This window comes from Humulus lupulus, chromosome 5, assembly GCF_963169125.1.
Source record: "Humulus lupulus chromosome 5, drHumLupu1.1, whole genome shotgun sequence".
In the NCBI taxonomy this organism is placed as follows: domain Eukaryota; kingdom Viridiplantae; phylum Streptophyta; class Magnoliopsida; order Rosales; family Cannabaceae; genus Humulus; species Humulus lupulus.
The window spans coordinates 11,541,725-11,613,813 of NC_084797.1; the positions used below are offsets into that span (position 1 = coordinate 11,541,725).

General features: G+C 34.2%; 2 protein-coding genes and 1 non-coding gene across 3 annotated transcripts; 1 reads left to right on the forward strand and 2 right to left on the reverse strand.

The window, feature by feature from the left end:
• Positions 1-1,213: 1,213 nt before the first annotated feature.
• On the reverse strand, positions 1,214-26,712 carry LOC133834445 (serine carboxypeptidase-like 11). Its single transcript, XM_062264057.1, has 14 exons — positions 26,503-26,712; positions 26,275-26,420; positions 23,714-23,790; positions 23,259-23,381; positions 22,829-22,931; positions 6,509-6,546; positions 6,299-6,397; positions 5,869-5,955; positions 5,281-5,424; positions 5,080-5,151; positions 4,443-4,567; positions 2,549-2,662; positions 1,543-1,588; positions 1,214-1,443 (listed from the first exon to the last, which is right to left on the reverse strand). Exons 1-14 carry the CDS (start codon positions 26,634-26,636, stop codon positions 1,360-1,362), a joined length of 1,392 nt encoding a protein of 463 aa, XP_062120041.1. The 5' UTR covers positions 26,637-26,712; the 3' UTR covers positions 1,214-1,359.
• Positions 17,026-17,132, forward strand: LOC133780900 (small nucleolar RNA R71). The gene has a single exon (XR_009869707.1). It is a non-coding gene; the product is annotated as a small nucleolar RNA R71 (small nucleolar RNA).
• A 1,382-nt stretch (positions 26,713-28,094) lies between the features above and the next one.
• On the reverse strand, positions 28,095-49,719 carry LOC133834444 (serine carboxypeptidase-like 7). Its single transcript, XM_062264056.1, has 14 exons — positions 49,574-49,719; positions 49,281-49,426; positions 36,224-36,300; positions 35,786-35,908; positions 34,931-35,033; positions 33,181-33,218; positions 32,970-33,068; positions 32,522-32,608; positions 31,964-32,110; positions 31,466-31,537; positions 30,921-31,045; positions 29,123-29,236; positions 28,424-28,469; positions 28,095-28,324 (listed from the first exon to the last, which is right to left on the reverse strand). The coding sequence occupies exons 1-14, from the start codon at positions 49,705-49,707 to the stop codon at positions 28,241-28,243; spliced, it is 1,395 nt and encodes a 464-aa protein (XP_062120040.1). The 5' UTR covers positions 49,708-49,719; the 3' UTR covers positions 28,095-28,240.
• Between the last annotated feature and the right edge of the window lie 22,370 nt (positions 49,720-72,089).

A 72,089-nucleotide genomic window follows, 5' to 3' on the forward strand; every position in this document is an offset into this window, starting at 1 on the left:
TAAGGGTTCCCAAATTTGTATGCCTTATAGAGGATGGTATTATGCCATGTGAATAGAAGACAAACGGCCTAAGAGTGCCGAAGTTTACATTAGCGCACAGGGCGCAGCTCGGCCATTGGTAGCTGAGGACAGCTTATTATGCACTGAGCTCGGTTTAAGTGGGCCGGAGTCAGTGGGGGCAAACAGAGGGTGCGACCTAAGGGTGTCGACCCTATTTATTGTGTAATCTGGTTGTTGTGGTTGATTGTTGAATATGATATGCTGAATGGCTAATTGTTAGCTTGTGAATTCATGTGTTATGTCAATGAGTTAAATGTTTATTAGGGATTGCTAAATGTTTAAACATGCTTAAAGGGTTTATGATTATTATCAGTACTTGTGTTATGATATTACGCTTTCTTGTTGGGCCTTGGCTCACGGGTGCTTCGTGGTGCAGGTAAAGGTAAGAGCAATCTTGATCAGCCCTGATTTAGAGAGTTTTGGGAGCAAAATGTACATGAACAACTGCATAGCCGCCACGGTTGAGGGGAGACAAGGACAGGAGAACCATAAACATCTGTTTTGCCTTTAGAATGACTAGTGGTTGTCGGTACACTGGACATTTTGTAAACAGACTTTTAAATGTTGCTTCTTTTGGGATCCCATGTTTAAAATGTTTAATAATATGAAAAGTTTCTTTTCAGACCAAAACCCTTTTAACCCTAGCTCATTCATGATCTCAATAACACGTTTTTAACTAAATGACTTGATTAACAAATCCTGCACCTTTATAAATACACAGTGTAACGGTCTTGGCTATCCAGGGCGTTACATATTGTTAGTTTATTTCATCAACTAATTATTTAGTTTTTTCTTTTATAAAAAAACTATTATTGTTTTCAAAGTTATTATTGTTAAGTTTTCTAAATGTAATTTGTAATTAAGTTAGTATTTAAATTTGGAAATAAAAGAATTGGATATGGGCCCTACACATGTCCACCTTCCCCACTTAAGGAACCTGGTAGTGACAAAAGTAAGAAAAACGTAACATTCGATATTTTTGCCGACGAAAAAAAATTAAATATATGTGTATAACATTAAAAATATTATGTATTTATGCCGCAAACACTCATTTAATTTCAGTCAATGGGATTCACAAATATATAAACTTTATTTTGTAATCTCTATTCTATTTTCTTCAAATACTAATTTTAAACAGTTGTTCTATAAAAATTCTAAAATATCCATCATCTTTTATTATTTAGAAAAGGACCGAAAATACACAATAAGTTTTTCATACAACCTTTTATCATAAACTATAATTAATGAGCATGGTACCTTTTAATTAAAATACTTAATACAATTGTTAAGCTAAATGCATTATAGTGTTTCATAATTGATCCACCTTTCAAACATACTGAAACATTCTTTAGGTTTGTACTGAGGAGCTGTATGCCCTGCTCCCTGCATATATTCAAACCAAATTCAATAAATAGTGTTATTGTTATAAATACACATTTTTTTTAATCAGATCAAATTAATTAGGGAAAAACAAAATCTTGCCTTGACAGTTGCATATGTCATCTTGTTGGAGTAACTCATTGTGTATCTGTCCAATTTAACAATATTTTAATAAGCTTTTTATTTTCAGAAACTCCACAAAAGAACTAATTATTCCTATCTTGATAGACTTGAGTTATAATTTATAGGGTTTATATTTTTTTGGACCCTGTGTTTTTTTCCATTATCTGTTTGAATATTATATTTTGACAAATTACTTTTTGGACCTTATATTTTGTAAAATAGTTAAAATAGAACCCTAAACCCGATTTTAGTCAATGTTTTCTCAACTAAAATCACAAATAATTTACCAAACTAACAATTCAGAACAAAAATAAAATCATTATGCTTAAAAACTGTATTGTATTCAATTTTTTCTTCATCAAAATTGACTTTAGGGTTCTATTTTAACCATTTTACAAAGCATAGGGTCCAAAAAATAATTTTTCAAAACACAGGGTCCAAATAGATAATGGGAAAAAACACAGGGTCCAAAAAGGTATAAACCCTAATTTATATTATGTCAGTAAAAATAATTATAAAAAGAAAAACTATACATACATTATTAATGATTTATATATATAGAGAAAGATGTTATGGTATGTACTTGCTGGGACATCATTTTTTAGGTATATTGTAACTCGGATGTTTTTATATGATGAGGTATATTGTAGCTACTTAAAATATTTTGTAAAGTTTAAAAAAAAATTGAATAATTTATGTTGTCGAAATGTAGATTCAAATAGTTTATTGCACATGTGCATGTGCATGTTTTTTTATACGCTTGTGAAATATGCTATTTGAAATTCTATTTTTTGCATTCTAAATTATTTAGAATTTCTTAAAATATTTACAGAATACCTAAATAACTACAGTGTACTCTGTCATATAAAAAATTAGAGTTACAACTGATCTATTTACCAAAAATATAAGAAAAAAAAAACATACCTACACGTCAAAAAAAAAAAAGAACATACCACAATCACTCCATATATATATATATACTTACCCTGCAACTTCACCTTCAACAATCCATGGCCTCCAATCTTGTACAATGGAGTAATTTAAAGACCTTATCCATGCTTCAGTTGACATGGATGGAATTACCATGTCATGATCTCCACTAGTCAACAAATTACCAAAGAAAAAAAATTATTATTTGTTTAAGAATCTATTTTATAATAAAATAATTTGTGTTTTCAGCATGTGAATAATTTTTTTTTCTATGAATGTGTATATTGTAGTTATTTAGAGCATCATATAATTTTTTGAAAATTCTAAATAGTTTACAGTATCGAAAATAAGGTTCAAATATTTTGTTATAGGTGTAATTATTTTTCTTATGAGTGTAGAAAGTAACTTATTTAAATATTGTTTTTGATACTATAAATTATTTTTAATTTCTCAAAAATTTATAAAGTGTTTTAAATAACTACAAAATACATAGTTATAAAAAAAATGGAAAAAATTATTCACATTCCAAGAAAATACCAAGAGAGTGCACTGGTACACCCACACAACAAAAGGAAGAAACATTTCCTATAGAACTTAAACATCTAAAAATTTCAAAAGCAAATGAAAAATCAATTCCAAACAAGAAAGAAATGATACATGCAAACAATTATAGAATATTCTTCTATATTCCTATTTTTCTAAGTGTAAATGCCTCCTCCCAATCTTTTTTAATTTTTTTGGTTGGAAATGATTATTTTAATTACAGTTTTAAGTCTGTCAATGTATTTTGTAGTTTGGCAGAAAAGCTATATATTGAGAATAATGCAGTTTCATAAGAAATGATAAGCTACCGTGCCAATTCTTTTACTTATACTTATATATCAACTTTCTCGGTAAAACTTAGTTTGTTATTTCTTAGTTAGGTTTACACTAGAATTGTAATAAGTATGGTTGATATACCAATTATAACTATTGTACTTTTTAATAATAATGGTAGTTTTTTTCTAAAAAAAAAATATAATAAAATCCTTTCGGAACATCAACTTATATATGATGATTTACTCCATTTTTTAAAATACATCTCCAAAATACATATTTTTCTATTTTACATCTAACTTTTACATTACATCATATATCATTTTTTCTATTTTTTCTTATATCATTTAAATACTATATTTTTAAATATTTTCTATTAATTTTAAATATTTTCTTTAACTATCAATAATATCATAATATCTTTTAATATTTAAAAAATCTACCTATATATCATATCACATAATTATATTATAATACTACCCATAAAAAAATAACAATAAAAATTTATTAAAATGAAATATAATAATATTATAAAATATAAATAAAACTCATTTACTAGGTATATAACTATATATATAAATATATAAAAAAAAGAAGAAAAAAAGAAAGAGAGAGAAGAGCATATATATATTTGTGTGTGATTTTATGTGTTTGTGAATAATGTAAGAGAGAATATGAAAAACTAATATTATATGTTTACATAGATGAATAGTGTATTACAAATATAGCTATATACTATAGATGAATGTAAATTTTTTTGAAAGATAAAACATCTACTGAAAACTCATTTTAGTTCATTTTTGTATAATTTTACCTATTTAGTTATTTTATATCACACATTGAGAGTGCTATAATGGTTTGTCGCCATCACTCTGTCTCAATGATTTTATTTGGGTCTACTTTTGCTTATTTTTCAAGACACTAACTTATTTCTTTAAGCAGTGCCCAATTAGAAACACATAATATTAAATATGACAAATGAGAGAAGCTAGGATCATTTTGTACCGTTTTTGAATGGTATTAAAATATAGCTACCCTTGAATTTTTCTGTTGAAAAATAATTAGTATTTTGTTTGATTATTTATCTAATTGTAAAAGGTTTGTTATTTAAAATTAATAATGATAAAATGTACCTGTATATTAAAGATCGGTAGCCTCTAATACTCAAATTTTGATGATACATAACAGCACTATAAACATCATATGTGTAATGGTTTCTTATGTAGGCATTGCATCGATTCCATTCTCCTATACTTGCCTGTACAACATCAAAAGAAGAAAAATAAACCTTTGTCATGCTATATGTTTTGCATTTTTCATTATAACAATAATCAAACTATAATTAAATTTTATATTATTTGTTTAGTACATATTCTAAGAGGATCACAATAACTCATTTATTCTATCTTTTAAAATTCATCACCAATTTTTTTTTTCTATTTTACAAACTAACTATTACCATATACTATATCTAAAAAATTAGCTTTTCAATTTTTTTTATCAAATATAATAATTTTATTTACTTCAAAATATAAATGAAATACAAAATAATAAGAAAAAAGAAGAGATATTAATAAATAAAAATGTTTAAATAATGAATAGTGTACTATAAATGTTGAGAATTACTAAAACAAAATGTAAATTTTTTTATATTTTAAGTGATTTTTAGTATTAAAATACAAAATCTCACATAAAATTTAAATTTCTCCATAAAAATTTGGTGCTATTATAACACTCTATGACATGACATAATACATTGTCTTGTCTTACCTTATGGATATGAAGGGCTTGGCGAACACTATTGTCATTGGCCCAATAACTGGCAAGCAAATAATCATATTCCTATGCACAAGAAAACGATTAAGTCAAATTTCTATAGCTTTTTTTTGTTTTGTTTTGTTTTGTTTTGTAATTAATTAAACCAAAACCACGTAATAATAATAATATAACTCAATTTCTTAATTGTATTACTCGACAACCGAACTCAGGAATTGGCGTATCAGAATGCAACCATCTTCTCCTTTCACTTCTAATTTTATTATTATTTTGTGGTTTTGTAAAAGATTTGTTGCAGTTGGGCTCCAAAATCTGTTTCATAAAAATTCCTGAAGTGCACTGTAATCAAGTAGAAATTGTTTAAATAAATTAGCCTTGTATATGAACAATAGAGTATATATATAATTAACAATATAATGACATGGTATAGGAAGTAACTGATAGGTAAATATTTTTTTTCTACATTAATTTTGAAATTAGTTATTTTTTTGTTATAATTAATGTTGTTTACAACTAATGAGAGATATTTGCTATATTTATAAATTGACATTTATTTGAAAAAGTAAAAAGTTTACAATATTATATTTTCATAATAAATACACATTTTTCATCAGATAACTCTTCAAAAAATTTGAAAAAATAAAAATTTATTTTTAGAAATATTAATTAACAACTATAAATATAGATCATTGATCTTAATTCAATGATTAATATTAAAGTAATCATCCATGGATAGTAATCATTAAAAGCGCACCCATATATATATATACATATATTGCATACCTCTTCATAAGTTTGAAAAGCTTTGAGACACTTGGAATTGCTGGGATCTATGTCCCTATACTCTCCTCCGCAACTTTTCTCTAAAGACTGAAAAAATGTATAAAATTTGTGTTTTGACAGTGAGCTTGTTTCTTGAATAGCATAAATTAAAATGAGCGTTGATATTTGATATTTTAAGTTGTCCAACAACACATGGATTGGTTAGCGATATTCTATAATATTTATTAAATTCAAATATGTGGGACCCGATAGTATATTGCACCTATAGCGGTACGTCACTTCCTTATAGTGTTGGGCACCAGTGGCAGTGATGCCCCTTAACAATTCTCAAATTAAAACTAATAAGCATTGGAAGTATTGAATAAGTAGAGTGTTTTCAATGTATGTATTTAATTAATTTGTATATTAAAAAACAAAAAGTAATATTTACCTTGTAGAGTTCGTAAGAAATAAGTGACATTCCACGAGCAAAGGGGATTCTGTAATTGTCACTTGATGGATCTGTCACTGGATTCCCTAGTATGTATCCCTAAAACAATTCTATTTGTCAGTTTCTACTCATTATAAAACTCTTATGTTCTAAGAAAACATTTCAAAGAAAAAAAATTGATTATGTATAATTATTATCATTATTAGAAACCTTAAGATCTATAGGTCGTAGGGTGCCCTCCACAATACCTGCACCATGGCCAGAATTAGTATATCTATAAATATATTTATTTAGCAAAAATTTTATAATTGTTCTCCAATTAATGTCAATAATGAATTGTATACTCAAATAATAATAATAATGACATAAAAGTAATTGTTTAATGTTGATGCAAATTTGCATTATGTTATATTTTATGTCAAATATGACATAATTTTAGTGCGTGTTAATACATAAAAAAATTGGTACTACATTAGAGATGTTCTTAGTGTTAAGAATAATTAATCGACACCACCTAAGTGCCATAACATAACAAAACAAAATAAATAAATAAATAAAGATAATACACCGTTGATTGTTATAAATCATGTCACAATATCCACACAAACTCACACTTAAAAAAATAGGTATTAAAAATTACAATTAAATAACTAGCATAATTTCTGACTATTTATATTTTTCCAAATAAAGTATAGACCAGAAAATTGATGGTTATAAATCATATCACATTATTATTTATTTGTGTACATGTGACTATATATATGACTAGGAGTGTGAAGACGTGATGGAAGAAAATTATATATATTATATATCTTTTCTGTAACGACCCAAATTCGCTAATAAGGCTTGGAGCCTTGACTAGTGTGTCTGGAGGGCAATAATTGTTAAACTGTATTAATTTATGTGAATTTAATGAATATGTGGTTAGAATGCATGTTTAAGTGAAATAAATATGCATGTGGGCCCCATTTGGTTGTTAGGGGAAAATTGGTAATTCTAGCCCGTTGAGGGCATAAATGAAATATATGTGATGTTGTTGATATAACGGTGATATATTTGTGATGTACGTTCCGAGACGGTCCTAGGGAGCTAATTAGTTTAAAAGTCACAACGGGATTAAATACCCGGCTCGGGAGGAGCCTAGGGGAACTTCGGGAATATAATTAGGTGATCGGGAATTATTGAATAGCGGTTAGCAATAACAATGGTTTAGACATGTCGAGAGTAATAAATGGGGATTTTTAGGTACACTTGAGGATTTAGCGGGGTGTGTCAAAAGACAAAATTGCCCTTGGAAGGGTTTGAGAATTTGAGTTAGCTTAAAGGGTATTGAGGTCATTTTAGGCAGATGGATAAGCTCAATTTTGGGGCTGGGACTCTAGAATCAGCTAGCAAAAGAAGATAGAAGAACAAAAAGGGAACCTAATCTCTCTGTCTCTCTCTCTATCGATGCTTTCTTTCTTTTTCTCTAAGGTGACTGGTTTTGAAGGATTCTAGGCTAGAGTTAAAGGGATTCAAGGCTGGGAATTGGGGGATTGACCCAGGCTCAAAGGTAAGTTATATTCAGTATCTTGATTGAATTCTGCAGAGAAATATTAAGGTTAACAACTGATATGTGTGGCTGTTTGGTAGATTCTTGGGGATGAAGCTTGCCTAGGTTCAGTTTGGGAATAAGAGGGATTTGCTTGGAGTTGGACTTGGAGAAGGCTCAGGGGCGAATTTTTACTTGAGGTAAGGGTTTTATGTATCTCTGTTATGTATTAGCTGCTGTGGTTCAAGTTTCTGGTTTATTGGTTTAAGTTTTATAAAGTTTTAAGCCAATTTGTGAATTGGGGATTTGATTGTGTGTTTAGGCTTGTTGTTGATGTTTCTGAGTTGTTAGATACTTTATATGGGGTTTTGGATTGAATTTGAGACTTAGGTATGTCTTGGTATTGATTTGGGAGTGTTTTGGCTCGAGAAAATGTTGGGGAAAAATGATAAGTGAATTTTAGATTCACTTATTAGTGTCATTTTATATCTAATTTGTAGGTGTTTAGGGTGTTTTGTTTGGTTTTATGCTTGTGTTGTGTTTGTGTAGGGTCCAAGGAAAAGTGGCGTGAAATTTGTACAAAACGGAAGTGAAACGAAGAAAAATAAAAAATTCGTGAAATAGGGCTGCATCGCCATATTCAGGGGCTGCATCGCTATTTCTGGCTTGAATTAGGGCTGCAGCGCCATCCTTAAGGGCTGCAGCGCCTGTCTGAAACAGAGAGCTCGTTTTGGCACATTTGTGGCGCAGCAGCGCCTGTTTAAGGGGCTGCAGCGCCGGGAGCCGTACGGAAATTTTAAATTGCGATTTTTGAAGGGAAAAAGAGGGCTTTTTGCAAGGGATATATAAGGAAAAGTTTAATTAGGGTCTAAGGACGTTTTGGAGGGGATTAGATCAGAGATTAGAGGCTTGGAGAAGAAGAAGAGGCTAGACATCATCAAGATCATCACCATTACATCTAGTTTATTTCTTCTTCCTTTCATTTTTAGTTTGTAATGGAGAACTAAACTCTTTTTGTGCTAGAGTATTAGATGAATCTATTTGATTATTGAATTGTGGTTTTTATTATTATTTCTATGAAGTTCTTCTCGTTTGTTCATATCTTCTTGATTTAATTTTCTCATATTAATGTTTGGCCATCATTATTGTGAATTGAAATCTAGGGTTTATGCTTGAGAAAGATAAACGTAGATTGGACATAAGAAGATTTGACATAGAGTGATTGTGAGATTGAGAGATTCCTTGAACTCTATGAATTTGGCTTAGAATAACTATTGCTTAATGACGTCTTGATTAATTAATAGTGAATAGAGATATCATATTGATTAATTGAGATTAATTGCATATATGCTTGAGAGAGATAAATGCATTATATTAGAATTCTTGAAATTACAAATGAGGAGAACTAATTAGGATAATAAAGAAACCAAGTTCATAATTGAATAGTGAAATCATTACTCTAGTACATTTATCTTTTATTTAATCACTTTCCAAGAGCATTAGATTTGATTTTCTTGTTATTTCATATTCTTTATTTTATTGTTAATTTATTTATTGGCTTTTCTAATTAAAATTATAGACTTAACAGTAATAGTAATTAGTGAATTTAATATTTAATCCCTGTGGGTTCGACATCTTTTAATTTAAAACTATATTGCAATACACCGTACACTTGCGGTAGAAAAATTCGTATAAAAAAACTCAGAATTCTGGGTTCGCGAAGGGGCGCCGTGATGAACCCAAAACGGGTATGTTTAAAAATTTATATATCGCAAGCGCACGAATCGTCCATATAAAATAGTGATCGTAAGCAAGGATGTCGAACCCAAAGGAGTTGTCTAAAATCGAAAAATGAAACTATTTTAAATCAAAAGTAATAAATTCTAACCTAGTTCCAAAGATTGATGAGTTTTAATATTATGAACATAAAATAAAAGATTGAAAAATAAAGCTATTTAAGAGAATAAAAATAAAGCAATAATGAGTTGAAAATAAGTGTTAAAAGAAAAGATTATTAAGATACTAGAATCCACAAAATGTAAGTTTAATAATATTTATTAGTATATTGATTCCCAAGTTTTAGTGATAGTTAAAATATTTTAAACTATCATTTTCCAAAAAGATTTATAATTTTAAGCACAAATTTCTTATAAAAAGATAGGATTTTTCTTCACTTTTCAAAATTATAATTTCAAAGCATTTAGTGTAAATCAATCTAATGAAATAACAAATAAATCAATGAACATTATTTATAAGGCAAAACATAATATTTTTGTTCTAAGCATGGATGTGTACAATTTAATGACACATCTTACACAAAGAATATTATGTTTATGCACTAATGAAGAACAAAGTGTAAATATGTTCTAACAATCTAAAATACAAGATATTTAAGATGAAAGAAATATATGAAGAAGAAAAATCCATAGACTTTGTTGCATTACAAGGGAAATCAACATACAACATAAATATTACCTAGTTACAAGTTGCTTCATCATGATCTTAATAATCTTATGAAAAAGATTAGAAGCACATAACTAGAGTAGAAATTACAAAATAAATGACATACATACTTGCAAAATGCTCTTGAAAAACCCAAATGGAAGAGAGAATGGTAGAGAGAAAATGAGAGAAAAAGATGGTAACCAAAAAATTAAGCATACCAAAAATGGTCTTCAAAACCCCTATTTATAGCCAAAATGACATTATTAAAATAATCAATTTAAATTAAGTAAATTGATTAAAATAATAATAATATGGTAAATAGGGGTAAATTGTAGGAGTGATGATGATTTTGGGGTAAAAAGTGTATAGAAAATGGGTAAAAAGTGGCATTTTGAGTCTAGGGGACAATTGGTACATTTAGACATTTTTTAGGCTAAAAAAAAATGACAAAATGCAGCATTTAGGCTGCTGGGTGCCAGGCGGATTCGGCTGGGCTCACTGGGCCTGGCAGATGGCCTTTGGAGGCCCAATTGGGCTGCTGGATTTTGGCAGCTGAAGAATGGTGTGGGAGGCAGCTGGTACGGATGGAAGGCTGGAGGAGAAGTGGCATCTGATCACAGCTGGGCGTGGAGGAGAGGCTTGGGGACAGCTGGCGAAGCTTGAGGCAGCTGGAGCATTGATGTTGAGGCTGAACCGAGTGGAAGTGCACAGTGACGTGGCTGGGCGTTTGGGCCGTGGTGTGGGCCTGGGCCAGAGGACAGGCGGGCTGGGCCTGGGCCACGGCTGGGTTGAGTGGAGCAAATGGCCTTGTGCCAATTTTTCTAATTCCTTTTCACAAAAGCCACTCTTCTATCTTCCTTTTTCCCAAAACTATAATATAATTCCTACAAGATAAAAATAAATTAAATAACAATCAAATATTTTCAAATATAAATAAATCATATTAATTATTTTAAAAATATTGATTATAACTTAATTTAATATAGCATTTAAGTTCACAAGAATTACACTTTTACTTCTAACTTAACAATACAAATTAAATTACAACATATTATAATAAAATATCTATAAAAACATATAAAAATCTAGAAAACTACAATAAGACTAATAAATTAAAAATTACATAAAAACTTAATAAGTTAATTAAAAACTCAAGAACTAAGCAACAATTATCATATAAAATATGGTAAAATAACTCTATTTTGTAGAGTTATCACACCCCCAAACTTAAAGTTTTGCTAGTCCTCAAGCAAAAGAAAAATTAAAATACACATATCTATATATATATATTTTATTGGTGATATAAAAATGATTTTCTCAAAAATTGCACAATGAAAATAAATCTCAGAAATTATTATGAATAAAATTTAAGCTTATGTAATTAATTAAATTGTCAATTTTGCTTTTAGAAAATAGGTTTTCATTAAAATTATTTTTCACTTAAACTTATAGGAAATAAGAATGTTTTATGAAAAATGTAATTTTTGTTACAAGCAAAATTGACCCTATAATTAAAAACAAAGCTTAAAAATTATTCATATTTTTAAGAGAATTAAATTCAAACTCAATCAGGATTTTTATCATTGAAAATTAAAAATATCACCAAATTTTTTTTTTTAATATATTATTATTTTTTTTGAATTTTTATGAAAATGAACAAATAAATAAAAAAAATTAACAAATCAACAACATATAAATAAATAAATTTTTTTTTTTTCAAACAAACATAAATAACATAAATAAAACACAAAACATACACAATAAAACATAAATAACATAAATAAAACACAAACATACACAATAAAACTCGATACCCCCAAACTTAATTTAAGCATTGTCCTCAATGTGTCAAAATATAAATATAAATTAAAATTGACAAGAGTGTAAGGTTTAGAATGGTCGTACCTTGATATTGTGCAATGCGAAGAGAGAACAAGATACAACTAACAAAAATTAAATCACACATAAAACAACAATACAAATAAAACACAAGTTATCAAGATCACATAGGAATTAAAGAGCATGGTAAACAGGGTCCTCAAGGAGTATCTCATCCACTTCATCAGATTTTAATTCTAAAAATGGTTTTAATTTTTGTCCATTAACTTTAAATATATCACCATTTTTAGGATTTTCAATTTCAATAGCTCCATGTGGAAAAACAATACGAACAATGTAAGGACCGGACCACCTAGAGCGTAACTTTCCCGGGAATAAATGCAAACGAGAGTTGTATAAAAGGACTTTCTGACCTGGATAAAAATCTTTTCTCAAAATATTTTTATCATGGTAAAATTTCATGCGATCCTTATACTTTTTTGAATAGTCATATGCATCATTCCTAATTTCGTCTAGTTCATTTAGTTGAAGTTTTCGTTTTTCACCTGCCTTGTCTAAAGAAAAGTTTAACTGCTTAATTGCCCAAAAGGCTCTATGTTCTAACTCATCAGGTAAATGGCACGCCTTCCCATACACAAGTCTGTAGGGTGACATGCCAATGGGCATTTTGTACGCGGTACGATACGCCCATAATGCATCAGTGAGTCTTAAGGACCAATCTTTCCTAGTTGGATTCACAGTTTTTTCTAAAATGTGCTTAACTTCCCTATTAGACACTTCAACTTGACCACTAGTTTGTGGGTGATATGGTGTTGAGACTTTATGTGTAATGCCATATTGTTTCATCAAATGTTCAAATGGCTTATTACAAAAGTGAGTACCGTTATCACTAATTATAGCACGTGGTGAACCAAAACGGGAAAATATATTTTCTTTTAAAAACCGAAGCACAACTTTGTGGTCATTAGTGTGGCATGCAATAGCTTCAACCCATTTAGACACATAATCAACTCCAACAAGAATATAAAGATTACCAAAAGAGTTAGGAAATGGTCCCATAAAATCAATGCCCCAAACATCAAATATGTCAATAATAAGAATAGGATTTAAAGGCATCATGTTTCTTTTAGTTAAACTTCCTAACTTTTGGCAACATTCACAAGCTTTACAATAAACATATGTATCATGAAAGATAGTAGGCCAATAAAAACCACATTGTAAAACTTTAGCAGCTGTTTTCTTACCACTAAAATGTCCTCCACATGCATGATCATGACAAAAAGATATGATTTTAGATTGATCACAGTTTGGAATGCATCTTCTAATTATTTGATCAGGGCAGTATTTAAACAAGTAAGGATCATCCCAAATAAAGTTTTTCACCTCAGAATAAAATTTAGATTTATCATGCTTAGACCAATGAGATGGTATTTCATTAGTGACCAAATAATTAACAATATCAGCATACCAAGGCAATGAAGAAATATACATCAATTGTTCATCAGGAAAAGTTTCAGTGATAGGAGTGGGATCATGTATAGTTTCAACAACTAGTCTAGATAAATGGTCAGCAACAACATTTTCAGATCCTTTTTTATCACGTATTTCTAAGTCGAATTCTTGTAAAAGCAGGATCCAACGGATCAAACGAGACTTAGCATCTTTTTTCGATAAGAGATATTTTAATGCAGCATGATCAGAATAAACAATAATTTTAGATCCTAACAAATAAGATCTAAATTTCTCCAATGCAAAAACAACAGCAAGCAATTCTTTTTCGGTTGTGGAGTAATTTAATTGAGCATCATTTAAAGTTTTGCTAGCATAGTAAATTACATGAGGTATTTTTTCAAGTCTTTGTCCTAAGACAGCACCTATAGCATAATCAGAAGCATCACACATTATTTCAAAAGGTATTTTCCAATCAGGAGGTCGAATAATGGGTGCAGTAGTCAACAAATTTTTTAATTTTTCAAAGGCAACATGGCAATTATTATCAAAGACAAAAGCATTTTCTTTTCCAAGTAAATGGCATAAAGGCCGAGAAATTTTGCTAAAGTCTTTTATAAATCTTCTATAAAAACCGGCATGGCCTAAGAATGATCTAATTTCTTTCACAGTTTTAGGTGGGGGAAGTTTTGAAATAAGATCAACTTTAGCTTTATCAACTTCTATTCCCTCAGACGATATTACATGACCTAAAACAATTCCTTTTTTAACCATAAAATGACATTTTTCCCAATTAAGCACAAGGTTTTTCTCTTTGCAACGAATTAACACAAGTGAAAGATGATGCAAACATTCATCAAAGGAAGAACCAAACACAGAAAAATCATCCATAAATACTTCAAGAAATCTTTCAACCATGTCAGAAAAAATCGAAATCATACACCTTTGAAAAGTCGCAGGTGCATTACATAATCCAAAAGGCATGCGACGATAGGCAAAAGTCCCAAAAGGGCATGTAAAAGTAGTCTTTTCTTGATCTTCTGGGGCGATGGGGATTTGGTTATATCCTGAATACCCATCAAGAAAGCAATAATATGCATGGCCAGCTAATCGTTCAAGCATTTGATCAATGAAAGGTAATGGAAAATGGTCTTTTCTAGTAACATTATTCAACTTTCTATAGTCTATGCACACTCTCCACCCCGTTTGTACTCTAGTAGGGATTAATTCATTTTTCTCATTTTCAACAACCGTGATCCCAGATTTCTTAGGCACAACTTGAACTGGACTAACCCATTGACTATCAGAAATAGGGTAAATGATACCTACGTCTAACAATTTTATGACCTCTTCTCTAACTACTTCTTTCATATTTGGATTTAGCCTTCTTTGACATTCCCGAGAGGTTTTAGCATTCTCTTCTAGATGGATTCTATGCATACATATGGATGGGCTAATTCCTTTAATGTCTCCAATGGTCCAACCTATGGCTTCTTTATGTTTTCTAAGGACATCTAACAATTTATCTTCTTGTTCTTTATCTAAAGCAGATGCTATGATAACAGGTAAGGTTTCAGATTCTCCTAGAAAAACATATTTTAAATTTTCTGGTAAAGGTTTAAGGTCTAACTTTGGAGACTCAGAAATTGATTGAACATGATCTAAGGGTGAAAAAGGTTCAACTTTGGTTTCATTTAAGGGTATAGGCTCTACCAAAGAATTCACATCATCATTAGAGTCAACAACATGCAAGTTTATACCAAAGTATTTTTCACAAAAATCAAGTAAGTCATTTCCATCATCTTCACAAATACTATCTATCATGTTAACTTCATGCATTTCTTCACACTCAACAGATTTAGCAACATTAAAAACATTCAATTCAACAGTCATATTTCCAAAAGATAATTTCAAAACACCATTACGACAATTTATGCTTGCATTAGATGTAGCTAAGAATGGTCTACCTAAAATGATAGGAATTTGAGCATGCATATTTTCCACAGGTTGAGTATCAAGAACAATGAAGTCAACAGGAAAATAGAATTTATCAACTTTTATCAAAACATCCTCTATAATGCCTCTAGGAATTTTCACAGAACGATCGGCTAATTGAAGAGTTATAGAGGTAGGTTTTAGCTCACCAAGACCAAGTTGCTTATAAACAGAATAAGGCAATAAATTTACACTAGCACCCAAATCAAGTAAAGCTTTGTTAATAAAATGATCACCAATAATGCATGAAATTGTGGGACACCCAGGATCTTTATATTTAACAAGACTCTTATATTGAATAATGGAACTAGCTTGTTCAGTTAAAAATGCCTTTTTAGGAACATTAGTGTTTCTTTTAACAGTACAAAGATCCTTTAAAAATTTAGAGTAGGCAGGAATTTGTTTAATGGCATCTAAGAAAGGGATATTGATACTAACTTGTTTAAAAACTTCTAAGATGTCATTATATTGGCCGCCTTTTTTAATTGGAAGTAATCTTTGTGGGAATGGGGCTTTCGGAATAAAAGGATGGATTGGAGTTTCTTTGTTTGATGAGTCATTGAGATTAGAACTAGAAGGCTGACTCTTTTCTTTTTCTTTTTCGTTTTCAACCTCGGGTATGTAATCGGGTTTGACAATTTTCTTTCTAGACCTAAGAGTTGAAATTGATTTGACTTCTCCATTATGACTAGACTTTCCTATCTCATATTGACCTTTTGGATTAGGGATAGGTTGACTAGGGAATGTTCCTTTTTCTCTATCAGCTAAAGCAGTGGCGAGTTGTCCTACTTGTGTCTCGAGTTTGGTAATAGATTGAGATTGATTTTGTAGGATTTGTTGGGTGGATTGCATAAATTGTTGTAAAGTATCTTCTAAGGAAGGTTTTCTTTGTTGCGGATATGGTTGATTTTTTGGGGCATGAGCTTGGTTTTGTGTGTTGTATTGGTTCCCTTGATTCATTTGGGGTTGGTTTTGTCTCCATGAAAAGTTCGGATGGTTTCTCCAATTTGGATTGTAGGTGGACGAAAATGGGCTATCATTTGGTTTCCCATAAGTATGAAGTGCATTGGCCTCCTCAGAAAAGGCTTCTTGGTAGGAAGGGCATGATTGGGCATTATGGCAAGGACTAGAACATATAGAACAAACATCTTTTCTAGGTTGAATTGGAGAGTTTATAGTTTGGCTTATGGCTAAAGCTTCTACTTTTCTCGCTAATTTGTCTAAGGATGTTCTTAAGTCTAACTCTTCTTTTACTTCATACCTTCCTCCTCTTTTTGGTGAATTAGTTGACCTAGACCTAGGATCAAAATAATTCCATTGTTGTGAATTGACAGATAAATCTTCAAGGGCGTCTCACGCCTCTTGTCCTTGAAATTTTAAAAAATTTTCAGTATGCATAGATTGAATCATTTGACGATTAGAGGGAGTCAAACCATCATAAAAATATTTTACAAGTCTCCATTTTTCAAAACCATGATGAGGACATTTTAATAATAAATCTTTAAATCTTTCCCAACATTCATAAAACTCTTCATTATCTTTTTGAAAAAACTCGGAGATTTCTCTCCTTAGACTATCAGTTTTAGACATTGGAAAAAATTTCAACAAGAATTTATTATAAAGTTGATCCCAAGTAGTTATAGACCCAGTGGGAAGGGAATTTAACCAAGCTTTTGATTTGTCTTTTAATGAAAAAGGAAACAATCTTAGTTTGACCGACTCATCAGAAAAATTTTGAAATTTAAATGTTGAGCAAATTTCTAAGAAATCTTTGACATGCATGTAAGGATCCTCTCTATCTAACCCATAAAAAGATGGCAACAATTGAATGATTGCTGGTTTAAGCTCAAAATGAGTAGCAGAAGTTGTAGGTAAAACAATGCACGAAGGAGCATTAAATGAAATAGGTGCAAAATATTCAAGCAAAGTTTTTTCAGGCACAACATTTTCATCAACAATATTAGCAATAGGTTCCATGATGCTCAAATTTTTACTAACACTTTCAATTTCAAATAAAGATAAACGTCTTTTTACTAATCGTTTTTTAGAGTTACGTTCCCAATGATGCATACAATTTTCACAAACAAGGCAACAAGGATAATCTCAAACAAGCAATTTTCTGATGTGGAAGATCAGTTAAAACTGCAACCACAGAGCATACTTATAATTTTTAGAGATTTCACAACAATATAATTCTTATGGTTTACTTGTCCCCAGGCCTATTTGATTCCACTTACTCGCGCACTACTAACAACTCCCCGAGGTTAATTAGTAGAGGCGGATGGGAATTTTGTTCAAATTTCCTTTAAGCAAAAATTGCTTATGGTGAAAGGACAAGATTTAGGTTTTTTTTTTTTTTTTTTTTCAAGTATTTTTCACAATATTACACTAAAATATTAAAGAAGACAAAGAAAAATAAGGAAAAAATTAAATAAGACTAAAATTTAGGCAAAAGTAGGGAGGCATAGCATGCCATCAACCATAACAAAATTAAGGTAAAAACTAGGAGGCACAAGTGCCATCAACTTAAACATAAGATAGAGGACTAGGAGGCAAAAATTGCCATCAACTAGCTAAGAGGCAAAATTGCCATCAACTAGTAATTTGCGGAATTTAAATAAAATAAAAATACAACAAAATAAATAAAGAAAATTACACAAAGGTTAGGAGGCACAAGTGCCGTCAACTAACAAAGATATAAAAGAAATAAAATTACAACAAAATTAGGAGGCACAAGTGCCATCGACTATAAAAATTTAAAAGGATAGATAGGAGGCACAAGTGCCGTCACTAAAAAAAAACAATAAATATAGAAATATAAGTATATTTTTTATGGGTGGTTGAACCGTCCCAACTTTCTTTTTATCTTTTTTTTTATAGATATATATTTTTTTAGGTTTTTTTTTTTTTTTAAGTGCAAGAATTAAAATAACTAGTAGAAGAATTTACTAACCTTGAGATAATTTTTGTTTCTTTTCTCTTGCAACTCCCCGGCAACGGCGCCAAAAACTTGATGAACCCAAAACGGGTATGTTTAAAAATTTATATATCGCAAGCGCACGAATCGTCCATATAAAATAGTGATCGTAAGCAAGGATGTCGAACCCAAAGGAGTTGTCTAAAATCGAAAAATGAAACTATTTTAAATCAAAAGTAATAAATTCTAACCTAGTTCCAAAGATTGATGAGTTTTAATATTATGAACATAAAATAAAAGATTGAAAAATAAAGCTATTTAAGAGAATAAAAATAAAGCAATAATGAGTTGAAAATAAGTGTTAAAAGAAAAGATTATTAAGATACTAGAATCCACAAAATGTAAGTTTAATAATATTTATTAGTATATTGATTCCCAAGTTTTAGTGATAGTTAAAATATTTTAAACTATCATTTTCCAAAAAGATTTATAATTTTAAGCACAAATTTCTTATAAAAAGATAGGATTTTTCTTCACTTTTCAAAATTATAATTTCAAAGCATTTAGTGTAAATCAATCTAATGAAATAACAAATAAATCAATGAACATTATTTATAAGGCAAAACATAATATTTTTGTTCTAAGCATGGATGTGTACAATTTAATGACACATCTTACACAAAGAATATTATGTTTATGCACTAATGAAGAACAAAGTGTAAATATGTTCTAACAATCTAAAATACAAGATATTTAAGATGAAAGAAATATATGAAGAAGAAAAATCCATAGACTTTGTTGCATTACAAGGGAAATCAACATACAACATAAATATTACCTAGTTACAAGTTGCTTCATCATGATCTTAATAATCTTATGAAAAAGATTAGAAGCACATAACTAGAGTAGAAATTACAAAATAAATGACATACATACTTGCAAAATGCTCTTGAAAAACCCAAATGGAAGAGAGAATGGTAGAGAGAAAATGAGAGAAAAAGATGGTAACCAAAAAATTAAGCACACCAAAAATGGTCTTCAAAACCCCTATTTATAGCCAAAATGACATTATTAAAATAATCAATTTAAATTAAGTAAATTGATTAAAATAATAATAATATGGTAAATAGGGGTAAATTGTAGGAGTGATGATGATTTTGGGGTAAAAAGTGTATAGAAAATGGGTAAAAAGTGGCATTTTGAGTCTAGGGGACAATTGGTACATTTAGACATTTTTTAGGCTAAAAAAAAATGACAAAATGCAGCATTTAGGCTGCTGGGTGCCAGGCGGATTCGGCTGGGCTCACTGGGCCTGGCAGATGGCCTTTGGAGGCCCAATTGGGCTGCTGGATTTTGGCAGCTGAAGAATGGTGTGGGGGGCAACTGGTACGGATGGAAGGCTGGAGGAGAAGTGGCATCTGATCACAGCTGGGCGTGGAGGAGAGGCTTGGGGACAGCTGGCGAAGCTTGAGGCAGCTGGAGCATTGATGTTGAGGCTGAACCGAGTGGAAGTGCACAGTGCCGTGGCTGGGCGTTTGGGCCGTGGTGTGGGCCTGGGCCAGAGGACAGGCGGGCTGGGCCTGGGCCACGGCTGGGCTGAGTGGAGCAAATGGCCTTGTGCCAATTTTTCTAATTCCTTTTCACAAAAGCCACTCTTCTATCTTCCTTTTTTCCAAAACTATAATATAATTCCTACAAGATAAAAATAAATTAAATAACAATCAAATATTTTCAAATATAAATAAATCATATTAATTATTTTAAAAATATTGATTATAACTTAATTTAATATAGCATTTAAGTTCACAAGAATTACACTTTTACTTCTAACTTAACAATACAAATTAAATTACAACATATTATAATAAAATATCTATAAAAACATATAAAAATCTAGAAAACTACAATAAGACTAATAAATTAAAAATTACATAAAAACTTAATAAGTTAATTAAAAACTCAAGAACTAAGCAACAATTATCATATAAAATATGGTAAAATAACTCTATTTTGTAGAGTTATCACGCTGCGGCCCTGTTCTTCTGCGCCGCGGCGCTAGGTTGCATCAGGGAAGGAGGCCACGCTGGGCGCTGCGGCCCTTGAGGGCTAGTGCTGCGCCCCTAGGCCATTTCTGGGTAAGGGAAAATTCAGTTTTTAGGCTTTTGCTCAGGGGGCTCGGGGGACGCTTTCGCCACCTTGTGTGGGGGTCTGAGAGGTCCCAAGAGCTCGGGATTGGTTCCGGGAGATGTTTTAAATTGGTTAATAATGGGAATGCTATTTATGTGTTGTGACTAGGTTCTCGGAGAGGCTCGGATTAGAGGACCGTGCTCGAGGGTTCAGTGCTTAAGGAGCTCGGGACACAGGTAAGAAAATCACTGTTCCCATAGAGCTTGTATGCAGGGCTGAGCCCAATATGTTTGAATTGCAGGGCGTAGCCCTTTGATTGAATTTGTTAGTATTTAGTATATGTTTGTTATGCTATGAATGCGATAAGGTGAATGTCCGGCGAGAGCCGGGAACAGTGCAGGCCGAGGTCGGCAGGGGTCGGGAACGCCGTTGGGCACGTTGAGTGCTAGTCCGAGTACGGCAAGGGGCCGGATGCAGCGTTGAGCACGTGGAGTGCGAGTTGCCAGGGTGAGACCCTAAAGGATACCTGGGATATCCTCACAGTGTGGACCGCGAACCCAGGGCTTGGTAAAGCGCCTGGGACGGCATGGCCGTATGTGTTTAGCCTATTGGTGGCCTGATTATATGCTAAGTATTTGTTATGCATATGTTATCTGCTTGTGAGGGTTTTCTTGCTGGGCTTCGGATCACGGGTGCTCTGTGGTGCAGGTAAGGGCAAGGAGAAAGTCAACCAACCACGAGTACGGAGAGCGTGAAGCGGTGCGTACATGTTTGGCCTGCCTAGCTACCACGTCCAGTGGTTTTGGGAGATGATTGTACTAAAACTTAGATTTTGTCGTCTAGTCGACTTAAATTTGTAAATTATATGTTGTAAATATTTGTAAACAGTTTCTTGGGATCCCAAGTGTCAACCACTCAATGATTTATAGTAAATGGAATTATTTTCAAAGTTTATTTCACTGTTTATGATTTAATTACACTTTTGACCTAAAACCTCGATTAGCGAGTTAAATGCACGTTTTGAAACTCACTTAGTGACGACTCTAAGGTAGTAGGACGTTACATCTTCTATATAATAAGTGTGTAGATAATAGAAATTTTTTGTTTTAACTATTTTTTATTATTTTTCGTTAACTTTAACATAATATTCTTATATTTTAAAAGTAGATTGTAAACATAAACTTAAATAAAATAAAATAACTAATTAATTAAACAAATTAAAATAAGATGTTTTTGAGATGTTTTACCATGATAATTATTTAAAAAATAATAAAACCATACATCATCCAACTTAAATAAAATTTAATTAAACATAAACTTAAACTTCACGTATTATAATAATATCATATTAAACATATAACATAATATAATCTACCATCAACTAGAAACAAACTTCTTTTTAAAAAAAAAAAAAAAAACTAACAACAAACATAAATTTAAAATCCATGTATAATATTAATATTATATTAATCATATAATATATAATTTTTTGTTGTCACTGTCAAATTAAAAAACTAGAACAAATATAAACTTAAACAAAAATTAATTAAATAAAATATGATATTTTGAAGATATTTTTTGATAATTTAAATAATTAAATCATATTTATTTAAAAATAATAAAGCCTTATATATCATTTTTTTATCTTATAAATTTGTATGATAGTTTATTTTTTATCAAGCGATTAGAGCTATTTTTTTCATCAAATTCACCAAATGACATTGCGAGATATATTATTCTACACTCTACACTATGACTTTTACTATTTTTATTTTATAGTATTATTAATTTCTTTTTAAATATTATTGTAATTTATATATATGTCATGTAGTCATATAAATATATTTATTTATGTCAATATATGTAGAGATTATTAATATATATATATTTATATATACTATAGAACTGTAATTTATTCAATTATATATTGAAGAAGAAAAAAGTGAGTCGGTTTTTATTAAAATTATAGACAATGTTTTACCATAATTTTTTAATACCATGCATTATATTAAACATATTTTATGATATTGTTTATTTATTTAAAATTTATATGATAATTAAAAAAATAATAAAAATAAATATATGTTTTAAATTATTAGTTTAGTGAATTGTTTATTATTTTAGCTCAAAATTTTTTGATCAAAATCCAATTTAGAATTCTATTCGTAATTTTATATTACTTTGCCCACCGTTTTATTCTTGGTTGCCGTTTAATTTGTTTGCATATCATTAGAGATTTGTTGGGTCAAGAGAGGGACAATCTTGCCAGAGTAGGAATCCCCTACAACGAATAATGAATTTGATTTGAATTCTCGATGATTAACCAGCCACTGCACACAATTTATTTAAAATAAAAATTGAAAAATTAATAAAAAAATAAAGAATAAGTAAATATCTGTGAAATAAATATCTTTTAAGTAAAATAATTTGCTTCTAAATCTTTGTAATTGTTATCACAAAATTTAAACAGTATTATCGTTAATGATGTAGATCAGAGAAGTAACCCCTACCAACTAATTTTTATTTATTTTTTTCAATTTCACTACTTAATTTATACATATAAAAGAAATTCACAATACATAACTAAAAAAAAAAAGGTAACTACAACATTCATAGAATTAACCAATAATAAATCAATTCACAAAAAATGTACTCACCTTTTTGAAGAATTCAACCAGATGGTCCACTTGAATGAAATCTCCAATTTGATAAGCTAACGAAGTTTTTGAATAGGAAAATCCGGCCTTAACCGGAGAATCCACAAATATTATATTTGATATCTGTAACTCAATAAATATCATCCAAATTACATGTTATCAAATTAGAGAAATTTGTGAAAATTAACTATTTTCTTTAAGTAATTTTGTACTCTGACTTACTTTGGATAATTTTTTGTAAAATGGTATCTGTCTAAAATTCGATCAGTTGTCTAAATTTTTCGACCACCTATGTAAATTTTCTAATAGCTAACTAAATTATGAGATATCATTTTACAAAAAATTATTAAAATTAGACTAGAGTGCAAAATAACTTATTTTGAATAAGGACCCTATCAATAATTGTCTCTATATAATATTATTAATTATAAATAATCATAAATCCTTTCACCTACCTTGCTCCAGGAGTACGGATTTAAAACCAATGTGGGTAGGCTTCCATTGTATGGTTCAATCTTATAATTTATTGGACCTAAAAGAGTAAATATAATAAAATTTAATCTTTTTATTATATAAAATGATAAAATTTTGTAGAGGGAATATACTCATTTGGTACCCTGTGTTTTTGCAAAGTATCATTTTGATACTATCTGTTTTCAATAATGCTTATATGATACCCTGTATTTTAAAATCGTACATATTTGGTACCCTAAACTCAGATTTGATAGACAAAATTTTGTCAATATGATCAAATCGTCATCAGTTATATGTAGTTATGTAATTAAATTTAAATTTGTAACTTACATAATTGATAGTAGTTTAATTAAATTGACAAAATTTTATCTATCAAATCTGAGTTTAGGGTACCAAATATGTACGATTTTAAAATACAGGGTACCATATGAGCTTTATTGAAAACAGAGAGTACCAAAATGATACTTTGCAAAAATATAGGGTACCAAATGAGTATATTCCCTTTTGTAGATTCATATAATGTAGTTAATTAATAATATTTTAATAATAAAACAAAAGAAATTAAAGAAAAAAACATATTAAATTTATAATGGGAATGAGTTGTTTCTGTTGATAATATAATTTTCTTTTCTCAAGTTCAACATTTTTTTAAAATCTATTCAATATAAAAAGTGTATAGATAATGAAATTTGTTTGTATTAATGATTTTTTTCATTAACTTTAACGGAATATTCTTATATTTAATAGAATATTTATATATTTAACGGTAGATTGTAAACATAAATTAAACTTAAGTAATATTAAATAAATAATTAATTAAACAAATTAAAATAGGATATTATTTTAGATATTTTACACTGATAATTATTTAAAAATAATAAAACCATATATTTAATAACTTAAACTTAATATTATATTAAACATATAATATACAATCTTTTGTTGTTACTGCCAAATTCAAAAACTAAAACAAACACAAACTTAAACTAAAATTAATTAATTAATTAATTAAAATAGAATATTTTTAAGATATTTTATTATAATTTAAATAATTAAATCATATTTATTTAAAAATAATTAAATCATACCTATCATTTTTTTTATCTAATAAATTTGTGTGATAATTTGATTATTATCATGTGACTGAAGCTCTTTTTCTCCATCAAATTCACCAAAGGACATTGTGAGATACATTATAAACTAAAAATATTTGATGCATGTATACTACTGTTTACACTTTGACTTTTTCTATTATTATTTTATTTCTATTATTAGTTTCTTTATAAATATTATTGTATTTTATATCTATATCATGTAGCTATGTAAATATATATCTATGTCAACCTTGCGTTTAGATATCATATATGTAGAGATTATTGATATAAATATTTATATATACTACTGAACTATAATTCATTTTATTATATATATTTAAAAAAAAAATAATCAACATGTTTTATTAAAATTATAGACAATATTTACAACTTTATAACTAAGCAAATGTGCATTGCACATTGCTTCTACCTTGTATACATTTAAATTTGTTGGTTTTTCCTTTTCATGTAATTTTAGGCTTTTGCAAAAGTCACACCATATTTCGTTATTAATAAAGTCATGATATAAAAAAATAGTCATAAACAAACTCTTAAACAAAATTGTACATCTTAAAAATATTATTTTATTATAGATATTTTAGTGAAAATACAAAAGTTATTTTAATTAAGGGAATTAGTGGCAAAAGTATCTAATGTTTTAAAAAAAACTTGTGAAATAGTACTTAGGTGTCGTTTGGTTGGAAAGAATGAAAATTGATGAAAAATGAAAGAGAATGGGAAAATGAATATGAATGGAATGGAATAAAAATTAATATAAATAAAAATAATAAGGTATTTCCTTCCATTTTCAAATGGAATATTCATTCCACCAAAAATGTGGAAGAATCATTATGTTGGAATGACATTCAAATACTCTAAAATGCAACCAAACAAAATAATTGAATGAAAATTGATTTTTTTCTATTCCATTCCATTCTATTACCTCCAACCAAACATCGCCTTAATCTTTTTTTTGTGGCAAAAGTATCCAATGTCAAGTTCTGTTAGTATTTGTTGGTACACCAAGTCAGATTTTAACAGATCTGTTAGGGTGGATACTGATAGATACTAACAGAACTTGACATTTGGTACTTTTGCCACAAAAAAAAGATTGGGTACTAATTCACAAATTTTTTAAAACATTGGGTACTTTTACTAATTCACAAAATTTTTAAAACATTGGGTGCTTTTGCCACTAATTCCCCCTTTTAGTTATTATTACATCAATTAGTCTTTGTCTTATATATTATTAATTGATGGTAAAAATTTGCGTCGAAAATTAATTAGTATAATAGGTTGCACTAAGTAGTCTTTTTTACAGTAAAACTTAGTAAATAATTTAAAAATTTGCACTTAAATCACTAAATAGTTATTTTGGCGGCAAAAATCAGTACACATGTTGCACTGAAATCACTAAGTAATTTTTTGGTTGCAAAAATTAGATTTACCTATTTCATAGGCGAAACCAGACCAGGAAGAACATCCAGGGCCACCTGTGAGCCAAATCAAGAGAGGGTCTTCCTTTGGATTCCTCTCTGACTTGACAAAGTAGTAGAACAGCTGGACATTTTCGGATTCACCCACTCCTATGTACCTAATATATCCACAATTATGTTATATTGTAGATAATTATAGGGTCAAACTGCTTAAATCTCTCTAAAATGTTGAAAGCTTACCCAGTTTCCAGATGAAAGGGCAGTGGTCGTCCTCGGAAGCCTGGGAGATATTTGACCACAGAAGCAGCATATACTTCAACCTCTACAGATCGAAGCACTACCAGAAGAACCAAAAGAAGAGCAATTTTACTCATTGTTAATCTGGGTCTTTGAATTTCAATGCCTATCTATGATTTCATATATGTATAAGAAGCAAAGACAGAGGACCCCACTCCAGTGTAGTTGTAGAAATAGACAATAGTGTAGTTATTGTACATTGACTCTTTAAAATAAATAAAAGCAAAGAGACCCCACTCCAGCAATTATATTATCTATTATTTTCTCAGTGTTTTTTTAACCTATGTTTCATGAACATATATTTACACACTAGCTTTACACCATTTAAAAAAAAAACTTGTTCTAGTGGCTGATTTTTATTTAGTTAGTATAACATGAGTGTTATGTTTACAGATAGATTAATTGATTATGTTGTTATCAATTTTTTTTATTATGGACAGATTTGAAGGAAACTCGGAGTAGTCTAGGCTTTGTTTTCTAAGTTTTCGATAAAATGCGTTTGAAAATTTTACTATCTTTATTTGAAAAATTCTGGTACCAAACAAAAAATGTAGTAAGCGGTATAAAAAAAGAGAATGAAGGAATAAATAACAATGAGAACAAGTCTAATGTAAAACAACAAGAACAAGAAGTTGATGATGAAGATGAACATGATTTGATTGTTCCACGAAGCTTTCTTTATAGTAGAGGAAGAAGACCAATCATGTCCAAGGGAATTGAGAAGGCAGTTCAAGCTGTTTAAAATGCTAATGATTCAGCAAATCACTTTGATTAAATATGATATTATCATAATGTTGTGTGATTTATTCGGATTGAATTTAGTAAACTACTTTGGTCAAAATTGAGATATCATAATATTGTGTGATTAATTCTGATTGATTGTCAGAAAATCACTTTGAGTAACAACTGATATTACCAGAATAAGTGTGATTAATTCTAATTGATTTTCAGAAAATCACTTTGGGTAACTGCTGATATTACCAGAATAAGTGTGATTAATTCTGATTGATTTTCATAAATTAAGATTCCAGATTTGTTGGATATTTAAGCATTAATGCACTTGATTCACACACATTTTCAACTCTCCATGCAGCCTATAAAAGGAAGCTTATCCTCTCATTCTAGGACACATTGATACAGAATATCACACACAATAGTCTTAGTCACTTTCTCTCTTCTGTCTCTGTAGTATTTTCTGGTGATAAAGTGAATGTTTGTTTCGAGTTCGCCTAACCACTTAAATGTAATTTGTAATTAAATTAGTATTTAAGTTTGGAAATAAAAGAATTGGATATGGGCCCTCCACATGTCCACCTTCCCCACTTAAGGAACCTGGTAGTGACGTAACATTCGATATTTTTGCTGACGAAAAAAAATTAAATATATAAGTGTATAACATTAAAAATATTATGTATTTATGCCGCAAACACTCCTTTAATTTCCGTCAATGACAATCACAAATATATAAACTTTATTTTGCAATCTCTATTCTATTTTCTTCAAATACTAATTTTAAACAGTTGTTCTATAAAAATTCTAAAATATCCATCATCTTTTATTATTTAGAAAAGGACCGAAAATACACAATAAGTTTTTCATACAACCTTTTATCATAAACTATAATTAATGAGCATGGTACCTTTTAATTAAAATACTTAATACAATTGTTAAGCTAAATGCATTATAGTGTTTCATAATTGATCCACCTTTCAAACATACTGAAACATTCTTTAGGTTTGTACTGAGGAGCTGTATGCCCTGCTCCCTGCAAATATTCAAACCAAATTCAATAAATAGTGTTATTGTTATAAATACACATTTTTTTTAATCAGATCATATTAATTAGGGAAAAACAAAATCTTGCCTTGACAGTTGCATATGTCATCTTGTTGGAGTAACTCATTGTGTATCTGTCCAATTTAACAATATTTTAATAAGCTTTTTATTGCTTATTATTAGTAGTACTAGGATTTTTAAGAAAACAAATCAGAAACTCCACAGAAGAACTAATTATTCCTATCTTGATAGACTTGAGTTATAATTTATATTATGTCAGTAAAAATAATTATAAAAAGAAAAACTATACATACATTATTAATGATTTATATATATAGAGAAAGATATTATGGTATGTAATTGCTGGTACATATTTTTTTTTTTTTCAGGATATTGTAACTCGAATGTTTTTATATGATGATGTACATTATAACTACTTAAAATATTTTGTAAATTTTTAAATTTTTTTGAATAATTTATGCTGTCAAAATCTATATTCAAATAGTTTATTGCACATGTGTATATGCAAGGTTTTTTATACGCTTGTGAAATATGCTATTTGAAACTATATTTTTAGCATCCTAAATTATTTATAATTTTTTGAAAAATTTACAAAATACCCTAAATAACTTAAATGTATTCTGTCATATAAAAAATTGGAGTTACAACTTACCTATATACCAAAATTAGAAAAAAAAACATACCAACACGTCAAAAAAAAAAAAAAAAAAAAGAACATACCACAATCACTCTATTTATATATATATATATATATATATATACTTACCCTGAAACTTCACCTTCAACAATCCATGGCCTCCAATCTTGTACAATGGAGTAATTTAAAGACCTTATCCATGCTTCAGTTGACATGGATGGAATTAACATGTCATGATCTCCACTAGTCAACAAATTACCAAAGAAAAAAAAAATTATTGTTTGTTTAAGAATCTATTTTATAATAAAATAATTGGCATTTTCAGCACGTGAATATTTTTTTTCAATTTTTTATATGAATGTGTATATTATAGTTATTTAGAGCATCATGCAATTTTTCGAAAAGTTCTAAATAATTTACAGTATTGAAAACAAGTTTCAATCAGTTTATTGCACGTATGATTATTTTTCTTATGCGTGCATAAAATAACTTATTTGAACTTTGTTTTCGGCACTGTAAATTATTCATAATTTCTAAAAAATTTGTAAATTGTTCTAAATAACTACAAAATATATAATTATAAAAAAAAATTGGAAAAAAATTATTCACATTTCGAAAATATAGTACACCCCACACAACAAAGAAATGATAGAAGCCATCATCTCAACCCACACAAGAAAACGAAGAAACATTTCCTATAGGACTTAAACATCTCAAAATTTCAAAAGCAAATGTAAAATCAATTCCAAACAAGAAAGAAATGATACGTGCTATAACAATTATAGAATATTCTTATATTTTCCTATTTTTCTAAGTGTAAATGCCTCTTCCCAATCTTTTTTAATTATTATTTTAATTTTACTTATTGGAAATGATTATTTTAATTACAGTTTTAAGTCTGTCAATGTATTTTGTAGTTTGGCAGAAAAGCTATATATTAAGAATAATGCAGTTTCATAAGAAAGGATAAGCTATATATTTACCAACTTTCTCGATAAAATTTAGTTTGTTATTTCTTAGTTAGGTTTACACTAGAATTGTAATAAGTATTAGGGTTGTGCAAAATTTTTTGCAACGCGCTCAACTCGAATAAACCGCCCAAACCAACCCGAAAAATCCAACCTTCATTTTAAATCGCCAAATTATTATACTAGGCAGGTTGAAATTTTTTGCAACTTGTCCAATGTAACCCGACCCGCCCAATTAAGGATTTACCTGCTTTTTTTAATTTTATATTTATTTAATTATTAATTATACATATATAAAACTAAATTCAAATTATTATTTTTTTATAAAAGACCCTATATTTTAAAGTAACAATTATTTTAGTAACAAATACAAACTAAAAATAGAGAAAATAATAAAAAATATTAGTGAAAAATGATTTTTTTAGAAAAAAAAACATTTCGACAGTTTGGGCGGGTTAACCCGCCCAAGCCGCCCAAACTAATGGTCAGGTTGAGATTCAATTTTTTTTAATTGGGTGGATTACGGGTTGAAAAGTACCAATCCGATTATAAGTTTGGGTTTGTCAAAAATTCACTCAACCCGCCCAAACCGACTAATGAACACCCCTAATAAGTATGGTTGATTAGAGACATTTCTCTATACCAATTAGAACTATTGTACTTTTTAATAATAATGGTAGTTTTTTCTATATAAAAAAAAAAGTAAAAACCTTTGACAACATGAACCTTTGAGGAGTTATAAGAATTATTTGATTTAGAGTATGAGATTCAAGATAATGTCTAAGAAGATAAGGAATATGACAAATGAGAGAAGCTAAGATCATTTTGTACCGTTTTTGAAGGGTATAAAAATATAGCTACCCTTGAATTTTTCTGTTGAAAAATAGTTAGTATTTTGTTTGATTATTTATCTAATTGTAAAAGGTTTGTTATTTAAAATTAATAATGATAAAATGTACCTGTATATTAAAGATCGGTAGCCTCTAATACTCAAATTTTGATGATACTTAACAGCACTATGCACATCATATGTGTAATGATTTTTTATGCTGGCATTGCATCGAATCCATTCTCCTATACTTGCCTGTACAACATCAAAAGAAGAAGAAAAAACCTATGTCATGCTATATGTTTTGCATTTTTCATTATAACAATAATCAAACTATAATTGAGATAAAAAAAAAATAATCAAACTATAATTAAATTTTATATTATTTGTTTAGTACATATCCCAAGAGGATCACAATAACTCATTTATTCTATCTTTTAAAATTCATCACCAATTTTTTTTTTCTATTTTACAAACTAACTTTTACCATATACTATATCTAAACAATTAGCTTTTCAATTTTTTTATTAAATATAATAATTTTATTTACTTCAAAATATAAATGAAATACAAAATAATAAGAAAAAAGAAGAGATATACATAAAATTTAAATTTCTCCATAAAAATTTGGTGCTATTATCACACTCTATGACATGGCATAATACATTGTCTTACCTTATGGATATGAAGGGCTTCGCGAACACTATTGTCATTGGCCCAATAACTGGCAAGCAAATATTCATATTCCTATGCACAAGAAGAAAGTAGAAATTAGTATCAGCAGTCACTATTAGGTAAGACTTTTTTTTTTTTTTTTATCTACAGTTTTAAAATTTTAGCATAATATTCACTATTTCAATCAATATACTTATTATACTGCTATAATTTATAGATACTATTTTTACAAGTTGAACCATGTGGTCAAAAGTATTTTTAAAATTATCTGCGATAAATATAGGTAGAATTAAACTAAAAATATTTAGAATATAATTTTAATTAAAAACTCATTAAACTAGCTAATTTTTAATTTATCCCACAAGAAAACGATTATGTCAAATTTCGATAGCTTTTTTTGTTTTGTGAATCTCAGATTTATTGTATACTAATTCAGGTGTAATTAATTAAACCAAAACCACGTAATAATAATATAACTCAATTTCTTAATTGTATTACTCGACAACCGAACTCGGGAATTGGCGTATCAGAATGCAACCATCTTCTCCTTTCACTTCTAATTTTATTATTATTTTTATGTGGTTTTGGAAAAGAATAGTTGCAGTTGGGCTCCAAAATCTGCTTCGTATAAATTCCTGAAGTGCACTGTAATCAAGTAGAAATTGTTTAAATAAATTAGCCTTGTTTATAAACAATAGAGTATATATATATATATTTATATATATAATTACGATAGTATGATAATACAGTGACATGGTATAAGAAGTTAACGTTGTTTACCACCCATGAGAGATATTAACTATATTTAGAAGTTGACATTTATTTGAAAAAATAAAAAATTTATAATATTATATTTTCATAATAAATACACGTTTTTTATCAAATAATCATTCAAAAAATTTTAAAAAATAAAAATTTATTTTTAGAAATATTAATTAACAATTATAAATATGGATCATTGATCTTAATCCAATAATTAATATTAAAAGAACTATCCATGGATAGGTTATGTTAAAAGCACACCCATATATATATATAAATACATATATTGCATACCTCTTCATAAGTTTGAAAAGCTTTGAGACACTTGGAATTGCTGGGATCTATGTCCCTATACTCTCCCCCGCAACTTTTCTCCAAAGACTGAAAAAAATGTATAAAATTTGTGTTTTGACAGTGAGCTTGTTTCTTCTTGAAAAGCATAAATTAAAACGAGTGTTGATATTTGATATTTTAAGTTGTCCAACAATACATTGGATGATACTTTATGGTTGGTTAGTAATAGTCCATAATATTTATTAAATTCAAATATGTAGGATCCAATAGTATATTGCACTTATAGCAATACGTCACTTTCTTATAGTGTTGAGCACTAGTGGCAGTGATGTCCCTTAACAATTCTCAAATTAAAACTAATAAGCATTTGAAGTATTGAATAAGTAGAGGGTTTTCAATGTATGTATTTAATTAATTTGTATATTAAAAAACAAAAAGTAATATTTACCTTGTAGAGTTCGTAAGAAATAAGTGACATTCCACGAGCAAATGGGATTTTGTAATTGTCACTTGATGGATCTGTCGCTGGATTCCCTAGTATGTATCCCTAAAACAATTCTATTTGTCAATTTCTACTCATTATAGAACTCTTATGTTCTAAGAAAACATTTCAAAGAAAAAAAAATTGATTATGTATGATTATTATCATTATTAGAAACCTTAAGATCTATAGGTGGTAGGGTGCCCTCCACAATACCTGCACCATGGCAAGAATTAGTATATCTATAAATATATTTATTTAGCAAAAATTTTATAATTGTGCTCCAATTAATGTCAATAATGAATTGTATACTAAATTAATAATAATGACATAAAAGTAATTGTTTAATGTCGATGCAAATTTGCATTATGTTATATTTTATGTCAAATATAACATAATTTTAGTGCGTGTTAATGCATAAAAAATTTGGCACTATATTAAAAATGTTCTTAGTGTTAAGAATAATTAATCGACACCACCTAAGTGCCATAACAAAACAAAATAAATAAATAAATAAAGATAATACACCATTGATGGTTATAAATCATGTCACAATATCCACACAAACTCACACTTAAAAAAAATAGGTATTAAAAATTACAATTAAATAACTAGCATAATTTCTGACTATTTATATTTTTCCAAATAAAGTATAGACCAGAAAATTGATGGTTATAAATCATATCACATTATTATTTATTTGTGTACATGTGACTATATATATGACTAGGAGTACGAAGAGGTGATGGAAGAAAAATATATATATATATATATTATATATTTCTTCTATATATAATAAATGGGTAGATAATAGAAAATTTGTATTTTAACTCATTTTTATTATTTTTCATTAACGGAATATTCTTATATATAACAGAATATTCTTAATTAAAATAAGATATTTTTGAGATGTTTTATCATGATAATTATTTAAAAATAATAAAATCATACGTTATCCAACTTAAATAAAATTTAATTAAACATAAACTTAAACTTCACGTATTATAATAATATCATATTAATCATATAACATAATATAATCTACTATCAACTAGAAACAAACTTTTTTTAAAAAAAAACTAACAACAAACTTAAATTTAAAATCCATGTATAATATTAATATTATATTAATCATATAATATATAATCTTTTGTTGTCACTGTCAAATTAAAAAATTAGAACAAACATAAACTTAAACAAAAATTAATTAATTAATTAATTAATTAAAATAAGATATTTTATGATAATTTAAATAATTAAATCATATTTATTTAAAAATAATAAAGTCATATATATTATTTTTTTATCTTATAAATTTGTATGACAGTTTATTTTTTATCAAGTAATTAGAGCTATTTTTTTCATCAAATTCACCAAATAACATTGCAAGATATATTATAAACTAAAAATAGTTGATGTATGTATATTATTCTACACTCTATACTATGACTTTTATTATTCTTATTTTATAGTATTATTAATTTCTTTTTAAATATTATTGTAATTTATATATATATATATCATGTAGCCATATAAATATATATATCTATGTCAATATTGTGTTTAGATGTCATACATGTAAAGATTATTGATATATATATATTTATATATACTATAGAAATGTAATTTATTCTATTATATATTAAAGAAGAAAAAAGTGAGTCGGTTTTTATTAAAATTATAGACAATATTTTACTCTAATTTTTTTAATATCATACATTATATTAAATATATTTTATGATATTATTTATTTATTTAAAATTTATATGATAATTAAAAAATAATAAAAATAAATATATATTTTAAATTATTAATTTAGTGAATTGTTTATTATTTTAGCTCATAAAACTTTCATCAAAATCCAGTTTAGAATTTTATTACATTGCCCACCATTTTATTCTTGGTTGCCGTTTAATGTGTTTGCATACCATTAGAGATTTGTTGGGTTAAGAGAGGGACAATCTTGCCGGAGTAGGAATCCCCTGCAACATATAATGAATTTGATTTGAATTCTGGATGATTAACCAGCCACTGCACACAATCCATTTAAAATAAAAATTGAAAAATTAATAAAAAAATAAATAAGTAAATATCTGTGAAATAAATATCTTTTAAGTAAAATAATTTGCTTCTAAATCTTTGTAATTGTTATCACAAAATTTAAACAGTATTACCGTTAATGATGTAGACCAGAGAAGTAATACCCTACCAACTAATTTTTATTTATTTTTTTCAATTTCGCTACTTAATTTATGGGGAATTCTCTTATAGGAGCTTCACTTTAAGCCCTACCGGTAGGGCTCTCAGTGTTCACAGCTCGTGAACAGTTTTCAGCGTGATTTTTTTTATGACTGTGTATATTGTAGCTATTTAGAGCATCTTGTAAATTTTTAGAAAATTCCGAATAGTTTACAGTACCGAAAACTATATTCAAATATGTTGTTGCACGCGTGACTAATTTTTTTTATGCTCGTAGAAAACAACATGTTTGAACCTAGTTTTCGGTACTGTAAACTATTCGAAATTTTCTGAAAATTTGCAGGATGCTCTAAATAGCTACAATATACATGGTCATAAAAAAAAGTTACGCCAAAAACTGTTCACAGGTCGATAAATACTGAAAGGTCTACCAATAGGACTTAAAGTGAAGCCCCTATGGAAGAATATTCCCTTAATTTATACATATAAAAGAAATTCACATTACATAACTAAAAAAAAAAGTAGCTACTCCAACATTCATAGAATTAACCAAGAATAAACCAATTCACAAAAAATGTACTCACCTTTTTGAAGAATTCAAGCAGATGGTCCACTTGAATGAAATCTCCAATTTGATAAGGTAACGAAGTTTTTGAATAGGAAAATCCGGCAATAACCGGAGAATCCACAAATATTATATTTGATATCTGTAACTCAATAAATATCATCAAAATTACAAGTGTATCATATCCATTAGAGAAATTTGTGAAAATTACTTATATTTTCAAGTGATTTTGAAGTCGGCCCTACTTTTGATAATTTTTTATAAAATGAATTGTCTAAAATTCGACCAGTTGTCTAATTTTTTTGACCAACTGTTTGAATTTTTCGACCACCTATCTAAATTTTAGACTAACTAACTAAATTATGAGATATCATTTTGCAATAAATTATTAAAACTAGGTTATAATACAAAATAACTTTAAAAAATAGATCATTTTAACCTAAATACTTTCACCTACCTTGCTCCAGGAGTACGGATTTAAAACCAATGTGGGGAGGCTTCCATTGTATGGCTCAATCTTATAACTTATTGGACCTAAAAGAGTAAATATAATAAAATTTAATATTTTTATTATATAAAATGACAAAATTTTGTAGATTCATATAATGTAGTTAATTAATAATAAAACAAAGAAATTAAAGAAAAAAAAACATATTAAATTCATAATGGGAATGAGTTGTTTCTGTTGATAATATAATTTTCTTTTCTCAAGTTCAACATTTTTTAAAAATCTCTTCTATATAAAAAGTGTGTAGATAATAATTTTTTTTTGTTTTAATGGTTTTTTTTCATTAACTTTAACGAAAAAATATTCATATATTTAATCGTAGATTGTAAACATGACTTAAACTTAAATACTATTAAATAAATAATTAATTAAACAAATTAAAATATGATATTTTTTAGATATTTTACACTGATAATTATTTAAAAATAATAAAACTATATATTTAATAACTTATATAAAATTTAATTAAACTTAAACTTAATATTATATCAAATATATAATATATAATCTTTTGTTACCACTCCCAAATTCAAAAACTAGAATAAACACAAACTTAAACAAAAATAAATACATAAATAAATAAATAAATTAAAATAAAATATTTTTAAGATATTTTATTATAATTTAAATAATTAAATCATATTTATTTAAAAATAATGAAGTCATACATATAATTTGATTATTATCAAGTGATTGAAACTCTTTTTCTTCATTAAATTCACCAAAGGACACTGTGAGATACGTTATAACTAAAAATATTTAATGCATGTATACTACTGTCTACACTTTGACTTTTTCTATTATTATTTTATTTCTATTATTAATTTCTTTATAAATATTATTGTATTTTATATCTATGTCATGTCATGTAGCCATGTAAATATATATTTATGTCAACGTTGTGTTTAAATGTCATATATATAGAGATTATTGATATAAATATTTATATATACTATACATCTATAATTCATTTTATTATATATATTTAAAAAAATAGTAGACACATTTTATTAAAATTATAGATAATATTTATAATTTTATAATTAAGCAAATGTGCATTGCACATTGCTTCTATCTAGTATACATTTAAATTTGTTGGTTTTTCTTTTTCATGTAATTTTAGGCTTTAGCAAAAGTCGCACCATATTTCATTATTAATAAAGTCATGATATAAAAAAGATAGTCATTATAAACAAACTCTTAAACAAAATTGTACATCTTAAAAATATTATTTTATTATAGATATTTTAGTGAAAATACAAAAGTTATTTTAATTAGGGAAATTAGTGGCAAAAGTATCCAATGTCTTAAAAAAAACTTGTGAAATAATACTTATGTACCGTTTGGTTGGAAGGAATGAAAATTGATGAATATGAAAGAGAATGGGAAAATGAATAGGAATGGATAGAATAAAAATAATATTGGAATGGTATTTCCTTCAATTTTCAAATGGAATAGTCATTCCGCAAAAAATGTGGAAGAACCATTCTGTTGGAATGACATTCAAATATTCTAAAATGCAACCAAACAAAAGAATTGAATGAAAATTGAGTTTTTTACATTCCATTTCATTCTATTACCTCCAACCAAACATCACCTTAATCTTTTTTTTTTTGTGGCAAAAGTACCCAATGTCAAGTTCTACTAGTATTTGTCGGTACAACAAGTCAGATTTTAAAAGATCTGTTAGGGTGGTTACTGATAGATACTAACGAAACTTGACATTGGTTACTTTTGCCACACAAAAAAAAAATTGGGTACTAATGCACAAGTTTTTTAAAATATTGGGTACTTTTGCCACTAATTCCCATTTTAATTATTATTGCATCAATTAGTCGTTGTCTTATATATTATTAATTGACGGTAAAAATTTGCGGCGAAAATTAATAAGTAGTATAATAGGTTGCACTAAGTAGTCTTTGTTATGGTAAAACTTAGTAGGTAGTTTAAAAATTTGCACTTAAATCACTAAATAGTTGTTTTGGCAGCAAAAATCAATAAACATGTTGCTTTGAAATCACTAAGTAATTTTTTGGTTGCAAAAACTACATTTTATACTAATTTTATCTTAATGTTAATTAATAAATAAAATCCTAAATATATATATATATTTTTAATTGTAAAATCCTTTATTGGCATTTTTGATAATTATGACAAAATTAATTAAAAGGATATTTTCGAAATTAGTAGTTTCCTCTTTTGTAATATTTTGTGGTGAATTTCGAAAATGGGTAGTTACTTGTTTTGTAATATTCAGATTTTTATTTTATGTGTTAATAAAATAAATATATATATTTTCCTATAAAAGAATATCTTTTTCTTGAATTGGAAAATTATTATTTATTTATCTGAATTGGTTACCCAGAAATCGTGTACAGCTTGCAATAATAAATGATATATTGTTTCCTTATTTATTTAAGGAAACTGGGTTGAAAATCTGTCCAGGTTCAATTAATCTGTTTGAACGGATTGCCAGTCTGTTTGAACAGATTCTGACTTTCCTGTTTTGGAAGATTTTCCATTTATTGGCTGTTTGATTCCTGATTTGTTTTCCACGACCTAAAGGGATTCTAAACAGTATTTAATCATCCTTAAGTCGTTGGTTTTTGATAATCTCTCTTGGGTATTACTTTCCAAATATTTTTTAAGTTTTAGAGAGAATTTGTATTATGTGAAGAACTTGAGTCCAGCAAGTTCTTAGTGGTTTATTACAGTGTACTTCTGTATTGTTTTCCTTTGTGTTAATTGTGCAGGTTGAACACACTTGGACATTGGTCATCAAGCTTCGGGAGAAGTCTTGTTCGTGAGTCACTTTTCGGGAGGAAAAGTGCAAGTGTTATGATTTGAAGGGAGTTCAAGATCTTAGCACTTCAGAAATTTGATTAGAAGTTTAGATTACAACAGTTGCGACAAATTCAAGAGGGAGTCTTTATTTGTATAAGTCAATTTGGTTTTGTAATCATTTAGATATTCTTCTAATAAATTTCATTTTCTGGGCGTGGCCTCGTGGACTAGTAGCAATCTGCAAAGATTGCTGATACCACATAAAAATTCGTGTGTTCTTTACTTTATGTTCGTTTTTATCTTCTGGTCACAAACTGTTTAAACATATCTGGTATCTGTTTAAACATTTCTGTAACAGTTTAATAATTAATTATTTAATTTAAATAATTAAGTTGGTAATCATAAAAAACGGAATTTCAATTGGTATCAGAGTAGTTCACTAAACTCTTAGTGAGATCTTGTGGTTATTTTCCGTTTGATTTGTTTTGTGTGAAATGTCTTTCTTTGCAGAAGGTAGTTCGGTGTCTCGACCTCCATTGCTAAATGACTCAAACTATCCATACTGGAAAGTTAGGATGAGAGCTTTCATAAAAGCTCAAGATGAGAAAGCATGGAGAGCAATTTTGTCTGGATGGTCACCTCCTATTGAAAAAGGTGAAGATGGGAGCACAGTTGTAAAATCTGAACTTGTTTGGGACACAGAAGAAGAAAAATTATCCAGCTATAATAATAAAGCTCTTCACGCCATATTTAATGGTGTTGGAGAAAGTTTTATAAAACTTGTTTCCACATGTGTCTCGGCTAAAGATGCTTCGACAATTCTTCAAACTCAGTTTGAAGGAACTGTAGATGTTAAAAGGTCTAGATTTATCATGTTACAAACCAGGTTTGATGACCTTAGAATGTCTGATTCTGAAACACTATCTGAATTTTATGAGAGATTATCTGATATTTCTAATGAGTATTTTGCACTTGGTGAAAAACTTGATGATTCTGTTCTTGTTAGAAAAATCGTTCGAGTTCTTCCTGACAGGTTCAATGTTAAGCTCACTGCTATGAAGGTAGAAGAACTGATGGGGTCACTTCGTACCTTTGAGTTAAATCAAAAGATTCGTCAAAAAGACAAGCCAATCTCTTCCAAAGAAAAGGAGAAAACCATAGCTTTCAAGAGCACTGAAAAGGAAGTATCAGATGATGAAGATGGTGATAATGAAATGGCAATGCTTGCAAAGAATTTTCGAAAATATATGAATAAAATAGGAAACAAAAAATTCAATGGCAAGATGTCAAAAGGTAACCCTTCTTCTCTTAAACCTTTTCAAACTAATAAAAAGGGTATTCAGTGCAGGGAATGTGAGGGATTTGGTCACATCCAGTCTGAATGTGCAAATACTTTGAAAAAGAACAAAAAAGGTATGATTGCTACTTGGAGTGATAATGACTCTGAAAGTAGTGAAGATGAGGAAGGTAATGTCGCTCTCACTTCTATTTTACCTGGTTCTAAATCTGAAAATAAAAAAATTGTTTGCTTGAATAATGTTTCAAAAGATGAAGAAAATTCTGATAGTGATGAATCTGAATTGAATGATGAGTCTTTGAGTGAATGTTACAAAAAAATGTATGGTTCATGGGTGAAAGTGTGTTCTGAAAATCGGTCATTGGTAAGCAAAAATAAAGATTTATGCCTTGAAATTAAACAACTTACTGATTTGAATGAAAATTTGGAAAAAGAAATAATTTCAAAAAATGTTGAAATTAATAAGTTGTCTAAAGATTTGGATACTCTTGAGAAAAATGTTAGAATGCTTAACCCCGGTTCAACTATTTTTGAGAATATACAGAATTCAGGTCAAAGAAGTCATGTGGGACTGGGTGCTTCAAGTTCTCAAAAATCAAAGAAAACTGTCTTTATCTCGGCTGGGATGTTATCGTCTGATGTTCCTGTTGCATCCTCAGTGAAATCTGTTGTATCCGGTACTCAGTTTGTTCCAACAGAAAGGACACAGTCAGCAGGTAAATACAATGGTAAATCCGAAAAATTCATTCCAATCTGCCATTTTTGTGGTAGGAAGGGTCATATTCGTCCTAAATGTTTTACTCTTATGAATTTTGCTAAAAATGAATATTTTGAAAAATTCAATTATTTTGATAATTTCAAAAGAGTAAAAAAGGAAAATGTTCAATCAAAGAAAATATGGATCAAAAAGAATAACTGTTTTGCTGGTTTTACTAGTGAATATGATAGATCTGCTTCTTCATATTTTTGGTATTTTGACAGTGGTTGTTCAAGACATATGACAGGTGACAAGTCTATTCTTACAGACATAAAACCTATGCATTGTGGGTCTGTTACTTTTGGCAATGGAATTGAAGGTAATGTTCTCGGTATGGGTACTCTTAACTTTGAAGGGTTGCCTAGAATCAAAAGAGTGTTACTTATGGAAGGTCTTAAAGCTAATCTTCTAAGCATAAGTCAAATTTGTGATCAAGGTTATACTGTTAACTTTGATAAAGAGAATTGTTTTGTGTTAAACAAGAATGGTGAGAATGTTCTTGAAGGTTATAGATCTAATGACAATTGCTACACTCTTCTGCCATCTATTATGTGTCAATCTGTTGTGAGTAATAACACTGATATGTGGCATGCTAAACTTGGTCACATAAATTTCAAAACCTTGAAAAAATTGTCACATGCAGGGAGTGTTCGTGGTTTACCTAAGTTAGGTAAAGAATCTGATGGTAAGTGTAAAAGTTGTCAACTTGGTAAGCAATTGAAAATTACACATAAAAGTGTTTCTGACATAAACACTTCGAAAGTTTTAGAATTGCTTCACATGGATCTTATGGGTCCAATTCAAATTGAGAGTTTAAATGGCAAAAGGTATATTTTTGTTTGTGTGGATGATTTTTCTAGATATACTTGGGTGGATTTCTTGAAAGAAAAATCTGACACTTTTGATGCATTTAAAACTCTTTGCTTGAAATTAAAAGTTGAAAAAGACTGCAACATTGGAAAAATTGTTCGTATAAGAAGTGATCATGGTAAAGAATTTGAGAATTCTGTCTATAATGATTTTTGTAAGTCTACAGGTATCTCTCATGAGTTTTTAGCTCCCAAAACTCCTCAACAAAATGGAGTTGTAGAGAGGAAAAACCGCACTCTTCAAGAAATGGCTAGAGTGATGCTAAATATCAAAAAATTGACTAAACGGTTATGGGCAGAAGCAATTAACACTGCTTGCTATATCATAAATCGTGTTTTTCTTCGTCCAGGTACATCTAAAACATCTTATGAAATTTGGAAAGGTAAGAAACCAAGTGTGGCTTACTTTCATGTTTTTGGATGTGTTTGTTACATTTTGAGAGACAGAGAAAATCTTGGTAAATTTGATGCTAAAAGTGATGAAGGTGTTTTTATTGGATACTCCACTAACAGTAGGGCCTATCGTGTGTATAACATGAGAACCCAAACTGTAATGGAGTCAGCTAACGTTGTTATTGATGATTCCAGGGATTTTTCTGAGTTTTCTACTGAGGAAGAAATTGAAAGGTTTATTGATGAACCTACTGAAAAACACGAAGAAGCTGGTGTCAGTGATACTACTGTTGAAACGTCTGGTCCATCTGTTCCAACAAATCTCGAATCCGATGAAACAGATTCTGGACAGACAGAAAAGAAATTTCCAGATATTATTTTGGATGAAGTCCAAAAGGAGCCATCAACCAGAGTTAAGTTAAATCATCCAGCAGATTTAATTCTTGGAAATCCAAAAGACAGCATGGTAACACGAAGAAGGTTTAGTAATGTTGTTCAATTTGTTTGTTTCTTATCTTTAATTGAGCCTAAAAATGTGAAAGAAGCTTTAACTGATGAAAATTGGATTAAAGCTATGCAGGAGGAATTGGAACAATTTTTTAGAAACAAAGTGTGGATCCTTGTGCCAAGACCGTTGCATACCAATATTATTGGCACAAAATGGATTTTCAAAAATAAATCTGATGAATTTGGTACAATCGTGCGAAATAAAGCAAGATTAGTGGCACAAGGGTACACACAAGTGGAAGGAATAGACTTTGAAGAAACATTTGCACCTGTTGCAAGACTTGAATCAATTAGATTATTATTGTCTATTGCTTGCTTGATTGGTTTCAGGTTGTTCCAAATGGATGTCAAATCCGCATTTCTCAATGGGATCTTGAATGAAGAGGTATACGTTGAACAACCCAAAGGGTTTGAAGATCCCCATGCACCTGATCATGTTTACAAATTGGAGAAAGCTCTATATGGTTTGAAGCAAGCCCCTCGGGCTTGGTATGAGAGACTCTCTCAATTTCTTGTTTCTCATGGATACAAAAGGGGTGGAGTAGATAAAACTCTGTTTATCAAAAATATTAAATCTAACATAATTATTGCTCAGATTTATGTTGATGATATTGTGTTTGGTTCTACTTCTGACAATGAGGTGCAGGTATTTGTGAAACAAATGAAAGAGGAATTTGAAATGAGCATGGTGGGAGAATTGACCTATTTCTTAGGTTTACAAGTCAAGCAATTAGATGAAGGCACATTTATTTCTCAAAGCAAATATGCTAAGAACTTGGTGAAAAAGTTTGGACTTGAAAGTTCAAAGATGGCCAAAACACCAATGGGAACGACTGTGAAGCTATCCAAAGATGAAAATGGTGTCAAAGTGGATCCTACACTGTATAGGAGCATGATTGGTAGTCTTCTTTATCTCACTGCTAGTCGACCTGATTTAAGTTATAGTGTTGGTGTGTGTGCCAGGTACCAAGGAAATCCCATGGAGTCTCATGTTGCAGCTGTCAAAAGAATCATTCGATATGTTCATGGAACTGCTGATTATGGTATTTGGTATTCAAAAGAAACTAACCCTAATCTAGTGTGTTTTAGTGATGCTGATTGGGCAGGTAACACTGATGACAAAAAAAGCACTAGTGGAGGATGTTTCTTCTTGGGAAATAATCTTGTTTCTTGGCACAGCAAGAAACAGAATTCTGTTTCTCTCTCAACAGCTGAGGCCGAATACATTGCAGCGGGAAGTTGTTGTGCACAACTTTTGTGGATGAAGCAAATGATGATGGATTATGGGTTTGATCTTGACACTTTAACTATTTTTTGTGATAATACAAGTGCAATTAATATTTCAAAAAATCCTGTGCAACATTCTCGTACTAAACATATTGATATTCGTCATCATTTCATAAGAGAATTAGTTGAAAATAAAGTTCTTGTCTTGGAATATATTGAAACACATAAACAAATTGCAGATATTTTCACTAAAGCTCTTGATTCGGTTCGCTTTGATTTCCTCCGAAAATCTTTGGGGGTTTGTTCTCTTTAAATTTTCTTGCTATGGTGTTGTCCGCTTGATCTAATGTGTGTTATTTTTGGTTAAGAAAATTGTTAATCAATTTGAAAATTTTGTTGTGTGTCAAGCTGGATAACCTGTCTTGTGTTTATGAATCTTTGGTTGTATATTCTTGAGAGAAATTTAGTCAATTCCTCCTAGGCATATTCGAGTAAATTAATCAATGTTTAATGTTTGAGCTTCCTTTTGTGTAGCATTGTTTCAAGCTCCTGTGCAAGAATAGAACTACCTGCATCAGTGTGTGAAAGCCGTCTTTTGAGTAAGTTGGAACTTTGTAATTCGGAGTTATGAAGAGGATACACTACCATAGAAAAGGGCTACCACTGGTGTAGTGTGACAGCGTCTTCATGGGTTACAATTATTTTAATTTCGAAAAAGACTTATTTGTCATTGGGCAATGTTCCCTTGCATACACTGTCACACACTTATGCTTAAAACAATGCAATAAAAAATTGTACACAGTTTTAAAAAAAAAATGTGTGTAAGACTCATACATGTTGTTTGATTCACTTAAAGAATATGTGCTTGTGACTGAATTGTGCTTTATTTCTCTCGAATATTCTTTCTAAATTTTTCATTTTCACAAGAATATGTGATTTACACTAACACTTATTTTCATTTGCTTGATTTTATTCTTATCAGGATGACTCTCTTTGATCAAAGCAGATTTTTTTTTGGGTTGAGTTTTTATTTTTGTTCATATATATAAAATAATAAATGATAATAAAAAATTAAAAAAAAAATGATAATCAAGGAAATTCATGGTGGACCGAATCATTGTGGTGATTATGAGAATTTATGCATTTAATTGTGTGATTTAATATATTCTTTGTCTCCAAGGAATCTATTTTTGTCTTCTTTCTCTTTTTGGAATATCATGATGTGTATCTTTATTGTCTAGTACTTTGTTTAGGATTGTGATTAAAAAAAAAAAGAAAAAAGAGAAGAAAAAATCAATAAGGAGATCGTGTGGGGTATTTTTTTTGGTTACCTTTTTTGGTTTGAGAGTTTTTGAATAAACTGAAATTTAAAAAAAAAAGGGTAAGTTGTTTGAAGATCGTGTGTCTTCAAGTTTGTTTCCTTTTCTTGTTTAAATTAAAACATTTTTTTAATAAAAAAGGGAAACCTCTTTTTGCCGTGGGTATTCTTTTTGGGTAAGTATTATATTTAAAAAGGCATGCCATTACCCTATTTCATCTCACCCACGATTTCATTCAGTTATTTCTTCTCCTTCTAATTTTTTTTCTTTCTTTCTTCTCTCATTCTCTTGTAAGTGCTTTCTGTTTTTCAGAGAAAACAATGGTGAGAACTCGTGGTGCCTCCTCCAAGAAGATCCCTGTTTCTCAATCCCAAAAGGTGCCATCTCCTTCGCCTCCTCCGTCTGTGTCAACGGCGCCTCTTTCTGGTCCATCAGCTCCCACATCTGTTGGAAAGTCCTGCAAATCCAAGGCTCGCAAGAAGGTGTTTTCGCTCTCTCATGAACATCCTATGGTGTTTCCAGATATCTCTGCTGACATTGTTGCACCATCATCTGAAGTGGTGGTGCCCTCTCGAGCCAAGGACCATTCTCCTCTTCCGTTTGATTCGTCTTTGGAGGCTAGGGCAAAATCGAAATCTGTTTCCTCCTCTTCCAAAGCTGCTGCTGCTGGATTGCTCAAATTGCCCTTGAAGCCGAGTCAGTCCAAGAAAAATTCTGTGACTCCCAAAAGGAAATTGGGGTTGGACGCGTCTCTTTCTCCTTTGTCTGCTGCCAAGAAAAAATTGAAGGCTCATCCCCCTTCATTGTCCTCCTCCGAATCTGATCCTGAGGAAGATAAGTCCGAATCTGAAGCAACTCATGATACCACATTGTCTGATGAAACGGTTCCTGACATTGCCGAATCAGAGGCTGAGTCTGATGAGCCAGAAAAAGAAGACACTATCCCCTCTGAACAAGAAGCCGAATCTGACTCAGACCACATTGCATCTCCTTTGCCATCCAAAGCTAAAGGGAAGAAACCTATTTCTGGTTCTACACCTTCGCCAAAACAGTCAGGTGTAAATTTCAAACCTTATTCTTCCATTTTTTGCTATAATGATAATGCACGTGATATGGTTCTGTATGCTCAACGAAAATTTATCATTGAAAGAAATTATGTCTTCAGTGATCATCGTCCTTTTGGTGTGCTAACAATGCTTCAAGATCGACAATGGACAGGTTCTTTGGTTAAATTTTCTGGTTTTGTGGATAGAATAGTCAAGGAATTCTATGCCAATATTACTAATGAAATTATTGAACCTTCATCTCCTCTGTATAATAAAGTGTTTGTTAGGGGCCATTGGTTCTCTTTTTCTCCTCAAGACATTGCTCTTGCTTTGTGCCTTCCCCTTACTGTCGAGGATGATGTTGATGGTGCTTCTCTTGACAAGGACATGGTTATCACTGAGTTAGTCGGACAAAAAATGGTATGGCCATCTAACACAGTCATCTCCGTCTCCAATCTCACCTACACTTATGCTGTTCTCCATAAGTTTGCAACAACAAATTGGAAGCCCACATCTCACACGGCCACTATCTCTTTTGATATGGCATCATTTTTGTACAAAGTGGGGACCGGTCTTGGTTTAAATTTGGCTTCGGTTATTCATGATCAAATCATTGGGTTTCGCAAAGGTAACAGGAAAAACTTGAATCTTCCTTTTCCTCAAGTTATTTATAAAGTGTTGAGTATGCAGAAAAAAGATCTCCAACGTGACCAAGAAGACTTGGTGGCACCCACTACTGCTGCTTCCTACAAGGCCTCTGCCCCTCCTACTGAAGCCACTGCTGCTCCTTCCTCCAAGAAAGTCAAGCCCCAATCTCTGAAGATTGCCTCGGATGACATTCCTCATGCCTCCTCCTCTGTTGCCACAGATTCAGGACTTGTTGCAACAGAAATAGCTGCTGTCCGAACCTCTGTTGACTCTTTGACTGCTCGCGTGATGTCAATTGAAGGACTACAACGTTCTGTGTTGGAGGCTGTTCGATCTCTGTCTAAAGATCCAGTTGTTTAGTTTTATTTTAGTTTTGTCATTTAAACATTGATACTCTTTTTTGTTATTTTGTTTTATGGTTCTTTGGCTTCTTTGAAAGACACAAAGGGGGAGAGTAGATTTCCAAAAACCTGTTTGTTTGTTGTTTTGTTTAACTCTGGACCTTCTTATTTTGAGGGGGAGTTAAGTCTAGTTTATTTTCATGTTTGTTATAAGTTTATGCATGTTTGCAGGGGGAGTTCTTTCTCTTTACTTATCACTAACATTTGTGTTGCAGGTTTTTGAATTAATTTTGTCTATCAAATTGCCAAAGGGGGAGATTGTAAAATCCTTTATTGGCATTTTTGATAATTATGACAAAATTAATTAAAAGGATATTTTCGAAATTAGTAGTTTCCTCTTTTGTAATATTTTGTGGTGAATTTCGAAAATGGGTAGTTACTTGTTTTGTAATATTCAGATTTTTATTTTATGTGTTAATAAAATAAATATATATATTTTCCTATAAAAGAATATCTTTTTCTTGAATTGGAAAATTATTATTTATTTATCTGAATTGGTTACCCAGAAATCGTGTACAGCTTGCAATAATAAATGATATATTGTTTCCTTATTTATTTAAGGAAACTGGGTTGAAAATCTGTCCAGGTTCAATTAATCTGTTTGAACGGATTGCCAGTCTGTTTGAACAGATTCTGACTTTCCTGTTTTGGAAGATTTTCCATTTATTGGCTGTTTGATTCCTGATTTGTTTTCCACGACCTAAAGGGATTCTAAACAGTATTTAATCATCCTTAAGTCGTTGGTTTTTGATAATCTCTCTTGGGTATTACTTTCCAAATATTTTTTAAGTTTTAGAGAGAATTTGTATTATGTGAAGAACTTGAGTCCAGCAAGTTCTTAGTGGTTTATTACAGTGTACTTCTGTATTGTTTTCCTTTGTGTTAATTGTGCAGGTTGAACACACTTGGACATTGGTCATCAAGCTTCGGGAGAAGTCTTGTTCGTGAGTCACTTTTCGGGAGGAAAAGTGCAAGTGTTATGATTTGAAGGGAGTTCAAGATCTTAGCACTTCAGAAATTTGATTAGAAGTTTAGATTACAACAGTTGCGACAAATTCAAGAGGGAGTCTTTATTTGTATAAGTCAATTTGGTTTTGTAATCATTTAGATATTCTTCTAATAAATTTCATTTTCTGGGCGTGACCTCGTGGACTAGTAGCAATCTGCAAAGATTGCTGATACCACGTAAAAATTCGTGTGTTCTTTACTTTATGTTCGTTTTTATCTTCTGGTCACAAACTATTTAAACATATCTGGTATCTGTTTAAACATTTCTGTAACAGTTTAATAATTAATTATTTAATTTAAATAATTAAGTTGGTAATCATAAAAAACGGAATTTCATTAATATTGAAAAATTATTTAAAATCGGTTTTAAAAATAAAAAATAATTTAAAAGTTTTATATGAATTTTTTTTATTTTTAATTAAACTAAGTTTTAATTCAATTTAAATGGTACAATTTTGAAAGAATTGGAAAATCTAATATATAAGCAAAGCTAGAGATTCCATTCAACCTAGCACAAATTTGGAATTCAAAGTTGATTTGGCTAACACTGTGGCTACTAAATTAGCTTGTATTCACCTTAACATCAATAATAAACACTTTTATATTTTTAACAAATTTAGATTTTTGATCAACTAAAATAAATAAAAAATTGTATTTAATCAGTTTAAGGATTGCATTGAGGGGTTTTTTTTTTTTTGGGTTTAGTGGAAGTATTATTTTTCAAATAATAAAAAAAAAAATTAGATTTACCTATTTCGTAGGCCAAACCAGACCAGGAAGAACATCCAGGGCCACCTGTGAGCCAAATCAAGAGAGGGTCTTCCCTTGGATTCCTCTCTGACTCGACAAAGTAGTAGAAAAGCTGGACATTTTCGGAGTCACCCACTCCTATGTACCTAATATATCCACAATTATGTTATATCAACGCATCTCCAGTCACGTCACTAAATTTAATGTTGACAGACACTAAATATATGGTTATATAAACCTTAATAATTATAGGGTGAAACTGGTTAAGTCTCTTTAAAGTGTTGAAAGCTTACCCAGTCTCCAGATGAAAAGGCAGTGGTCCACCTCGGAAGCCTGGGAGATTTTTGACCACAGAAGCAGCATATACTTCAACCTCTACAGATCGAAGCACTACCAGTAAAACCAAAAGAAGAGCAATTTTACTCATTGTGAAACTGGGTCTTTGAATTTCAATGCCTATCTATGTTTTCAGATTTCATTTATGTATAAGAAACAAAGACAGAGGACCCCACTCCAGGGTAGTTGTAGAAAAAGACAATAGTGTAGTTGTTGTACATTGACTTTTTAAAATAAATAAAAGCAAAACTCAATTATTTTTTTTTGTTTAACCTATGTTTCATGAACACATATTTACACACTAGTTTTACACCATTTAAAAAAAAACACTTGTTCTAGTGGCTATTTTTATTTGGTTAGTATAACATGAGTGTTATGTTTATAGACAGATTAATTGATTATAGACCTTGTTTGGCAACCATTGAAAAATCATTTTTTTATTTATTTAATAAAAATTTTGAAAATGAAATTAAAAATTATGTTCGGTAACTGATTTTTACTTTTTACTTTTTAAAATTTTAATTAAAATATATTAAAATTTGAAAACAGAAATTTCTTACTTCTAAAATTTTTTAAAATAGATTTCTCAAAAAAAAAAAAAAAATTAAACAGAATTTTTTCTCCACATTACTCTTCACGATCTATGGCTCTCTTTCTCTTCCATGATGTCTCTTTTATTTTTTTTGAACAAAAATAAAAGTTTCCAAATGCATTTTTTGTTTTTTGTTTTCAAAAATAAAAAACAAAAATGGTTACTGTTATCCTCATTTTCCTGCCTGGACCCGAGACAGTGGTCCATGCCCACATTCTGGGCATTTGTATTTGGGCCCAGCCCAGGCTCGCTTAGCAGGGGAATGACCGGGAGTGACGGTCCAAGTGTGGGTCCAGACCCGGACGGTGTCCGAGAAAGATGATCCAGAACAATCGTCCGGGAGATGTGTAACCAGTCGGGGTTACGGTCAAGGTGTACGAACGGTCACGGTCCCTGGTAAATGGTTCGGGCCTGCGGTAAACGAAGAGGGACAGAGGCAAACGAACCTGGGTCAAGTCCTCCATGTTGGCAGGAAAAGGCATCTGTGACCCTGAAGCCGCCCCATGACGCGTGGGGGTTGTCCCCACTTTTTACCTGCGGAAAAGACCACCTTGGGATTGCACGCCGCTGGTTCAGACCTGCGGCGCCAGTACACTGACTGACTTTGTCCCCTGAATCTGTCTCGTAACTCGAAATGCCCAGACCAAAAGCCCCATTTTGTCGGGCGAAATATAGTTCTTGGGCTGCCCCATTGGGCCTTGATAACTCTTAGTCTTCTTGTATTTTTATCCTTTGTATTGGGCTTCTGACAGAGAAGCCAAGGGCATTTATATCCTTGTTGGGCCCAGGTTAGCCCGACCCAAGCCCAGTGCTCCCGAGAGCTTATAAATACAGGTGACAGAGCATTGGAGAAGAGAGAGCTCTAAGACTTATATACAGTTACTCTGTCGAAACATAGGAAGAAACTCCATTGTAAAAAGCTTTCCAAGCTCTAATACAACTGACTCGTAGACTAGGGTTCATTAACGCCCCAACCACGTAAACATCCTGTTTTTATCTTCTAAATTCCATATCGTTAATCTCGCCTACTTTTCATTAATATAGTTTCCGAAAATCTCGGTAAACATGTGGACGTACCGCTTAAAGCGGCTCGATGGCTCGGAAGTCCAAGAGCCTGGAACGTGGAACATCTCCGTAAATACTATTAGTAGTCAGGAGAACGTGTTCCAATTTTGTATTTTCGTTGTAAATAATGTATGCCTCAGGGCGATCCCTTGAACAATAAAAATGGCGTGTGCAAAACGCCATAAAGAAACGTTATCAACCAATGAAAATCTTACTCAAGTGACCCCAGACCAGTCTCCGCTCACTTGTGGGGGGTATCCCGGGTATGAGCAAATACTAGGCGGGGCGCAAGCCTCAGGCTAGTCCCGGCCCGGATCGACGATTTTCGGGGGATACAAACCTCGTGGGACCAGGTCCTACCCCAACAACCAAAGCCACCAATTCTTGAGCCCACAATGTACTTTTTGTCCCTTTTGTCTAAAAATGTGCCACACTTTTTACCCATTTTTCTACACATTTTTCACCACAACATCATCATTACACCCTATAATTTACATCTACATACCATATTTATTTTATTTAATTAATCTAATCAATTTAATTAATTTAAATTGATTATTTTAATAATCTCATTTTGACTATAAATATGGAGTTTCAAGACCATTTTAGGGTGCTAAATTTTTGGTTACCATCTTTTTTCTCCCATTTTCTCTCTACCATTCTCTCTTCCATTTTGGGTTTTTCAAGAGCATTTTGCAAGTATGTATGTCATTTATTTTGTAATTTCTACTCTAGTTATGTGCTTCTAATCTTTTTCATAAGATTATTAAGATCATGATGAAGCAACTTGTAACTAGGTAATATTTATGTTGTATGTTGATTTCCCTTGTAATGCAACAAAGTTTATGAATTTTTCTTCTTCATATATGTCTTTCATCTTTAATATCTCATATTTTGGATTGTTAGATAATATGCACTTTTGTTCTTCATTAGTGCAATAACATAATATTCTTTGTGTAAGATGTGTCATTAAATTGTACACATCCATGCTTAGAACAAAAATATTATGTTTTGCCTTATAAATAATGTTCATTGATTTATTTGTTATTTCATTAGATTGATTTACACTAAATGCTTTGAAATTATAATTTTGAAAAGTGAAGAAAAATCCTATCTTTTTAGAAGTAATTTGTACTTAAAATTATAAATCTATTTGGAAAATGATAGTTTGAATTATTTTAACTATCACTAAAATTTGGGAATCAATATACTAATAAATATTATTAAACTTACATTTTGTGGATTCCAGTATCTTAATAATCGTTTCTTTTAACACTTATTTTCAAATCATTATTGCTTTATTTTTATTATCTTAAATAGCTTTATTTTTCAATATTTTATTTTATGTTCATAACATTAAAACTCATCAATCTTTGGAGCTAGGTTAGAATTTATTACTTTTGATTTAAAATAGTTTTCTTTTTTATTTTAGACAACTCCTTTGGGTTCGATCTCGTGCTTACACGATGTTGACGCCGTTTTTCGTCAACAGTAAAAGAAGAGCACGTAAACAATAACTAGTAATGGCCAATTAAAATATGACAATACAACACACGATTTTTTACGTGGTTCAGCAGTTAAATCTGCCTAGTCCACGAGTCTCTGTTATTAAACTCAAGATTATCTCTGAAAATTCTTAAGCATGAATTCTTCAGAGTTTTCTCTCCCGATTCAGAATTTCCCGCCCTTTACAATGGTGCATGACCTCTCCATTTATAGAGAAGGATGCAGAATACTATCCCACATATTTTGGGTAGTTACTCTTTTTGTGTAAATAAATTAAATGGCTTTAAATGCCTGCAATCCGATATAAAAGGAAACGTCCCCTGAAGACTAGGGGGCGTATAACTAATCGAATAATATCCCATGATTCTATGGGATTTACAATAATAAATACAGAACACGTCCCTTATAGACAACACTTGTAGATATTCAAGGTCATTATCATATATCTCCAAGGCCTTATTCTCCCAGGTTTCTCATCAGCTTTCGAGCTAAATGACATCTCCCGAGGTCACATGGCTTCTGTCCATAGTGTGCAATCGCCATTATTGTGTAAGTGTGCAATTTTTATTTTCCCTTATACCAGTTTCTGTCCATAGTGTTCTTGTTATTTCTGGGAATGCGCTGATATATTTCCTTAGTATTATAGGCTAGGAAATTTTTGATCAATAGGCTTCTACATTTACGTTCCCATACTAGGTGTTGAATCTCTGGTTTCAAATCCAATTTTTTGTGTAGAGCAAACCCAAACATGGTCTCTTCATTTTTGGGTTTTTTCAAAATTTAAAAGACGTATCTTGCACACCAAGATATTTGGGTACACAATCTTGGTTTTTGAAGAATGCACGATACCCCACGTTACCTTTTCTGAATAACCGCCACATTTTTTCCCTGATATTTTGGGATTTTCAAAAAGTTATGTCCACTCTCCTCCTTTTTCCCGTAGAATACACGTTCTGATTCTTTTATAGGGTTTTAGTATCAAGCTCGTTTTGTACCTAAACTCCGAGCTCGCTCTATCGAGCTCGTAATCCTTGAATGCATGGCCCTCACCATTTTTTCTTTCTCACTAGATGTCACAGAATCTGGAAAGACGGTGGGGGTCGTTGCTGGCAATCCCTTACTCGCCAAAAACCCCGAGCCCGGAGTCGCTGTTCGCTCGGAATCAACGCCGGATTCGGGAGTACGAGCTTGCGCGCGAGCAGGAGGATATTCGAGCTCATTATCGTCGTCAGATAGACGAGGTTATAGAGAAGAAGAGGAGAACTCTCCGGGAGGCCCTTTATCCAGAGTCCAACTTAGGGCCTAGGCCGATCCCCCTCGACCCCGCATTAAAGGTCACTGTCGCGTTCAGTCCAGGAGAACTCCAATTTTCACTAATGGGGGAGCCTTCTTCCTCGCAGCTGAGGAAAGAATTGTTCGAGGTCGAGCACTATTGGAGCTCGGTTACCTCGACAAGTCAGATAACTGACATCTTGGCCCTCCATGGCCTCAGCTTGTCAGGTTCTTTGAAGTGTCGAGCTCCGGCCGCCCACGAACGAAGCTGTTTCTCCCCCGGGGACCGTGACGCCATGCTGAAATATGCGGCATGGAGCCAGGAACACATGAGGGCGGGGGCACTGTTGCCTTTGAAGTCTTCTTTCAAGGACTTCACGGATTTTGTTGGGTTGGCTCCGTTCCAGCTCAACACCAATTCTTACAGGGTGCTGTCGCCCTGAGGTCGCTATACCACGAGCTGGAGTGGGAAGGGCCTTCGCCTGAGGAGATTCTATAACTCTTTTGTCTGAAAAACAACCCCTCCCGAGCTTGGGGAGGAGATGGATTTTACTATCTTTCGAGCTATCCCAAAGAGAAAAAGGTCTTTGAAGATCTCCCTAATCATCCACCGGATTTCAAAAAAGCTTTCGTCTGGACAGACGGTCTGTCCCCGTCTCGACACTACTCGTTCAGGCGGATTCGTAAGTATTTCAATTTCTCTTATTTCTGTGCTCGGGATTTAGTTGTAGGACCCGTACTTAGTTGAAATGTCTCTTGCTTTCCAGCCAATTTTCAGCGTCCTACTCCTGACGAGGCAATGAAGGGGCATAGGGAGACCCTGCTCCAACTCCCTCATGGTAGGAGGTCTCTCTTGTACCTTTTACATGAGGATAAGCTCCGAAAATGCGGACTTTTGGGGAGGGCCAGTCCACCTCTGACTGGTCCACTAAAAAGTATGAACACTGGGAGCAGGTGCCTTTGCCCACAAGCGTCCTCCCTCCGAGGAGAGAGGTGAGGCCCCCACTTCCAGTTCGCATAAGAAGTCCGTCGTCGGGGAGTGAGGCTAATGACGAAGCCTCGAGCTCAGATTCGGATGAAGGTAAAGCCCTTCTTACCTCGAGAATGTGGTCCCCCACCTTACTAAAGCATAAACCCAATAGGTTAGTCTCATGCCCACATGATGGATACCACTTCTACCTATGGAGTTGGGTAGACGACTGTGTTCATAGGTTTGATAGTGAGCTCGGGAAGTATGACACCATGTATACTTCGGACGAGGTGTGGAACGGGATAGCTGTCCAATACGGGACCAACGATTATAGGGACCTCTTGAGGTTGTCACCCACTTATAGGGAAGGTACTCCCCCTGCTTCTTCTGAAGATGGGGGAATTTCATGGTCCCCGAGGTCTAGTTCGGGGAAGAGTTCCAGTTAGGTCTTTTCTTTACTTGGTTTTTTTTTCTTTATTTTCCAAGCTTATTATCATTATGTCTAACTCCGATTGGAACCGTGCAGGTGCCATGGACTCTGACCTTGACAATATCATCGAGAGCGGTGGTGCCAAAAGGACCAAACGTCCCAGGGCACCATCGCGAAAGGTGGACCGGCCCACGAAAGTTCCCAAAAGGGCCGAGAAGACACCTCCTCCCCCAGCTCCTCTTGTTACCGGCTCCATCACGGCGTTGTCTCCGCAGGTCGGTGCCGCAACTGTGGCATCGACTTCGGAGGTCGATGCCTCTAACACGATCGAGCCCCAACTTCCCGTAGTGGTTCGATCGACACTTGGTCCACCTTCTAGAAAGCCTTCTGCCCCTCGAGCTCAAAAACTGTCAGTTTCTACCCACATGGATGCATATGTGGTTGAAAATGCCGCTGGGTCCCATGGGTCTACACTGGTCTCGGATGTTATGTCTCAGATCGGCTAGAGCTTTGTCAGTCTCGAAGCTCCCCAATGGCAATGCTTGAACGACACCCAAGACTGCACTGTCCTTTATGAGAAGAGTATCGAGCTTGCTGCCGCGGTAAGTGTCCTACAGTCCTATTTCTTGGTTATAATCATACTGACCTGGAGCTAATGATGATTTCTTCCTTTGTCAGTCTCTTGCCTTTACTGCCCAGCTCAACTATAAGTTGAACAACGAGATCCACTCGAGCAAGTCTCATGCTCAAGAGGCGAAGGATCTCCACCTCAAAGCAAGCGATGATTTGAAGGCAGCCAATGCAAAGCTTGATGCAGGAGCTAAGGAACTCGAGGGCATGGCCTCCGAGCTCGGGAAGCTGAAGGCTAAGCTCGAAGAGCTTGAGAAGGAGAATGCCGAGCTCGCGGATCTTAAGAAGGAGATCACCCGGCTCCAGGAGACCAACAAGAAGCTCGAAGATGAAAAGGCCGCCACCTTTGACATTATGGAGAATGAAAAAGCTCGTCTCCTTATTGAGTACAAAGAGAAGAAGGACCAGGCGGTTGACTCGGCCATGTACCGAATGTGGGCCAACAACGAAGACCTGGATACCAGCTTCTTAGGTCCTCACGAGGCGACACTTCTTGACAGGTGGAATGCTCGGCTTGAGAAGGAAGAGGCTGCTCGGGAGGCCGCTTCGGCGGGAGCCCAGAAGGATAGTCATGCTATTCGTCCTGAGGAGTCCGGTGCTGCTGACACTGAGAAGGCCAAGGAGACTCCTCCTTCTTAAATCTGATCTCGGGGAAATCATTTATTGGGGCTGCGTCCCCTTATTTTTGTAATTATTTTAATTTATGCCCACGGGGCTGATACAATTTCTTTTATTATTGACCTATATATGCTTTACATTTCTCAGTTCAAAATATTTTGCACATTTTATATTGATGAATCATTTATGTTTATTTATTCATACAAACATAGTGTGGATTTAGGCACGAAACTCGATGCATTCATGCATAGTTTGTTCGAATCATCCGCTTCCGACCTCGTTATTCATCAAAGTCGGATATTACTTTAACCATGAACCCGAAAGTACTTATATGGTATGTAATGTGAATGGTTTGGTTATATCTTTTTTTCTTAGTTACTTTTCCCCGTCCTCGGTTTTTACTCCAAGGTTAAGAGTTCGAAACTAATTTTCTTTAAGATATTCCAGCCTCGATCTCGACTTGTCCCGAAGTAGTTTTAGGTTCCTACTTATCGTCGATTAGTTTTTTTTTTGGCTGGCTTGTTCCAAACCTATTAAGTTTGCACATCTGGTTAACTCCAAACGTTTTCTATTTTTGATAATTCGATTATGTCCGAACTATCTAAGCTCGCGTATCTGGTTATATCCAAATACTTTATGTTTTTGATAATTCGGTTACGTCCGAACTATCTAAGCTCGCGTATCTGGTTATATCCAAATACTTTATGTTTTTGATAATTCGGTTATGTCCGAACTATCTAAGCTCGCGTATCTGGTTATATCCAAATACTTTATGTTTTTGATAATTCGGTTACGTCCGAACTATCTAAGCTCACGTATCTGGTTATATCCAAATAGTTTATGTTTTTGATAATTCGGTTACGTCCGAACTATCTAAGCTCGCGTATCTGGTTATATCCAAATACTTTATGTTTTTGATAATTCGGTTACGTTCGAACTATCTAAGCTCCCGTATCTGGTTATATCCAAATACTTTATGTATTTTTATTTTTTAAGCTGATGGTATATATACCAATGATGCACCCTTAATATCCTATGAGTGCGACCATAGGTTATTAAATTAAGAGAGATTGCAAAAATAAAAAGAGATAATATATTGAACGAAATAGATCTTTATTTGATGGAATTCAAAAGCAAACAAACTAATACAGATAGAAAATCATGGTTATAGGCAACACTTTTCCTACACTACTGATAGTAAGGTCTAAGGTGTTCGCCATTCCATGCTCGTGGAACCAGGCTCCTGTCCAATCTCGCAAGTTTGTACGGGACGGATGATTGACTCTATCTGGTATTGTCCTTCCCAATTCGGCCCGAGCACTCCAGCTGCTGGATCTCGTGTGGCCAAGAATACGCGTCTCAACACCAGATCTCCCCTTCTAAACTTTCGATCTCGAACCCTCTTGTTGAAATACCTGGTAGTTCGTTGCTGGTAAGCTGCGTTTCTCAGCTGAGCCTCTTCTCTCTTTTCTTCAATCAAGTCTAAGGTTTCCTCGAGCTGAGTGTGGTTTGAACTTTGATCGTAAATCTGAGTTCGGATCGTCAGGATTTCAACCTCAATGGGCAACATTGCCTCGCAGCTGTATGCTAGAGAGAACGGGGTATGCCCTGTTGATGTTCGAGCTGTGGTCCTATATCCCCAAAGGACTTGGGGAAATTCTTCGGGCCACCGTCCCTTCGCTTCCTCAAACTTTTTCTTCAAAGAACTTTTGAGAGTTTTGTTTACAGCTTCGACCTGGCCATTCGCTTGAGGGTGGGCTACTGATGAAAAACTCTTTATTATGCCGTTCTTTTCACAAAAGTTGGTGAACAAGTCACAATCGAATTGGGTTCCGTTGTCGGATACGATCTTCCTTGGTACCCCATATCGGCACACGATGCTTTTTTACCACAAAATCAAGGATCTTTTTTGAAGTTATAGTCGCCAATGGTTCAGCCTCCGTCCTCTTTGTGAAGTAATCCACAGCGACCACAGCATATTTTACTCCGCCTTTGCCAGTCGGGAGAAAGCCTATGAGGTCGATGCCCCATATCGCGAAAGGCCATGGGGAAGTCAACATGGTCAGCTCGGATGGTGGAGCTCGGGGTATCGTGGCGAATCTCTGGCATTTGTCACATTTATTCACGTACTCGAAAGAATCCGTTTTGACAGTTGGCCAGAAATATCCTTGGCGTATGATCTTCTTGGACAGGCTATGCCCCCCAGTGTGATCTCCGCAAAATCCTTCATGAATTTCTTCAATGATCTTCTTAGCTTCGGGAGGGGTTACGCACCTAAGTAACGGCATGGAATATCCCCTTCTGTATAGCTTCCCGTCCAAAATGGTGTAACAGGAAAGTTGATACATCAACTTTCGAGCCTGGTTCCGATCTTTTGGAAGAACTCCATTTTCGAGATAATCAACTATTGGGGTCATCCAGGTCGGCTTTGTTTTGATCATACATACATCTTCCTCTTCTGGCTCGTTAATGCTAGGTGCTGATAGGTGTTCTATGGGTACAACATTCAGCTCTTCATTTTCGGTGGATGTGGTGAGTCGAGCTAAGGCATCTGCATTTGAGTTCCGTTTTCGGGGAACCTGTTCGATTGCGTAAAACTCGAAACACTCCAATGCAGATTTTGTCTTCTCTAGATAAGCTGCCATTCTTGTACCACGAGCCTGGTATTCTCCTAGGATTTGATTAACCACGAGTTGGGAGTCACTGTAGCAATGTATAGCTCTAGCTTTGAGCTCCCTTGCTATACGAAGTCCCGCGAGTAAAGCCTCGCATTCGGCCTCATTATTCGACGCTTTAAAGCCAAATCTTAAGGCAGAATGAAATCTGCTCCCTGCGGGGGTAAACAGAATGACCCCTGCCCCCGCTCCATTTTCATTTGATGAGCCGTCGACGTAAAGTTTCCACAGCTCGTGGGCCGTGGTTATTACCTCGTCGTCGGCTATACCAGTACATTCTACTATGAAGTCCACCAATGCCTGTGCCTTAATGGTCGTTCTTGGGTGGTAGGTGATCTCGAACTGTCCGAGTTTAACAGCCCATTTAAGAAGTCGACCTGAAGCTTCTGGTATAGATAGGACTTGCCTAAGCGGTTGATCAGTCAGCACATGGATGGGATGCGCCTGAAAGTAGGGGCGGAGTTTACGAGATGAATGAATTAAACTGAGCGCGAGTTTCTCCATCAATGGGTATCTTGACTCTGCCCCTAGTAATCTTTTACTGATGTAGTAAACAGGTCTTTGCACCTTCTCTTCTTCTCGAACGAGCACTGCACTTATCGCGTGTTCGGTGGTTGAAAGGTATAGGTACAGTATTTCTCCCGTTTCCGGTTTTGACAGGATGGGTAGTTCTGCAAGGTGCTTTTTGAGCTCCTGAAAAGCCAGCTCGCATTCCTCCGTCCATTCAAATTTCTTACCTCCTCTTAATAAGTTGAAAAATGGAAGACCACGGTCCGTGGATTTCGAGATGAATCTGCTTAGGGCTGCCATCCTGCCAGTCAAACTTTGGACATCTTTGTTCCTCCGAGGTGAAGGCATGTCAATTAGGGCCTTGATCTTGTCGGGGTTAGCCTCGATTCCACGAGAGTTTACAATAAAGCCCAGAAATTTTCCTGAAGACACCCCAAAAGTGCACTTCTGAGGATTTAGCTTCATGTTATACTTTCTGAGCACGCCGAAGCACTCTTCGAGGTCATCAACATGGTTCTTGTTGAGTTGAGACTTGACAAGCATGTCATCAACATAAACCTCCATGTTGTTCCCTATTTGTTCTGAAAACATCATGTTTACGAGCCGCTGGTATGTGGCCCCAGCATTCTTGAGCCCGAATAGCATGACATTATAGCAGTATAACCCTTTATCCGTGATGAAGCTCGTATGCTCTTGGTCGGGGGCATGCTTGGGAATCTGGTTATATCCAGAATAAGCATCCATGAGAGACATCAAGTCATGCCCCGCCGTGGCATCCATGAGCTGGTCAATCCTTGGTAACGGAAAACAGTCTTTTGGGCAAGCTTTGTTGAGATCTGAGTAGTCAATACAGGTTCGCCACATCCCATTGGGCTTTGGGACCAACACCGGATTGGCTACCCAGTCAGGGTAAAAGGCATCCCTAATGAATCGGTTTGCCTTTAACCTGTCAACCTCCTCCTTTAGTGCTTTCTTTCGGTCTTCGTCCAGCTGTCTTCGCTTTTGTTGCTTCTGGGGGAAGCTTTTGTCTATGTTCAGTGCATGGCTTGCTATATTCGGGCTTATCCCCACCATGTCTGAGTGTGACCATGCGAAGACATCCTGGTTTTTCTTCAAAAAAGCAAATTAATTGCTATTTTGTCTCATCTAGGAGGTGTTTTCCGACCTTCACTTTCTTCGAGGGATCAGCTTCCTCGAGCTGAACTTCTTCGAGCTCCTCTAAAGGTTCGAGGTCAACTTTCTCCTCAATCCTTGGATCAATCTCTTCGTCAATCTCTAAGACCGTTCCGTCTTTGTTTTGTATGATGACGAGTGCTTGTGCGTTCGTCTGTTTCTTTCCTCTCAAGGAGATGCTGTAGCATTCCCTCCCTGCTAATTGGTCTCCTTTCAATGTCTCGACCCCGCTAGGGGTTGGGAACTTGAGGGCCAGATGCCTTACTGATGAAACTGCCCCCAGCCCAACCAGGGCGGGTCTCCCGAGTAGCACATTGTAGGCTGATGGTAAGTCTACTACCACGAACTCCATCATCTTGGTTGCCGAGACTGGGTAGTCTCCCAAGGTCACGGGGAGCTCGATGGATCCCATGCAGGCAGTTCTTTCTCCTGAAAAGCCATACAAAGTAGTTGCACACGCTTTCAGGTCGCGAAGGGAGAGTCCCATCTTCTCGAGGGTTGCTTTGTAAAGAATGTTGACTGAGCTCCCATTATCTATGAGAACTCGGTGGACCCTCTTGTTGGCCAGCTGAAGAGTAATGACCAACGGATCATGGTGAGGAAACTAGACATGGGATGCGTCTTCCTCGGTGAAGGTTATTGGTTGTGTCTCAATCCTCTGGCTTTTTGGGGCCCTAGGTTCGGGTTCATAAGGAGACCCGTCCCTAGTCTTCAGCTCGTTAACATATCTCTTTTGGGCGTTCCTGCCCACTCCTGCGAGATGAGGCCCTCCTGAGATGGTTATTACATCCTCTCCATCTATTGGCGGGGGTCTGTCTTCTTCCCGAGCTCGGGAATTGTTGTTTTGTGTCGTCGGAGGCGCGTCTATTCTCTGGCTCGTGACCGCCTGACTAATACTCTAGTTTTTGACATATTACCGGAAGTAACCTCTCGAGATCAATCCTTCGATCTCGTCCTTCAGTTGTCAACATCATCGGTTGTATGCCCGGTGTCTCTGTGAAATCGGCAATACTTACTGGAGTCCCTCTTGGATTTTTGATTTCTCATCGGGTCCGGACGCCTAAAGGGGACCTGGTTTTCATTAGCCAGGTATATGTTCTCCCGAGACTCATCGAGCTCGGTGTATACTCTATTCACGGAGAAATATCTCTCCCCTTTCTTTTTCTTTCCTCCCTCGGCTTCGGGGTTACTTCCTTTGTTCTTTTTCCTCTTGGAGGGGTTCTCCGTGACAGGTTTTGGAGCTGCTGGGTCCGCCGAGGTTGAGGCAGAGTTGATGTTTATCGTTGTAGTTTCGGGCTGGGAAGTCGCATTGAGCGTTGACCTCGCTTCCTCTACATTGACAAACCTCTGCGCTCGTCTGTTAAACTCGATTATGGACCTTACTGGTTTTCTTTGCATGTCGTCCCAAAGGGCACTTCCTGGCATTACGCCGGCTCGGACGACCATTAGGTGTCCACTGTCATCCACGTCCCGAGCTCGGGCAACTTCCAGATTAAACCTTGTTAAGTAACTTTTTAGTGTTTCGCCCGGCTGTTGTCGGACGTTAGTCAAAGTGGATGCCTCCAGTCTGACCCCCATCATTGCTCTGAACTGCTTCTTAAAGTCTTTAGACTACTGCTCCCAAGAAGTTATCGAGTGTCTTTTGTATTTTTCGAACCAACTTTTGGCAGGTCCTGTCAATGATGTTGGAAACAACATGCACCTGAGCTCGTAACCCACGTTACTGGCTCTCATGATGGTGTTGAACGTGCTCAGGTGACTGCACGGGTCGGTCTTTCCTTCAAACGTTGGGACGTGAGGGATCCGAAACCCTTGAGGAAATGGAGTATTGGAAATATGAGGAGCAAACGGTTCGAGCTCCTCATCAGAGTCTTCATATCGATCATTCCTTTGCTCATTTTTCAAAAGCTTAAAAGCCTTTTCAAGCTGGTCAATTCTTTCTTGGACTGGGTCCGCAAGAGGCACTGTCTGGAATCGGCTGCCATCGATCACAATCCCAGGCTCGCGTCTCCGCAAGGGATCTCTACGCCTATTCAAGCGATTCCTCAAGTCCGGATTTGTTTGGTCACCATTACTCCGACTCTGATTCAGGTGATCTCGCAAGTCGGGACGATTTTTGTGGCTTCCAGTATTCTTACGACCTCGGTCATGCTTACTGACCGACCTGGTATCTCCGGAATCATCACTGGTAAAACTCGTTGCTTGGTTATTTCGTGATGGATTCTTCCCACGTCGCCTCGTCTCTGCCGTGCGAGACCGAGACATTTGACTTTTCTCAGATGGGGCGCCTCTCTGCTCCTGGAAAGCCTCCGCGTTTCCTTGTCTTCCCTCCGCACGCCCTTCGCCCTGATCTCGAACGGGTTGAGCAGGGGGGGGGGGGCGAAGGATATCTTATGGGTGATGGAGGGAACCGTATAGGCGACGGTGTATGCCACCCATGTCGTGGCCTAGAGGGTCCAGAATTTGCCCGAGATGGGTCGGTCGCATTTGGTGCGCTCCCAGGTATCTGAGTCCGAGCCACTGCAGGGGTTCGGTTATTCTCAGTTCCTGCAGGCACTTCCACAGGCGGGTTAGCTGGGGCCCGAGCCCGAGTACTCCTCTGGGGCCTAGGTGGAGCGGATGGCTCTGCTGGTGCCGGAGGTTGAGTCGGCCTCCTTGTGGCAGCGTCTTTTCGTGGACGCCCACGGGGTCTACGGGGATAAACATGCACGTCCCTTGGAGGAGGGACTTGGTTTTCGTGCGGAGGCGGGGGCTGAGCCACCTGCGCCTCTGCGGCTATCCTTGCCAACTCCTCATTCCATCTGTTGGCCTCTGCCAACTGCTGCTTCAATTGCCGGTTTTCAAGTTCCACAATAGGAACATACTGCTCAAGATTGTAATACATATCCTCATCTCTTGGTGGAGGAGGTGGTCCCCAGGAATCAGAAGACCCACTTATCTCTTCAACATCCGGGTTCTCCATTGGTTGTTTTCCAGGACGTCTTGGGTAATTTGCTTCAGGTGTGTTCTGATTATTGGTGGCCATGACTTTTTCAGGGATGAATGCTTAAGGCTCTCAATGAAAGCACCAAACTGTTGACACCATTTTTTGTCAACAGTGAAAGAAGAGCACGTAAACAATAACTAGTAATGGCCAATTAAAATATGACAATACAACACACGATTTTTTACGTGGTTCAGCAGTTAGATCTGCCTAGTCCACGAGTCTTTGTTATTAAACTCAAGATTATCTCTGAAAATTCTTAAGCATCAATTCTTCAGAGTTTTCTCTCCAGATTCATAATTTCCTCTCCTTTACAATGGTGCATGACCTCTCCATTTATAAAGAAGGAAGCAGAATACTATCTCACATATTTTGGGTAGTTACTCTTTTTGTGTGAATAAATTAAATGGCTTTAAATGCCTGCAATCCGATATAAAAGGAAACGTCCCCTGAAGACCAGGGGGCGTATAACTAATCGAATAATATCCCATGATTCTATGGGATTTACAATAATAAATGCAGAACACGTCCCTTATAGACAACACTTGTAGATATTCAAGGTCATTATCATATATCTCCAAGGCCTTATTCTCCCAGGTTTCTCATCAGCTTTCGAGCTAAATGACATCTCCCGAGGTCACATGGCTTCGAGATTATACGTGTGTCAGGCTCGGAACCCTTGATCCGAGGTCTTTCCTGAGGATAGATGCATCTCGGGAGCTACCCTTCGAGATCGTGAATATTTCGAGGTCACCACATTCGAGGTCGTCTCAGTCTTGTAGGCTCGATATTTAGTCCTGGAGCATACTTCAAACTTTACGAGTTCATTTCATTGTGAATCCAACTTTCGAGGTCACATTTAACATGGCTCGAAATCTGGGTATAACATATTTATTTATATATATATATATATATTTGGAAGTATACAATCAGCACGATAATTATGAACATATTATGTAGATTTTTTTCCATATATATGTATATTAATATATATATATTTATATGAATACACTTGTATATGAATTTTACATACATATATGCGGATATTATATATAATTTAAGTTTAAGTTACCTTAACTTGAAATTTTATATATTACATGCAACATGAACGTTTTATATAGTAATATATATATATATATGGAAGACTTCTCAATGGTTACTACCCATAGATAGGTACTAACAATTATGATGATGTGGCAACATAGTGACTTGGTATAGCAAGTCACCAACAGGTAAATATTTTTTTAACATTAATTTCGAATTTAATTTTTTTTGTCATAATTAATGTTGTTTTCAACCAATGAAAGACACTAGATATACTTAGAAATTGACATGCATTTGAAAAGTGAACAATTTACAATATTATATTTTCATAATAAATACACTTTTTTCATCAGGTAACCCTTTTAAAAAGTTGAAAAAATCAAACAACTATAAATATGGACAATTGATTTTAATCCAATGGTTGATAACAGAGTAACCATCCATGGGTAGTAATCATTAAGAGTGCACCCATATATATGTATGTGAATGGAAAATTTATTAGTGTCATGATGACAAGTGACTTCATAATCAATGAGTGTGACAAATGTGTTTATATCAAAAATACAAACGATGGATATATTATTCTTTGTGTGTATGTAGATAATATACTCACTGTCAGAGGCAACCAACGAATGGTAAAATCTACCAAAGATATGTTGAACTCAAGGTTTGACATGAAGGACATGGGACTCGCTGATGTAATTTTAGGAATAAAAATTACAAGGACGCCAGTTGGACTTAGTTTGAGTCAGTCACACTGTGTGGACAAGATTCTTGACAAATTTGGTAAAAATAATTTTGGTGTGTCCAAAATACCAATTGACATAAGTCATCATCTGTCCAAGAATAAAGGCGACAATGTCTTGTCAAACTGAGTATGCTAGAGTGATAGGCAGTCTAATGAACTTGATGAGATGTACAAGACCAGATATTGCTTACACTGTAAGTACTTTAAGTCGATTCACGAGTAATCCAGGTGTTGAACACTGTAAGTACTCATAACTATGGGTTGAACTATACCAGAGATTCAGCTATTCTTGACGGATACACTGACGCAAGTTGGATATCTGACATCCAAGATTCGAAAGGTACTAGTGGATATGTGTTCACTCTAGGTGGCGCAGCTGTTTCATGAAAATCCTCGAAACAAGCTTGTTGACGCGGTTCTTCGCCAACAGGTAATTAAGAAAAGAAAGAGGAAGGGATTAGTGCTTATGTTGAACCGAAATAGATGAATGATCTTAGAAATGGAATGGTGACACAAAATACGCTTTTTAGGTGGTTCAAAGGTTAAAATCATTCTACTCCACCAGTCAGTATTATTACTATATGCTTAGTATTCTTTTACAGGGTATTTTTTACATAATAGGATCCAACCCCTTGTAACTCCCAGGGTCTCCATATTTATAGGAGAAGGCACCTGGGAGTTGGTAAGAAGGTCATCCCGTGACCTTCTTACCTATCATGTCAACTCTGTGACGTTCATGATTAATTCCTAAACCTGACACATAAGTATGGTCAAATCAATAAGTAAGGGGATAATGGGCCACATGGCCCAACCCAGTCGTGGGTGTCTGAATACGCACGTTCCTGCTGCGTGCCCGAGAATTCAAGGGTATATCAGACACGTGATGTCTGATATATGCACGTTTACCTTGCGTGGTTGACTTTATAAAGGGTCACAGCCTCCAACTCTAGCTCGTACCACGAGCTGGATGCTTCCCTCGACCTGCGGCCTTCAGAGTCCAAACTCAGTCCTTAAGCAATCTTGGCGAACCCTTGGGCTACCTCGAGCTAAAGAGGTAGGATCTTATGATGGCAACTCCGGTCTTGGGGATGTCCATGTGGTAGTCATGATTAGGCTGTATCTCAGCTCGTTAATCAGTCCGTGGGAAAATCTGGGCGTACATCTGCCCCCCAAGCCTCTGCTCGTGGCACACGACGTCGCATAGAGCCACAGTAGGGGATTTTAGGCTTCCTAATGAACTCCTCACATTCCACATTTTATGCAGGCGCCGGATACGTGGAACATCGTGGTTGGTGATGGTACGTCTTCCGAGAACCGCATTTAATGGCCTAGCCTATACTCAGCCGTCGTTTCGTCTTTCGAGTGGAGGGCCTTGGATCCCACATCAAGGCAATTCAACGGTCCTCCCCACGTGGTCCTTCATGTATATAAAAGGGGTGGCCACCTTACGCATGGGCTACCCGTTCATTTGAAATTTTCCAGAATTTTCCCTTCTTCTTGCTCTAAAAAATCCCCCCTTTTTTCTTTCCGGTTACCATCTTCGGCGTCCCATAAATTCAGGTGCAAGGGTTCCTTTGAAGCTTCAGAATCAACTACCCCGAAGAAGTCCTTACCTAGGCGATCCATTCATCCTCTTCTCAACCAACACATTCTGTAAGTCTCCTGACCGTGCATGTTTTGAAATTATCTTTCACTATAGCTTAGGTAGATATTTACTGTAGCCACATGCAGGGTTTTGTTGGTTTTTTGTGGGAATGAAGGGTAAAAGCCTTTTAGGTTAGGGTATCTTTGCATTAGAAAACCATTTAGGAGCATTGGTGTGTTTTCTGGGAAATTTTCTGGGTGGGATTTTAGAAATGCTTGTTTAGAGTGCCCAGTATTTTGGGTGCAAAACCGGGTAGCTTAGGGGACACGCTTCACAGGCGGTTTTGCCTTGTTTGCCTATCGAAACTTTCCCTCCAAGGAAAATTCTATCTTGACCTTCCTGGCACATGAATTCTGAGTAATCGGGGATTTGTTGGGAGCACAGGCGCGTGTTCATAGAACTGTGTGGTCTCACTCTCCACGGGCTGGGCTTACCTCAGATCGTGTCAAGGAAACACATTCAGAATTTTCTCCATTTTTAGGTCGCCTTCTTCTAAAATTTCTTCTTTTTGTTCGCTAGGCGACCAGATGGGACCCAAGAAGAATGCTCCTAAGAAGCCTGTAGGCAGCTCGTCCTCCCGACAAGAAAAAGGAAAGGAGGTGATGGTTGAATCCCCGATCCCCCACTTTGGGCCAGCAGTGAAACGGGAGCTCGAGGTGGCCCCCGACGCATTCTTTGAGGCGGAGAGGATCGTCTCGAAGATCACTGACCAAGCAAGGGTGAACAAGATATTCCTCTCCCATAACATCGAGCTGGGGAGAGAAAGTGTGGTTGCACGACCTCTGTTGGAAGGCGAGCGGAGCTGCGCGCCGCTGGATGAGGTGTTCTCGGCCTGGAGCGACGAACACTTCAAGGCGGGGGCCTTCCTCCCGTTGGATCAGTACTTTGCTGACTTCCTCAATTACGTGAGGTTGGCCCCATTCCAGCTCCCCCCCCCCCCCCCCCCCCCAAACTCTTACCGTTTGTTGGCGGGGTTAAGAAACCTGTTCTTGAAATAGGAGTGGGAGGTCCCCACTCCTGCGGACATTCTTTATTTCTTCTACCTCAAGGCCAGCCCGGAGCAGCGAGGGCGAGGTGACGGGTTTTATTACTTAACCCGGTTCCCCAACACGGCCACGGTCATCGAGCTGCCCAGCCACCCCAATGATTTTAAAGATCAATTCTTTATGTTGACGGGGTTGCGAAACTGCGAGCTTCATTACTTCAACCGTCCTCGTAAGTGCCTTTCGATCTTAGCTCGTAAGTTTAGTTCCATTTAGCTCCTCCTGTATCCCTTTCTGACTTAGATTAATTCTGCAGCTATCTTCGCGAGGACAGAGGAGTCTGTGGTCCTCGGGAACCAATACGAGACACTAGCGGCTTTGCCCCCAGTGAAAAGGACTACCGTCAGCTCGTGACTGACGAGACGATGGTGGCCTGCAAGCTAATCGCCCCAGGCCAGACTCTGAACTTGAGGAGGTCCCGGGTGCCTCCCCCAGTTCGTGATATGAGGCCTATCATCGTGGAGGAGGTTGCGGGGGATGAGGATGAGGAGGACGAGGACGACGAGGTGCCCCTCGTGAGGAGGAAGCGGGCTCTGGAGGAAGCCCACCGAACGGACGAGGAGAGGGTCCGGTCCAGAGCAGCCGTAGGTCCCTCTGGCCAAGGTAACCCTTCCATGTTTAGGAACTTAGATAGGGCCACTGCAGACCCCCGGCTAGCTAGGTTCAACCCCAGATAGATCGTCCAACGCCATCGAAGTGACCCAGACTTAGATGAAACCCTGCTCCATTGCGTAAACCAGCTCGTGCTGGACTATGAAAGTAGCCGACCTAGGGGGACCATAGTTGTAGATAACACCCTAGCTTTTAGGTCGGTCCTATTCGAGGAGTATGGGACTAACCTTCAGTCATGGCCCTCACTCCGGGAGGGTACCGTAGCTCCAGGACTTAGGCAATATGTAGAAGAGTCTAGTCCTGAGCCAGCCTCGGATCCAGAACCCGTGCCAGCTCGAGAAGTGATTGTCTTAGATTCCCCCGAAGAAGCTCCGGGGCCGATGGTCGTAACCGTAGACTCTTCCTCTAGCTCGAGGGGTAGGATTCCCCTTTAGTACATATATATGCTTTGAATTTTGCATTTTTTCTTTTCTTTCCTTTGTTTTCGTTTTTGCGTGAATGCTGACTTGTGTGCTAACCATATCTTTGTATTGATAGAAGATATGTCTCAGTCCGGGGGAAAAAGTCTGCGGGCTGCGCTCATTGGGGGGAGCTCCCCAGCGGGGGCCTCTGGGCCCAAAATGAAGAAGCTCCGGATGCTGAAGAAAGCCGCCGGGACCCAAACTAAGTCTCCTGCAAAGGAGAAAGAGCAGCCCCCAGCCGCCCAGGTCGTGGGAACTGTTCCTCCTGCTGCAGGGGGGAGCAGCATGCACCCACCCCCTCCGCGAGCTCCGGCCTTCGTCCGGGACACAGGGGCGGAGCTTGGGACTTTGGCAATTTCAACCCCCGAGGTGCGCATCTCGGTTGATCCCCAGGACCTGGAGAAGATTCCAGAGGCCTTTCGGGGGACGGTGTATGAGACGGCGAACTACGCCGTCAGCCACATCTACAAATTCAACGAGAAGGAGCTCAGGGCCATCGAGACAAGGAGCCCAGTGGGCGTGCTGAAATCTTCACTGGGCATGGCCCTAACGGTAAGCTGAAATCTTCTGGACTATCATGCCTTACCCTGTTTTTCCTTTCTCCCTTCTCTTTTTTTCTTTCTAAGGAAGTTGCCTCTCCGTTTTCGCAGAGTGCCACCGCTCTTCATCGGAGCATAGCTAGGACCAAGGCCCAGCTCGAAGATATGAGGGGCGAGCATCAGGTGGTTAAGGACGCCCTGGCGGCCACGCAGGCCGAGCTGGAAGAAGCCCGACCCAAGCTTCAGGAGGTCGAGGCAACCAAAGCCGCCCTCGCCGCCGCGCGGGTGGAGCTAGACACTGCGAAGGCTGGAGCCGAGGAGGCCAAGGCCGCCCTCGCTGCTGCTCAGGCGGAGCTAGATATTATGAAGGCTGGGGCCAAAACCGCCCTGGAAGCCGAGCAGGCGGCCTCCGGCACCGCCCTGGAGGACATGCTCTATAACTGCCGGGCCTACAACCTGGACGGCGACTTCTCCTTCTTGGCAACGGATGTTTGGGAGCCCTTGTTGGAGGGATTTAAAGCTCGCCTCGAGAAAGAGGTACCTTCCGAGGCCGGGGAAGCCTCCGGCACAGCTGAGCAGGAGGGCGAGACGACGACCTCCACGGGGCAGCCTGGCGGAGCTTAGGGCCTTCCTTTTTTACTCCCACTCTTTTATTCTTTTTTTTTTTGTGTGTAACTTTTGCACGAGGTGTTTCCACCTTGAGACAATCCAATTATCAATTTTATTTTTAATTGACTTATTTCCTTGTCTTTGCGCACTTTAGTTACTATTTTGAAAAAACTTAGTTCGCGTTAATTTTTATCGATATCTCGTGCTCTTTAGGGAGAACAACAATCAATCGATTTAAATTAACTTCCAAGTTTTATGACCTGGTTATATCCAGGAACTTAATTTGAAAACTTAGTTCGTGTTAACTTTTATCAACATCTCGTGCTCTTTAAGAAAAGCAACAATCAATCGACTTAAGTTGACTTCTAAGTTTTATGGCCTGGTTATATCCAGGAACTTAATTTGAAAACTTAGTTCGTGTTAACTTTTATCAACATCTCGTGCTCTTTAAGAAAAGCAACAATCAATCGATTTAAGTTAACTTCTAAGTTTTATGACCTGGTTATATCCAGGAACTTAATTTGAAAACTTAGTTCGTGTTAACTTTTATCAACATCTCGTGCTCTTTAAGAAAAGCAACAATCAATCGATTTAAGTTAACTTCTAAGTTTTATGACCTGATTATATCCAGGAACTTAATTTGAAAACTTAGTTCGTGTTAACTTTTATCAACATTTCGTGCTCTTTAAGAAAAGCAACAATCAATCGATTTAAGTTAACTTCTAAGTTTTATGACCTGGTTATATCCAGGAACTTAATTTGAAAACTTAGTTCATGTTAACTATTATCAACATCTCGTGCTCTTTAAGAAAAGCAACAATCAATTGATTTTAAGTTAACTTCTAAGTTTTATGACCTGGTTATATCCAGGAACTTAATTTGAAAAGTTAGTTCGTGTTAACTTTTATCTACATCTCGTGCTCTTTAAGAAAAGCAACAATCAATCGATTTAAGTTAACTTCTAAGTTTTATGACCTGGTTATTTCCAGGGTACAGCTTAGTTTGAGTTAATTTTTGTCAATATCTCGTGCTCTTTAAGAAAAGCAACGTTCAATCGATTTGAATTAACTTCTAAGCCTTTTAAGGCGACCTGGTTATATCCAGGTACCATTTGCCCCCCCAAGTAACTGGGAAATGGTCTTTCATGGTTACTTAGGATTACACTTGTAAATATGTACAATCATAAACGAAAAGATTAATTCTCATTGCGTAATACATAAAAAGTGGCCTTTTAGGCCTTACAAGGGAATTATTGATAATATCTCTTTAGATGGACGGCGTTCCAAGTTCGTGGGACTGCGCCTCCATCGAGCCGAGCTAACTTGTAGGTTCCTTCTTTAATGACCTC

Bases quoted from the DNA above. Each gene is read 5' to 3' on its own strand.
- LOC133834445 (XM_062264057.1), bottom strand. From the start codon at position 26,636: ATGAGTAAAATTGCTCTTCTTTTGGTTCTTCTGGTAGTGCTTCGATCT. The intron at 23,382-23,713 runs GTAGGTGAAAGG...ATTGAGTTACAG, and splicing joins ATCCGTACTCCTGGAGCAAG to ATATCAAATATAATATTTGT. The intron at 1,589-2,548 runs GTAAGTATATAT...TAAATTGGACAG, and splicing joins GTTGAAGGTGAAGTTGCAGG to ATACACAATGAGTTACTCCA.
- LOC133834444 (XM_062264056.1), bottom strand. From the start codon at position 49,707: ATGAGTAAAATTGCTCTTCTTTTGGTTTTACTGGTAGTGCTTCGATCT. The intron at 32,111-32,521 runs GTATGCAATATA...ACTTGATTACAG, and splicing joins CTTTTCAAACTTATGAAGAG to TGCACTTCAGGAATTTATAC. The intron at 31,046-31,465 runs GTAAGACAATGT...GATGTTGTACAG, and splicing joins AAGCCCTTCATATCCATAAG to GCAAGTATAGGAGAATGGAT.